Below are 72,089 nucleotides of genomic sequence, written 5' to 3'. Positions count from 1 at the left end.
CCCACTGGAAAGAGTTCCCATATCCCTCTGTGTCCCCTGTGGCGAAATATTCGGAAATCTAGCAAAGTTTCAGGAAGACCTTGTTTGGTTGTGTTAAAACTGAAGGGTCTTGGAAATGAAAGGGTTTATAAAGCTGTTACAAATACTAGCCAGAAATAGGAACAGGTCCTGGGACAAGTTCCTGCCATGATCAGCAGGGCTGGTAGTAGTTGGAACACAGCCACTGGACAGGTGCTAAGAAGATATTTTTTCTACTGGAAAATTGGGGAAGAAAAGCATAACCTCTCTGGCTAGGGATAAAAGGGGTGGGATTACTGAAAGGAGGGAGGGCTTTGGGGTAGGAAGGCAGTCCCCAAGGAGTCCCTCGATGGGCAGCCGACTGAGGGTAAGTGTCCAAGGTGGGACAAGGCCCAGATTGGAAGTGTCACCCAGGTCTGACCCCAAGTTCTGCAGGTGTTTCAACCTCTTCCTGATTTTCTATCACATGCAGTGAGAGAATTGGAAGGGACCAGAGACCTCAGGGAGATGAGGAAAGGGGCCCTGCAGGGGCAGGTGGGAGGGGAAGGGAGATGGTGGTGAGGTCACTTGGTCAAGGGTCCAATGCCATCAAGGGACAAATGAGCCTCTTCCTCTACTGACCTGGAGCCCAGAAGTGTCCCCTACTCTGTACCCTGTCTCTAGCCTCTGACAGAGCAGGACAGGACCCTGGAGTCTGTGTATTTGATATTTTCCAGCTGATCCTGGTGGAAAGCCAGCATGGGCTTTCCAGACTAGCAGGGAATGGATGATCCAGGTCTGACAGCAGTAAGGAAGAATATTTTTTATTATCTCTTAATTAGATATAAAATAAAACTAGGTATAAACCATTTATGCTTATAGCTCTTATGCACCTATAAAAACCAAAGGCAAATTTCAATTAAAAGCTAAAGAAAGTACATGGGCACACATTTTAATAAACATTATTTTGATGGAATTTATGATGACGCTGTGCTAAAAATAAATCACTATCGCAGACTTTATAATGGAAAGATGCAGCCTCAGGTCTAGTTCTGTATCTATTCTCTATTTTGTTTTTAATAACACACATGCAAAGACCATCTCTTCTCATAAGAATGAGGCAAAATGGTATTGATAATGCCAAGGCTGTATCTGTTAAGACAGGACAATCAGATACTATATGACCCCAATTTGGCTAGTGAGCAATTCCTAATTGTTGATTTCAATGAGGTGACACTTGGTAAATCTGTAGATTGCTCACGTTCACTTAAAGATATGGTTAGTATTGTAGCCTTATTAAAATCTACTTTAAATGGGATTTTTTAAAAATGGGATTTTATTTTTCCATTGCCTTTGAAATGGGAAAAGCAAATACCTTAAATGTATATTCATCACTCACTGTTAATGAACTGCTGAAAACTTACAGGTTGATAGGATGTACAAGCGGCATCTGCTTCTGTAGCTAGCTCGACACTAAGCACTTCATTGCTGGTCATTTTGAGTCAGTTTCTATTTCCTTGTGCTGTGGGAGTTTCCCCTTTGGTCTTTCTATTTGCGCTACTTTGAAATCCGAGTGTGTGCACTGTTTTACTTTGCAAAACCCACAAATATGGGTGCTCCAATCTTGTAGAAGATCTCTCACCAAGGGGCAGCCAGATAAAGTACAATAACATATTTAGATTATCAGCAAATCCTTGTGCAGAACTGAGGGCACCTGAGAACATGTCTGTAGACCCGAGATTGAGAAACACTGGCTAGAAAATGTAACCATCTGTTTCCTTGAAGAAGACCCAGATGAAGAGACTTCTTATTTTTCTTTTTCTTTCTTTTTTTTTTTTTTTTTTTTTTTTACTTCTCCAAAATTCCCAAAGTATCAAGCTGTGAAGACTCTGAAGGCCTGGAACCACTTAGGGTCAGGCATTAAAGCTGTTATGATCTTGCTAAGTGGTTAAGAGAAGCAACCCCACTGCTCTCAGGTGTGCTGAGAATTCTCTAATTCTTGTCCTGAGGATAAACTGAAGGGGACAAAGGAAATTAAGCACTTATGTTGACAACAGCTAGATTAGCGATAACCATTGAAAGACTACAATTAAGAGGTAAAGAGCGGACCAACTCAGAGCCAGAGGCAGCAGTTCTCAACCTGGTTGCCTATTAGAATCACCAGGGGAGCTATTTAAATATGGCCTGCATGGATCCATCAAGGAAGATCTGAGTTAATTGGTTTGGGGTTGGGCATCAGTGTTTGTAAAAGGACCCCAGGGGATTCTAATGTGTAACCAAGGTGGCCCACCACTGTCCTAGGAAAAGCCTTTTGGTATAATTACATTTAAGGCCACCTGAATTAATCTGTTTGGGGTGGGAAGGGAACCAACATTTATTGAATGCATTGTACTAACCCTTTAATGAATAGAAATAGCAGTTAACATTTATGGAAAGCTGGCTATATGCCAGGGATTGTTAACCATTTCACCTGAATTCAATCTTCACCACATCCTACTTGATGGAAATTACCTCCATTTTACAAGTGAGGAAATAGGCTCAGTGATACCCAGAAATTTGCTTTAAATCATTTCAACATAAATAAATATAAAATTGAAAATTTCCCAGGGTTGTATAAGGAGGGGACAGGATCTGAACTATGATCTTTAGCCTTTTTTTTTTTTTTCACTGTGTGCTAGCTCAATTAATGCATTCAACAAATATTTACTGAGCATAGGCCTTTGGTGTGCCCGATACTCAGTACTGGCGTGGTGAAGGTGATCAAGGCAGAATTTCTGCCCTCCAGTCTGATCGGAAAGACAGCCAATTCCAAAACAAAGTGATCAATACTATTGGGGTTGCCCCATTTGTCCAGGACTCTCCTGCCTTTAGCATTGCAAGTCTTACACTCCTGGAAACTTCATCCTGAAATGATTTGGAACAGCTGGCCACCTTAGCTGTCACAGAGGAATGCCTGTGGGCTGGGCTAAGTTTGCACGGGGTGGTGCCTATAGTGGAGGAGAGATCACGGAAAGCTTCATAAATTAGCTTACCTCTTCTTCGTAGAATGATTAAAGAGTTCTTTAGGCAAACAATGGAAGCGGAGCATTCCTCCTAGAAGAACAAGGGAACAGCTTAGGCAACGACTTAGAAGGGAGGTACAGAAAGTAATTTAGTGAAGTTAGATTTTGGGGTAGATGGGGACTGGAGGTAGATGAAACTGGGATCATACTAAGGTATTTGGACTCTGGAGGCAAAGAGTTTAAACCCTTTAGGGGTTTTCTAAGTAAGAGAGTCCGATGCTTATTTTTTCATTGAAAAATATAACTTGTTAGACAGTAGGAGGATGATTATCTTAGCAATTTTTGTGTAGCTGTAAAGAATACCTCAGACTGGGTAATAAACAGAAAGGCTCTGGCCTCTGGAGAGATCAGCTCTCTGTTTCCAAAATGGCACATGTCAGCTGGGCCTCACATGGCAGAAGATGGAAGGGCAAGAGGGAAGAACTCCCTCCCCCAAGGCCTTTAGAATGGCATTAATCCATTCACAAGGGCTTCCCACTTACAACCTGAACATGTCCCCAAAGGCCCCACCTCCCAACACTATCCTATTGTGAAATTTTTTATTTTGAAGGACCTATTCATACCCATAGCTGGGATTCACATAAGGGGAGTAGGCTGGGAGAATAGTTAGGATATTATATCACAGGTGAGACACAAGGACAGGAGAGAATGTCAGCAATAATAATAACAGAATCTAATGTTTATGGAGTAAGTGTACAGTCATGTTGCTAAGCTCTCAGGTGTGTTATCTCATTGTAGCCTCATAACAAACTCTTGTTTAGATGCTATTTTATGCCTCTGATACAGAGGAGGAAACTGAGGCTCAGTAAGTTAATTTAAAGTGGCACTGAATGTAAATGACAAGGTCAAAGTCCCCAGCTCTTGCTCTGTGACTTTAAACATGCATGGTCAACTTCCACTTAAGGTAATATAATCTAAAACAGAGGGTACTTATTCATTCAATCCAGCAACATTTATTGAACATTTCCTATGTGCCAAGCACATTTTTGGTTGATGAAGATACATCAAAAAATAAAACACCAACTTTCTGATTCAGTGGATGTTGTATTGCTGTGCATGTTGGAACATGGATAAACAAATAAGCAGCGTGCCTTACTTGTGGATGAAGTTGGACTCTATTGGTTAGTGATAGGGAATGAGGAGGAGGAGGAGAAGGGCAGCAAGATCCCAGATTTCTGGCTCCAACAATGGGAGTGGAGTGACCAACAGAGACAGGAAGCTCTGGACACAGAACAGGCTTCGGGGAGAGACAAGGAGCCCAGTTTTGGACATGTTGAGTTTGAGGTTCTTGTGGTCAGGAGTGCTTGAAGATGGTCATGGGGTAAATAGAAAATCACTTAAAGCTGGGATCATGGCTGAGGACCAAGGAGCTGGGGCAGAGGGGAGGATGGAACACATAGGGCAAGTTGTCTTAACTATCAAGGGAGCAGTGAGTACCAAGGCAGGAAGCCCCAGCATCCTCAAGTGCCCAGAGAGGATGCTCAGGAAGGGAACAGACAGTGACTGCTAATAGAATAACAGAATCTAATGTTTAAGGAGTAAATGTACAGTCACACTGCTAAGCTCTTGGTGTGAGGAAGGAGACACATAAAGTTGGGGCACGTTTTCTTTCAAAGCAATGAGAGGTTAGAATAAAAAGTTTTTTAGCAGAGGTTTGGAGACATAGGAGGAGATAGGTAATCCTTGGAGTAAAGCCCTGGAGATGGGGAGGGTAGAATCCAGAGCAAAGGAGCTGAGGGGTCAGGATGATGTAATCCTGAGATTGGAAGAGAACAAGAAAAGATGTAAGTCAAGATGTTCAGGAATGCAGAGCAGTGCTTTTTTGGGAAGTGGGTGACACTTGTGGGATAGAAGGGCCAGAGCGGGGCTGGGGTGAGTTGATAGAGGGATGCAGCTTAGGAATCCACCCTGTGGGCAACAGGAGAAAGACCCACCCACTGGGGTCAGCTGGAAACTTTCCTTCGTCTCCATCCTTCAAAGGCCCAAGTTCTGCCTGGGAATGAAAACCCGAGTTTGTGTGAATATGAAATCTAATTTGGGCCTTCGCTGCAATGGCTGTTGATGCTGGTTGGGGAGTCGCAGCGGGGACAGGTATGAAGGGGTTGTTTCTGGACATGGGGGTGAATCCACTCGGAACTGCATGTAGAGACAACAGCTGCTGTTTTTTCAAGCAGGTTGGGGGTCTGCTGCGCAATCAGTGTTAATTTTACCAATGGCCATCTGAAAGATGAACTGCCCCCTCTTCATCCTCTGCTTTTCTGGGGATAGAAGACTTAAACCTGTTTACTTCTGCCCAGCTGGTCTTCGCCTCTCAGTCGGATGCAGCTTTGATGTGAAAAGAAAAATGCTGAACTGCAAAAGGAGCCGTGGACAGATGGTGCGCCCCTAGCTCAGAGGTTGGGGCCCCTCTCGGCGTTGTGCACCTCAGGACTTTGTGTCCTGTTGAAATCCAGGGAAGAGTTTCTCTGTGGGTGGCACTGGTTGCTGCGGCTCCCTTGGCTGGGACGGCTCTGTCAGCCAATATTATGTCATCACGGACTTTCTGCAGCATTCCTCGGGGACACTTGAGAAACTGATAGAAACATTTCTCTTTGGCAGCAGCCTGCTATTTCCATGGCTTGACAATGCTAACCAGATGTGAAGTAGGCCGGCAGAAAAGAGGACCGCCCTGGGGGACAGAGGTCCTGACGCACGCTTTGGTCTGACTCTGGGCAAGTCGGATAACCTCATTGAGCCTGTTTCCTAATCTTCAAAACGGAACCTTGATGTGTGAGGTTCGATGATGGTTCAGGGTTGTGAGCATGAGTGTTAAAGAACTGTGCCTATCTTTGAGTTCTTTTGATAATGTCCTTTGGAGGAGATATTTTAAAAACAAATGAAGCTGGGTGTGGGGCACGTGCCTGTAATGCCAGTGGCTCGGGAGGCTCAAGCAGGAGGATCTAAAGTTCAAAGCCAGTCTCAGCAATTTAACAAGGCCCTGAGCAACTTAATAAGAATCTGTCTCAAAATAAAAAATAAAAAGGTCTGGGGCTGTGGATTAGTGGTTAGGTGCCCCTAGGTTCAATCTCTGGTGAAAAAAACAAAACAAAAAACAACCAACAAAACAAAACAACCCCCCCCCAAAAAAAAAAAACCCAAATGAAACAGATCTTAAATATAATGCTATTAATTTTGCATAGGTTTAATAATATATTGTTTGCACTTTGAGAGATCTACTAATCTGATAGTGACAAACCATTGTAATAGCTATTAAACGTACAAGGCTCAATATTCCAATCACATGAAAGGACACAATTACCATTCTCTTTCCTGTCCCTTTCCCAGGGATCCATCTGCTTTGGTAGGATGACCAACTATTCTTGCATGGGACTTTCTGCTCCATCATGAAAAGGCCCTAGTCCTGAGAAACTCCTTAATCCCCAGGAAACTGGAATGGTCACCCTACTTCCAACCAATATTATGAGTTTGGCTTTGGTCAGGAAACTGGAATGGTCACCCTACTTCCAACCAATATTATGAGTTTGGCTTTGGTCTGTTTGAAATATTTTGACAAGAGCAATCTTAGTATTTGAAAAATCATCACAGAGAACAAGATAAAGATCTCTCATATATAAAAGTCCGTGGTGCTGGGTGGGAATGGGAGCTCCTACCATGGAGTCCCAGATCTTATTACCTATCATCATTATTTTCTCCATAATTCTTTTCATCATAGTAATTTCCAGCTTCCAGAATTGCTCTCTTTCCACTCTCCAAAGGGAAGCTCCCTGTCAGGCTTGGGAAATAGACTTGCATGGATGCCGACAATCTGTGGCCTCATTTCCCAGATTGAGCCGTGGTGGACCATAGACTCCATTATCCTTTTGTTTATAATTTATTTTGGGAGAGTTAAAAAAAGCATCTGTGTACTTGAGACATGGATTTTGTAAATATGCCTGTTTGCCAAATTATCTTTTAGTTTTCCTTGAGTGAATTTACAGCTTTAGGAAAGCCCGGTTTCAGAGAAAGCTTATCATGTGCCAACTGACAAGGAGATTGGAAGGCCTTTCCAGGCCGAAAATAGACCAGGAATGAGGTGTATTTTAGCTTCAGGACTTTCACAAACTGTCTGGCAAATGAACACATTATTATTTTATGAATAAGGCACTGACGTTTCTTTTAAACATTCTAGCTTCAGGCTATCTTACGTTCATGCAAAAAAACGATAAATTATTTATAAAAAGAGGCATGAATATCATATGATAATACTCCCATTTCTAGCAGGGAGTAAAATGAGCTGCAGCTGGTGCTGCCAGCACCGTAGGCGAGGTGACTGCCTCTGGTCATCTCTGTCAACGTTTTCCCCAAAGTTATATTAAGAAGAAGATGATTCTTATAGTTATTAATTCTCAGCAATAAAATGGTTAGGATTAAAATATTTACTCCATGTAAAAACTTTGCAAAAGTAGGACCATATAAGATAGAGGTGAGAAAATTCTGATAAGGAAAAGAAGAGAATACAAATGTCCCATGATCACAGAGATAATTGCTATTAATATTGTTGGTACATTTCCAGCCAATCTTTTCCTCTTGTGTCCTCCGACTTTAAGTCAACTGTTAATCACAGAGAATGGAGAATGTTCGTCTTCCAGAGGATTATGTTGTTTGCTTAAAACTCTTTTCCTCTAGTCTAAACTGGCCAGTAGGACCAGAAAGTAAGCGAGCAATGTCTTATAGTGGTTTCTGCTCTGAATTTGAAAGCAGAAGTCCACAAACCTTGAAGGTTGCAGAAACAATTTACAGTTCAGTGTCTTCTGTCATGTCACAGATCTTTCTTTATTGCTCTGATATCTTATTAATAATTAACATTTGCTGAGCAATTACTATTTCTTAGGTATTGTGCTAAGTATTTACAAGTATTAGTCCTGGACCTACTCCCATGAGATCCGTCTCCTTAGCATCTCCAACTTATAAGTGAGGAAACTGAGGCGTAAGAAGTTCAATCAAGGTCACATAAATAGTAAATGCTGTATCAGAATTAAATCACTCCTCTTGTATCTATTGTGTTTGTATAAATATATATGTTCATATATTATATGTATGAATGTACATCTCCCCCGTTGTTTGGTCTGAATTATTTCTGAAGACTTTTCCTCTATGTTTGAAATGGTCAGTTACCATTTTTTGGTTACCCCATAATCCACATTTTTCATTTTTTGGTACTGGGATTGAACTCAGGGATGCTTAACCACTGAGCCACATCCCTGGCCCTTTTTTATTTTGATACAGGGTCTTGCTAAATTGCTTGAGGCCTCACTAAGTTGATATGGTTGGCTTGGAATCCTTCTTCTTCAGCCTCCCAAGTCACTGGGATTACAGGTGTGTGCCACCACACCCAGCCAGATGTCCTTATTTTTGGGACTCCCCCAATGGTGTGAGCCATGGTGGAGGGGGATCCTGCCTCCCATATGAAAGATGAAGGGGGTGGATATGCCTTCTCCCCCTCCTGGAACAGATAGGGCAATAATATGTCACTTAGGCTAGCCAGTCAGATGCTGCAGCCCTGGGCTTGGAATTTAAACCAGTGATGCAGTCTTCATGTTAGTGAACTGTAGTCTGGAAATCACTCTTCTAGTGGCAGTGGCATCTACTGTGCAGTGACATTAAAAGGCAGCTGTGATGGTGATGCCTTCAGGACATCTGCTGGACAGTGCTGCTCTCTAACGAGACTTTTCTTGCATTTGTATTTTGGCTTTGGCTTCACACTCCGGCCAGACACGTTCTATTTTCTGAGAGTCATAGCTGAGCTGGCATCTTTGTCTCCCCCTTCCTCAACAGAATCTTCTCTCTCTCCATAATTTTTCTCAGAGGTCCATTTTAACCTCAATCCCAAGGTAGGTCTAGTTCAGTCAGTGCCTGATATCCCCCAGGTGGCTAGAATTCAAGAGGGACCAGTCAGATTATGAAGGGGCTTTCTATTCCACAGTTGGAAAAAGTAATTTTCTCTTCCATTTGCTCTATGTGAACAAGAAGGAAGGCCACCTGGTTGCCACTTGTGACCAGGGGGCTCTTCTTCTCTAGTTGATGCAGATACTGTGGTCAGCAGAGTGGAGAGGTGGAAAGATTCAAGGTCTGTGGCATCACGTGCTATAGAATCAGCCAACCCTGAGCTTCCCTACCTGGATGTACTTCCTTTATGAAAGAAAAGAGATGTCCTTTTGTATTTATGCCAGTTAAAGTGGAGTCTTTTTAATTTGTAAGGCAATTTAAATCCATAAAATATTCATCAGTTCATTAAAAATAATAAAATTTATTAATAAATGCAATAAAATATCAATATATTATAAAATAATAAAATTATTAATTAATTAAAATGATGTTCATTAATATCAGCAACATATTTTTTATGAAAGATAACTAGTTTAAAAAAAATCAGAAGGGTGGCTTTGTTTGACTTTTTAATTTTTCCTGTGAAGTACCTTTAGCATCTGACTTAATAGAAAATAACTTGATCCTCATATCTGCTTTTGCATTCAATCTGTTGTGATTTGTGATTTTGAAACCAGAGTAAGAAGAAAATTCAGTCTTCCCCAGATACACAGTCAAAAAAGGAAGGAAAAAAAATCTTTCTTTTTTTTCTCTGCAAAATAGAAATGCAAAAAGTCTAACATTTATGCTTTCTGTATTCTTTTGTCCTGGGGATCAAACCCAGGGGCACTTACCACTGAGATACATTCCCAGCCCTTTATTTTATTTTATTTTTGAAATTTGAGTCACGGTCTTGCTAAGTTGCTAAAGCTGGCTTCAAGCTTGTCATTCTCCTAGCTCATCTTTTCAAGCCTCTAGGACTACAGAAGTGTGCCACTGTGCCCAGCTAAGGGAGGAAAAGTTTAATAGCCTTTTACCTAGGTGTGGATCTTCTTCTTTGTGACTATACCAAAACTCCAAATTGGTAGTTTCTTAAAGATGAGTTCCCATGTGAAAAATTTAACCACAGCAATAAGTGTTTTATACCTTGTTTCATCAACATTCTTTGTCTGTCTTGCACTTGGTTGGATTTTCTTTTGTGAATAATTTTATAACTTTGTGCATTGGCCATTTGGAAAAATATGTTTGCTGATTTATGCAGATCTTCCAAATTTTGACATATTTCGTTATAAAATATAAAAACTCCATACTTTTAAAATAGCACCGCCAAACTCATCAGAAAAGTTTTGAAGTATTGGGAAACTGTCAAGCTCATGATAGAAAGCATCCTAATTGACAAGTTTTCTGCAAATTCTAGTTTTTGCTTGAAGGTTTGAATTTGATCATTGGCTGCAATACTGTCAATTGGTATCCTTGAAGTGACAGGCTCGTTTTGTTCATTTTTTAAGAAAATGCCTGCCAAAATTGGGACTGAAGTTGGTCGGCTACTCTTTTGATTAAAAACGCTGCTCTATGAAAAATGTGGCCAGTTAAGTTTGCAGCTCTACAAATTGCTTACTTGCTTTTTCTTGAGCCAAACACTAGAATTCAGTGTGCAACAGAAGTTGCACTTTTCATCACAAATGATATCAAAACGTTCTGTTCTCAAGAGTCAAGATCTAATAATTGTACAAGCACCTCAAGGGAATTATAAAGCAAAATTGGCTTTTTTCCCCCCAATAGAGCATGGTTGTAAAGAATACAATTGGTAGGAATAAGTGTGGCTTGCTTTGATTCATGCCGTCACTATTAGTTTTCCTCACCATTGCTTTTGCAGCAACAATGCCAAGATCAACACAGGGAAAAAGGCAAAGTACATCTTAGCATCATTATGGGATTAGTTTTAACTTTGAAGTTTCCAAAGACTACACTTTGAGTGCTTCTGCTTTAGTTTATAGTACTTCTAGAAACAAACTAACATGCATCCAACCTATTCTCTTTTCTTGAAATCAACTCAATTTTCCATTGTCAGTTACCAATATTCTAAGTTTAAAAGGTCATAATTCATGAGTCTTTAAATCAAAATGTTTAAGCAACTCTCATATAGGGCAATTCATAAATAAGCAACGATTAGGAAGAATTAAAGATTCTAAAGTTTGACTTTACTAAAAAGTCTAATATTTATGCTTTCTGTATTCTTGGTGTGGTCAATGTTAAATAATCAAACAAGAAATACATCAGCCAAATAATTATGGCAAGAAGGAAAAGAACACTGATTATTTTCTTCCTTCTTCTGGATGCTCTCAGTGACCTTATTGTCCTAGGTTTTATTATATTTATTTTATTTTGCAGTACTTGGAATTAAACCAAGGAGTGCTCTATCATGAAGCTATACCACATACCTTTTTATTTTTTGAGATAGGATCTTGCTAGGTTGCTGAGGTTGGCCTTGAATTTGGGATCTCCTGCCTTACCCTTCCTGAGTTTCTGGGATTACAGACATGCACCACCACGCCTACTATTTTAGATTTTAAAAATTGGCATTCATTTGAGGCCAGCCTTGGCAATTTAATGAGACCCTCAGCAACTTAGTGAGACTCTATCTCTAAATTAAAAAGAGAGAGAAAAAAATTATGGTAATCAGTCTAGTGGAAGAATACCCTGGGTTCAATACCCATTCCATCTCTCCCACCCCCCAAATTGGTATTTAGTGGTTAAGTTCTTGGCAGAGGCCACTCAGTGGTCAAACGTTTCACCCTGGTTGACAGGTTCCAAAACAGAGAACTATTTGCTCTACCACACAAGATTTTTTTTTTCTAGCACTGGGCATCATACCTAGGGCATTATGCATGGTAGGCAAGTGCTAAACCACTGAGACACATCCCCAGCCCCAGGAATTTCTGATAAGTACAAAATACAAGGCTGCGGCATCTGAGGAATGTCATAGAGAGTGGGACTGCAAAGTCATGGACACCAAAGGCAGTTCTTTAAGGAATTTCCTTTATATATTCTATCACGAAACGATAATGTTGACTCTTGAGTAAGGCAAAAATCTTAAACTACCACAAAGTGTATTTGAGAGTTGGAAGAGACCTTAATCATGTGATCTACCCATATGCCTCACTACTGGAGTGTGCTTGCATATTCAACATGCATTTCCAATAGTAGTTCCTGGATGATGACTTCTGAAAAACTGATTGTTGTTCATCCCTTCCCCCAAATCAAAATGTATTGCATTGTATGTGGCAGGCAGTTTTTCAGATGGCTCCAATGATCCCTACATTCTTATATTCACACCATTGGGTAACCCTCTTGAGTGGATAAACCTGTGACCAGCATCTGATCAAGAGAAGAGGGTAAAGGTGTGCTTCTCTTGACTGACTAGATTTCATAAAATTGTGACTTTTGAATTGTTAACAGACTCTCTCCATTTCCAGCTTGGCTGGAACACTTGAATGACACAAGTTGTGTTGTTGGAAAAGCTCATGTATTAAGGGGCTAAGGGCAGCCTGTGGCCAACAGCCTGTGGGATCCTAGGTTCCAGTCAACAATCTGGGAGGAACTGAATCTGGCCAGCAAAAGCTGATTGAACTTGGAAGCAGAACCTTCCCCAGTTGAGCCTTCAGAGGAGACCTTGTCTGGGCTGACACCTTGATTGTAGCTTTGTGAAATCTCTTCAAGAAATCTGTGCTCAGCTTCCTGTTCTACAGACCGAGATAATAAATGTGTGTTGTTTTAAGCACCTAAGTGTTGGGGTAATTTATTTTGACAATTTGTTATGGAGCAATAGACAATGCATACACCATTATACTCATAACTCACTTTCTTTAGCCAGACCAGAAATTATCTTTTTAAGGTCAATGGATCCTTGCTATGTGTGTTTAGCTGTTAACCACTGGAAAGCTTCCTCTAGGATCCACCCTTAGAATGAAAGGGGCACCACTGTTCCAGGAAAGCACTCTGAGCCTTCCCTCAATCCTCACCCTCAGGCCTTCTTCTAGAGCCTCCACAATTAGCTTTCTCCACCTGAGTATCATTTAGTTTACACGCCAGAGGCAGCAGGCCATTGATTTCTTGAAGTCCGCAATTTACATCAGTCGGGCAAGGAGGTGTTAATTCTCCCAAAAGCTGTTCCACAGCAAAGGGGCAAAAGCAAAAATTCACATCCCAATCCAGTTCATAAGCAGATGTACAAAATTGCTTGACAAAAAAATGTAGGGAAGAAATACTTTTTGAGAAAATAAAGGAAATTGGGGGAGATGTTGAAATACACTGCATAGAGCATCAGACAGACAGCCCACTTCACTATGGAGGCTTCACTGTGATGTGTAAAAAAGAGGGTTTACCTCCAGGTCTCACCGTCCTTGGTTCTTAGTCTGAAATAATCTGGGTTGCTGTGAGCTGGCTCTCAAGTGCTGAAATGGACTATCAAATGAAGATAACAGAATACCTGTTTCTAAAGGGAGTTGCGGGAATTAAATGAAATAAAACCCGTGAAATGTGCAGCATAAGGCTTACACGACAGTGAGCCCATTACTTCTCCACGGGGTCCCTAGTCCAGGGGGACCCGGGCCATCAGCAGATGGAGCGCAGCCCCGACCCGGCCGATGGCCTGCCCCGCCCACGCGGGGCCGCAGCCCGTCGAATGACTCGGTGCAACGTGTTGGTGGCGGCGGCGCGGGCTCTTCCGGGCTCCGCAGCTTCCTGCCCAGCACCGCGCAGTCGCCTCCGCCGCGGGAGCCCGGGCACAGGCCTTGCGTTGGTGCGGACCCGGGGTAGCTGCGCGCCCCGCGCTGCCGGTCCACACTATGCGCGCCGCTCCGCCGCCCGCTCGGCTGTTGCTGCCGCTGCTGTTGCTTGCGCTCCTGGCCGCGCCCGCCGCCCGCGCCCGCAGAGCCGAGTCCGCCCCCGCGCCGCAGCCAGACCCCGAGCGCCAGGAGCGGCCGCCGCCGGGACCCGGGCCGGGGAACTCCACCCGGCCCGGGGTTGGGGCAGCGGGTGGAGGCAGCTCCAACAGCAGCAGCGATGCCTTGGTGACCCGCATCTCCACCCTTCTCCGCGACCTGCCCACCCTGAAGGCTGCTGTGATCGTGGCGTGCGCCTTCAGCGCCCTCCTCATCGCCTGCCTGCTGCTGCGCGTCTTCAGGTGGGTCCAGCCGCCCTCTTCATTTTCCATGGGCCGAGCGGGTGGCATCACCCAACCTGCTGCCACCGCGCCTGCCCGAGCCACGCGCACAGGTGCTCGATTCCGCCCCATCTCGTCATCTTGATGTGCTCCCGCCAGCCAGGGACCTCTCTTCCCTGCCTGGGCAGGGTGGGTTCTGTTTGTTGGGTGCCCACATCTGTTTTTTCGTGGTGAACATTTTAGAAATTTTCTCTCCTTTCTTTTAGAATAGTGGATTCCATTTGTTAATTCTGCTAATGCTTAGTACTTACAACAGTGCTCTGAATTCTGACAGCAGTCCAAAGAGTTTATTTATTTTTATACCTGTTTCATAAATGAGGAAAATATTTTCAGAGGAAAGGAGTCTTACCCGAGTAACTCAGTGGTGGAGGTAGAATTTGAACTTGTGTCCTTTTAACTTCAATCTTGCTGTCCCTTCTGTAAATTTCATCTGTAGAGTCTTCATGCCCAATGCACTTTCTTCTTTTTCTGCTGCAGAAAGAAACAGTTTGTTGCACGGGGCATCTTCAGAATGCCTGTTGGAGGCCTGCTTTACACGTAGGGTTGGTGCTGGATTTCAGGATGCTTGGTGCCCCTTGGTGGTCTTATTGTCTGTCCATTGCTGGAGGATGCAGAAGCTCTCCTACGCCCTGACTAAGCTTTTCCAGTCAACATTCTCAGGGGGATGATGGATCTTGAGAGGCTTTTGTAGGTTGCTCAAGGTCAAGAAGGAAGTATCTGGGAGATTAGGAAGTGCTTGGGATAGTGAGGTGGACATTTCCCCCTAATCCCGAAGAAATCCTGTTTTTGTAGGAAATGAACTAAATACATCCTGTTGCTCAGGTTGCTCCCCACACCCGGAAATCTGTGTGTGTCATTTATTCCCTGCCCACTGCCTCAAACACTGGGCTTTGGTATTTGATAGCCACTGAGGGTATGGGGCCAGGGTTCTGCTCTTCTAATTAGCATTTTCAGTGTAGAAGCAGAAAGCAAACCTGGGAAAGGCAGAGCTGGGAGCAGTCTGTTGAGGTGTGCTCTTGGTTTTGTGGGACATTGAGTCCAGGATTTTTCTTCTGAGTCTGATTAAAAGTCAGTGGTCTGAGAAAATGGAGAGTAGGGAACAGGAATACACATTGATCCTCTGCCTTGGGTCAGGCCATGTTGTCCTTGCTATGCTGGTCTCCTTGCTGTTTTCTGGATTCACTCCACCCTTCTCATTGCCCTCCCACCACTGCTTGCAAACTGCAGTGGCTCATTTTGGCCACCATCTAGACATGGAACTACCTAAGCATGGCATTTGGAGTGCTTACATATTGACCCCAGTTTACCCTTTAGCCAGCCCTTCTGAGCCCGTCTCTCATCCCTTGCTCCTTTCCTGTTGCTCCATGGTGCTGCCTTGTGCTTTCCTATTTCTGGCCTGAAGCCTACTCTGCGTCTATCAAGACTACACGTGGTCACTGATACCAAGCTTCCATTCTCCTTCCTCTGTATAGTTTTCCTGAACAATCAAAAGAGGCTGTTGCTTTCCCCCCCGCCCCCCTTTTGGTACTGGGGATTGAACCCAGGGGTGCCTAATCACTGAGCTACATCCTCAGCCCTTTTTATTTTATTTTTTTATTTTGAGACAGTGTCTTGCTAAGTTGCTGAGACTGGCTTTGAACTTGTGAACCTCCTGCCTCAGCCTCCCAAGTTGGTGAAATTAAAGGCATGCACCACCAAGCCAGGCTTGTCTTTTACTATTCTGTCCTCCCCAACCCTATTCTTGGGCATTCTTCAATATAGCCTTTATCCTACCATGCTGGGTTGCTGTGTTTAGAGCCCAGCTCCCAAACTCAGCAGAAAGCACTGAGGGGTGGGGATGCCCAGTTCATGTTAGTGTCTCCATGTCTGATTTGGGCATGCCACAGAGGCACATTGTCATTTAGTGACTTCCTAATTGATCAGTTGGAGTAAGCTAATGCCCAAGCGGCTTTGGGTCTGGAGGTTTGAAACATTTAGTTTAAAACAGGCTGAGCCCACAAGACTGTGTATTTTTTAGAAGGTATTTGAACTATTTTTCCTGTCTGCTCTTTATTATCCAGGAGTGGGGGAGAAAAGGAGGCAGCATGAGGCCAGATGTGAGGGGATGGAGCCTCCTGTTTGAGCAGCTTAGAAACTGTTAAAATTAGAAGTGTGGAAGAGCTGTGATCACAAGAGAAGCTGACTATGGTCATGATCTGCCTCTGCATGGTAAAGCGTTATTGTTTGGGTGGATAGCTGCCACCCACCCTGGATTCCAATTTAGACTAGAGCTTGTAACATTTTAATAGCTGGGAAGAACTTTGATGGTACCCAAGTACCCAAGTGCTCCTTTGCACATGAGGAAGTTGCAGTCCAAAGGGTAGAACAAGTCATCACCAGCATCTAGAACCATCTACAAGTCTGTCTGGCCAAGCAGGGTCAACACTTGGTGGTGTGTTCTGTGGCTGCTCCCCCTTCCCCGTTCCTCTGTAGGCTTGGTTCATCATGCTTGCCAGATGCCTGCTCTGCTGGCCCGTGTCCTTACCTGTTTGCTCTCCAGCTTCTTAGCATGCAGGCACTGAGTTCTGACCATCCCACCACCCATGTCTCCCTGAGACCATCTCACTTCTGCCCATATCACCTTCCCCAATGAAGCGTCCCTACATGCTGTGCCTTCTGCCTGGGTTACATCCTTCCCTTTTGTCTCCTCAGTCACAGCGATATCCCGTAGGCTGGGGTTCCTGACTCCATCCTCCACTCTCGCTAGCCCAACCTCCCTCTTCTGCTGGCATGTTGGTATCAGGTACCATGTGAAAGTCTAAGAACTAAGAGCATGGTAAGTAGGAGGGCACACTAGTATCTACTAAAATAATTCCCATGCATGTACCAGAAACCCCATTCCCAGGTATACACCAGCTACCCCCATTTCCCCCATATACAAAATCATAGATGCTGGGACAATGCTGGCTCTTTGTGACAAAGGTGCTGTCTCCTTTTCAAGCCTCCATTTTGGCTCTGCCCAGTTCCCCTCTGCTTACTGCTTCTGCCCTGATGGGCTCCCAGGGGTTCTCTAAGGGGACCATGTGGCCTGAGTGTCTTGTCCCATTCAGAATCTTGCCTGGAATCCTCTCTACCACCAGTATGCTAGCATGCTGTTTTCCCTCCTGTGTTTCCTTGTGAGCCTCCCTCAGGGCCTTCTGAGCTCCTGATGCACACCTCATTTTTAAATTTTCTCCTGGGAGCCCAGAGGGTTGCTGAAGTGTCCCTCTGACTTACCAGGCTGAGGGCTCCTGAGAGCAGGGCTGGCCTTAATCTTCTGTCTCTCTAATACCTGGTGTGGTTCCAGCCACAGGCTGGCATTTAATAAAGATATTTTTAGCGAAAGAATGTTCAACTCCCAACTGTTTTCCATTGCTGATGTAGAATAGGATGTCTACCATGAATAGATGAATGGCTGATATGGGACACCTGTGAGATGGGAATTTGGTAGATGCCCATTCATTATCCTCACGGCATAGATGGAGGGGGAAGAGTGTAGCATTATTGCTTATAAAGTAGCAGTCCTAACCTATTTGTCTGTTTTCCCTGAAGGAGTCATTTTATCAGACTACAGAAAAAACATGGATCCAAGAAAACCATTAAAATTAGAAGCAAAGAATACATATTGTAGTGAAAAATATATAAATCTTTAATCAGAAAATTCCATTGCTAAAGTGGACACTGCAACATATATTCTTTGCTTCTAATGTTAATGATTAGAAGAAGAAACCAAAACGCGTGTGCATCTTGGCATTTTCAGAGCAGTTCTGTTTGATAGTGAAAAAGTTTAAATAACCTTTGTATCCACCATTTAGCATTGATTTGGTAAATGATGATAATCTGGTTTTAACAGCTGTTAAAAATAATGACACTGATATAATATTGGCTGTATATTTTTGAGTAAAACAGGTTATAAAACAACCTGGGTAATATGAGCTCATTTCAATAAATATGTACCTACACAGATATGCAAAGAAATCTGTTAGTATATGTGCATGCATGTAAATGTGGGTGATTCTTCCTTTATAATGTATTTATCATACATGACACATTTCTGCATTGTCTGCAACATGTAGCCTGATTTCCTTCCCTGTGTGCACACTTAACTTGCCTGCATCCTTGGACATGTCCTGCTGAGGATCTGAGGTATATGAGAGCATCTAGTGTATGTACCTGGGAATGGGGTTTCTGGTGCATGCATGGGAATTCCTTTAGTAGATACTAGTGTACCCTCCTACTTACCATGCTCTTAGTTCTTAGACCCTCACATCGTATCTGATACTTAGTATTACCTCACTTTCTGATGCTTTTCCATCAGATGAGTATAATTTGGTCTTATCTGGGCACCTCTGGTGCACCCTTGTGCTCCCAGGGCTCTGGGAGGCTGAGGCAGGAGCAAGTTTGAGGCCAGCCTAGGCAACTTAGCAAGACCCTGTCTCCAAATAAAATATTAAAAAAAAGGGCTGGGGCTCTAGTTAAGTGGTAGAATGCCCCAGTTCTACAAAAACAAACAAACAAACAAACAAAAAACAACACAACAAAACAAAACAACAACAACAAAAAACATTGCTCTGTTTTGTATTTTTTTAACTTATTCTTTGAGGTTGAGCAAGTGCTTCTTGCTATATTACTTAATCTTATTTCCCTGTCTGCAGAATCATTTCCACCTTTTAAGATGGGGGATCAAACTGGAAGGAGGGAAAGGTGGTCTGGAGGTAGTGTACCCTCTGACGGGATCCCCTGTGTCTACTGCTTGGTACCTTAAGGAGAGCTGATGGGGTGTCAACAAAGAGGCTATGTATTGGAGCAGAAAATTGGGATTTCTCCTAATTTTTTTAAATACTGGGAAACATTTGGTGGGGTTGCACAGATGCGGGGCTGTCGCCTGTAGGCAAGTGACTGCTGTTATCAGGCCTTTCTCCCCAGGAGTTTCCTTAGAACACTTTACTCTTTGAGTTCTGGGATGGGATGTGTGTGTGTGTGTGTGTGTGTGTGTGTGTGTGTGTGAGAGAGAGAAATCCCACTTCACCCTCTGGTGTCTTCTAAATGGGGTCGGGGGAAGCCAGGGAAAGTTTGCCATGTTGAAACCATAGCTTTCTTTTTCTAGTTTTGGTGGGTCACTTGTGTTTGCTGTGCAGCCTCCATTTCTCTCACATCTCCCTGGGTTGCACACCCAGCCACTTCTTATTTCCAAATATCTCTAAAATCATCTTATCTGAACGGAGGATTCATTTTGGTGCTTCTCCAGGGATCAGGAGGATGAATTCTGGGTAATCTGACATTGCCCAGCTGCTGGTGGCAAAGGCGCCTGAAGACATTGATACCACAGAGGCGTGATTTGCTGAGCCGGGTCTTAGAGAAGTTTCTTACTTACCTTGGGTTCCCCAGGTTTTCTGTGATGTGTGTTCATTTGTGATAATAAGAAAAGTCATTTAATATAAAAGTTTAGTACCTCTAGCATTTAGGGGAGGTGGTCATTTTGGATTTTGGGATGATTCTAGTTATTGGTCATTAGTATGTCAATGTAATTTGAATGAATTAGAGCTTTGGGTGGAGCTATGGTTAGAAGATTCAGCCTTTTCTGAGTTTGAAAGAGAATGTGGAACTTGTTGATCATCAGTAGGTCATTTCTGAGTGTTGACCAAGGCTTTGCGTTGAAGGAGAAAACTGTAGAAATGGTACATGCTCATCTTCTTTCACTTTCAATTTTATATATACACAGTGAAGAAATGTTAAATCTGACTCAGGAAAAATCCAGATTTTTTTTTTTTAAAGAATAGAAAGTGTGCCTTTGATTAGTTCTCTAAATGATTATGGCACATGGAAGGAAAAAGTTTCCCTAACTGGGGATGATTTTTGCCCCAAGTGTCATTTGGCTATGCCCAGAGAACTTTCTGATTGGCAGGACTGGGGGTGGTGGGGTAGGGGGAAGATTACTATTGGTATCTACTGAGTAGAGGCCAGGATGCTGTTCAGCATCCTACAGTATACAGGACAACCCCCAGAAAATTACAGCCACAAACATCAAGGGTTTGGGGTTGAGAAACTCTTGGATCCTGGCTTTAAGACCTTCTGGTTGTCTGATGTGAGCAGTTTTTTGAACCTTACTGGACATCCGTTTCCTATCATTAATTACAGTACATGCTTCCAAGGACTGTTGGGACATTTAGAATAAGATTGTGTTGGGGCTGAAGTTGTGGCTCAGTGGTAGAGTGCTTACCTAGCAAGCACCCTGGGTTCGATCCTCAGTATCACATAAAAAAATAAATAAAATAAAGGTATTGTGTCCAACTACGGCTAAAAAATAAATTAAACAAAAAAAGATTGTGTCAATCAAGTCCCTGGCTCTCCTTTAAGCAGCCAAGTGTCCTATTGTATTTAAAAATATGATTCTGAAAACAGATGTGATTCTTACCAAACCTTTTAATCTTCTGCTCATAAGTAAGGATCAGCCATATGACCAAAATAATCAGACAGGTGCCTCTGCCTCTCAGGCTTTTTCAAATGAGATCCATGAACTTCAGCCTTGTGAGCTGCTTTGACTCTTCAGCTCCCTGATGAAGAACGTGTCTCATGACTGCCCTTATTAGCAGGCTGGTGAGGACCTGGCACCTGCCACTGAATCCTTCTATCAAATTGGAAAGGGAGAAAAACCCCTCTTTAATTTAACCCTGAGCCCTCTGGCTTATAGGGCTTGGCCACAGTCTCATGACCATGTATTCTTTTCATTCCAGGGTCTTTGCAAACACAGGCCCTTTCTTGTAACACCAGGCACATCTAGGAGTAAGTGGGGGTGGGAGGGCCTGCGGAGGGGCCTCAGTGTCGGTGTCCACAGAGCATCCTGCAGGATTTATCAGGGGCGATTGTCTGCTTCAGGATTTGAGCAGAGAAGGCTTCCTGGGTTATACTGGGTACTTTAGTATTGTGACTGATGTTTGGATCTAACCATTTTCAAGGGAAGTTCTGGAAGCATGCATTTAGAATTATTTTGTTATGGTTCCACTTTAAAAAAATCTCTACTTAATCTAAGGGCAGTCTTCCAGGAAACTAGCCTTGATATTTATTTTCCTGGAGGTGCAGGGAAGAGGAAGCCCATTCTTGCTGGCAGGTATGGCTTAAGAGCATGGTTGTTCCAGCCATGGGGCTCTGGGGTCCTATAACCTCTTAGCTGTGGGCTTTCTTCATATTCAGAGCTCCTCAAACTCACCCCCACCCCTACATTGTACAGATGAGGAAACTGAGGCCCAGAAGGGGGGATGGTTTGTTAAGGTCACCCAGGGGTTTGCAAGAAGAGTGTCAGCACCACACAATCAGCACCTAGGAGAAATCATGGTTGAGTGGGCAGGGTTCTTCCTAATGAACACAGGGAGCTGTGCTGGATGGGGAGCCCATCAGAGGCCCAGAAGTGTCCAGTTCAGTCTGGGAGGGAGGATGATGCCTTTGAATGGCTCTTCTTGTCACAAGAGAAGCCATTCCCATTCAGAAGGGGAGGCATGCATCCAAAACAACACTTGATAAACAGAAAGCATGCCACAGACTTGGGCCAGGGACAGAATGGTGTGGGAAGGCACTGTGGGGGAGGAGGATGTTCTAGGCTGGATGGGGGAAGTGGGTTTTGCTAGGAATAGACTTTGCAGAAGTGATCACTTGGAGATCATCATGATGACATTGATAATAATAGCAACCAATATTCACTAAGCCCTCACAGTACCAGGCTCTGTGCTGAGCATTTTTTTTCCTGGCTCCTGTGAAGGGTGGTCTCTTGGGGGTCCCCATTTTTCAGTTGAGTGAACCAAGGCACAGAGTGATGAAGTGTCTTGGTCAAGGCCACACAGTTGGGGAAGGGGAGGGGACTGACTCTCCCTTCCTCTGTTGCAGCAGATTTTGGAGGATGCCAGTTCCAGCCAGAGTATTTGGTGCTTTGGAGGGAGCTAGTGGGGGATTTGAATACAAGAGTGAAATAATCAAAGGGCTGCATTAGAAATGCTGTTCCAGTTTAGGTCTTCATAAATATTTGCTGAGCAAGTGGATAGATAGTGACATGGCTCTGATGGGGGTGTAGTCTGGTTGGGGACACCCAGGGAAGGTGTGGGAAGAACCAGTCAGGAGGACTGGAGGCCGGGAGGCCCACGTGGATGAAGAGAAGAAAGAGGAAAGTGTCCGGTGAGTTGAAAGGCCTGGAGAAGGGGGCTTTGTCAAGGGGGTGGCAGGCCGGAAGGCTTGATGAGGAAGAAGATGAAGTGCAGGGAAGATCTGTGTGGATGCAGCTGGACGTCTGGGCTTGGGAGGGCTTGGCAGTATCTGCTGAGAAGTGGTGGAGCTTGCAGGAGTGGGTGGTGAGGACTGGTCGTGCCATGCCTCCCTTGCCATGGGCAGGGATGTGGACCTTAAAGGGCCATTTATAATGTATATTTCAAAGCACAGTGACCCCAGAGCTTCCAGTTGCCCTGGGTCCAACAAAGGGTCCCTCTTGGTCATTGCTGTCCTTAAACCAAGGAAGCTGTCCTCAGAGGCTACCTTCTTTGCTTTAAATTTTGCTTCTCTTCACCTGGCACCTCATGTAAAAACCAAATGGGTCCAGCCCTGTGCAAACACTCCCGACAACTGGAGGAACAGGACTTGGGGCACTGGCTGTGGCTGTCCTTCATATGGCTCTTCAAACAGGTCAAACCCAGGGCGTGCTGGCTTTGTCTGGGAGGATGAGAGTTGATCCATCCCTCAGGGATTGAGAGCGGGAAGGAGCAACAGGATGGGGAGCAGATGGAAGTGAAACCCGGGAGTGTCATGAAAAAGAGCCCCAGGACTTGAAGTTGAGCTCCGTGGGGTCAGCTGGCTCAGGGTGTACAATCCTCTAGGAAGCAGAAACTCCCGGCAGCACAGTGTTGTGTGCTGCATGCCATGTTGGGGTCTGTCACAGGGGCACCACTTTGTTATTCCTGAGGTCAGGGGGCGGGGAAGCATCTGGGTTATGTAAATAATGGGCCAGTGTCTGCTGATCACGGTGACTGCTGGGGAAGAGAGATAAGGGAGACCCGGGTTGAACATGCGTATCACTACATCTGTCTGGGCTCATGAGATTTCAGCTGAATTATTAAATATCACTCATACTTATGACCAAGTAAACATTGGCCCGGAAACTGAGTCAGAATTTGTAAACGGATGGCCCATGAGTTGGAAAATATGACCCACAGACATGTTCTTGTGTTTTGTTTTGATCAGCACAGTGATCACAAAAACTGAGATAGTTGAGAATACTTAAAAATTGGGAATCTTCCCATAAAAATCTGGAGCTCGTGCTTCTTTGGGGTACTTGGAAGTACAGGGCCTCTGGTTCATGGGGCAGCAAGGGACAGGGGCTGCATAGTTGCTGCCCCTTCTAGGCTGGGCATGGTGTCACTCTTCAGGCTTCCTTGACTTGAAGGCAGAGCGTTGGTCACCAGTTGTCATTGTGTTTGTACCTGTGTTTATTTCACACCAGTTCTGCTTCATGGGTTTCCTGCATCGACAGGGCACTGGTGCGTTGCAGTTGTGGACCTAGTACTCTGAGTCATTGTGCTTGAGTGTGTACTTGGTGCTGGGACAGAGGGGTCACAGAGGGGAGGGAAAGAGCAGCTCCAGGGCAGGAGTAAGGAGTGGTTACATCTGGAAGGCTCTCCAGCTTCATGTTCCAGAGGGCTCAGTGGGGTCAGGGCAGAGCTGGGCTGTGGAAGTCTTGAAGTAACTCACTGCGCTGGAGGGAAGTGCTTTGTGTCACGTGATGCTGCATTTGTCTGAAGATGCCCATCGCAGTGGAGCAGGTGAGATTTCTCTCATACTGGTGTTTGCCTGTCTCAGTGGCCTGTTGAATCTGCATTCAAAGGAAAGTGTTGGGTGGAGCTCCGGGGACTATATGCCCAGGGCAGGGAGGGAGGGAAAGCAAGCGTGTCTCCGTGGTAGGTGGTGGCAGGTTTGCCACTGAGACCCTGGCTAACCCATGGACACTCTGGGGGCCTCTGGCACCTTCTTCTGGAAGCCAGGGCTGGAAAGCATGTTTTGGGGTCCTGTTCTTCCTTTTGTCAAGTAGTTGGTTTTCTTGGGGTGGCACAGTTATTTCTTATGTTCTGAGAAGGTGGTGCAGAGTAGAGCTCAGGGGTCAAAGACGAAACAGGCCTGTGCTCAGAATGCTGGGTGCCACCACTTGGCGTTGAAGCTCACCTGTTATGTCACCCTGCCCCCAATGTGCACTCACAGCAGCTGCTTGCTTCAGTCCCTCCACCCATGTTCCATTTTTCATTGTTTTTTTTATTACGATTTCTAAATGTTAGAGGTCACATGTGCTGCTGTGTCAAGTAGGGTGGTTTCAACAGAAGCCGGGCTGGGAACTACAGAGCCACTTGAGGGGGCTTCAACATGGAACAGTTAGGTGAAGGAACAGTCTGCGTTTCTGGGTTTGAAGTGATCAGGTAAGTGGAGCGCAGCCACACTGGGCAGCCCACAGGCAGCCCCTGGGTGAGCTCTGGGAGCAGGTTCCCTGCCAGGAGGGCCGGTCACAACCTGGTCCACTTGGAAATTAATTTTAATTACTTCCTCTGAATTTTAATTTATTTATTTCCTGTTTTAAAAACAGGTAATATATTCATGTGGTTCAGAATGCACAGAGAACAAAAGAGCACAAAGGGGGAAATCTCCTTCATTTCTTTTCTTTTTGATACTGGAAATTGAACCCAGGGGTGCTTTACCACTGAGCTACACCCCCAGCCTTTTTTATTTTTAAATTTTGAGACAGGGTTTCATTAAGTCGCTTAGGCCTTGCTAAGTTGCTGAAGCTGGCCTTGAACCTAGATCCTCCTGCCTCAGCCTTCTGAGTTGCTGGGAATATAGGCATGTGCCATCACCCCGCTCTTGAAAAATCTCTTTTTTGCCCTTGTCCCTCATCTTCCTAATTTTCTTTACTGGATGCTGTCAATGTCCTGTGAATCTTTCCAGAGAGATTTTTATAAATATAGAAACAAAGAATGTAATGTACACACATACACACACACACACACACACACACACACACACACACACACACACAGTCTTCCCTATTTTGTAACAACTTTATTGAGATGTAATTTACAGACCATATAGTTCACCATTTAAAGTGTCCAGCTCAATGGTTTTAGTATATTCACAGAGTTCTGCTTTCAGTTACTCAAATCAATTTTAGAATATGTTCATCACTCCAAGCTGAAACCCTGACCTCATTGATGGTCACTCTCCATGTACCTCCTCCCAGCTCTAGGCATCCACTTACCTATGGATAGACTGTCTATGGATAGCTCTGGTGGACTTTTCATGGGAACAGAATCATGCAATATGTGGTCTCTTCTGATGGCTTATTTTATTTAGCATATAGTAGTGTTCCTTTGAGTGGATATACCACCCTTTGTCCATTCATCAGTTGGGAGATATTTTGAGTTATTTCTACTTTTTGACTATTATGAATAGTTCTGCTCTGACCATTTTGTGTACAAGATTTTGTGTGGATTGTTTTTCTTGCCCTTGGTTATATATATCTAGGAGTGCTGGGTCATATGGTAACTATGTTTAACTTTTTAAAGAGCTGCCAAACTGTTTTTTAAAAATGATCACACTATTTTGCATCTTATGAAGGTTACAGTTTAGTTGGTTGTTGTCTTTTTGATTATACCACCCTGGTGGGTGTGAAGTGATATCTCATTGTGGTTTTGATTTGCATTACACGGATGACTAATGCTATTGACCTTCTTTGCATGTGTTTATTGGCCATTTATATATACTCTTGAGAGGACTGTTAGGATTCTTTGTGTATTTTTAAACTAAAGTTTTCTTTTTTATTGAGGTCTAAAAGTTCTTTATATATTCTAAATGCAAGTATAAGATTTTCAAATATTTTCTCCCATTCTCTAGGTTATCTTTTCACTTGCTCGATTGTGTTCTTTGAAGCACAAAAGTTTTTAATTTTGATGAGGTCCGGTTTATCTACTTTTCTTTTTCTGCTTTAGCTTCTTGTATTCTATTTAAGAAGCCATTGCTTAATCCAAGGTCACAAAGGTTTGTGCTTTGTTTGCTTCTATGAGTTTTATAGTTTTAGCTCTTATATAGGTCTTTCATATTTACATACCTACATAGAAATTTCATTTTGAGGTAATTTTTATATATGATGTGATTTTAATTCTTTAATATTGTGTATAGAGCGGGTCCAACTTCACTTTTTTCCATGTAGAAATCTTCCCTATCTTTTAAAAAATCTTTTCTGTCTTTTACACGTACACTGTACTATACTACTTATCTGGATTTATAGAAATATATATCTTGTGTATCTGAGAGATTGGGTATAAAGCTACTTCATTTGTTCATATGGCTCTTTGTGATCATTATATGGATGTATCATCATTTATTTAACACATCTCCTATTAATGGGTCATTTCCCAAAGGTGGAAACCTAGATTTAGAAGGGTGCTAAAGCTCTTCATAACTGATGGATATTGCTAAACTGGTCTCTGAACATAACACTTTACGTTTCCATAAGCAATTAACTAGAGAAATTGTTTCCTCACTTGCTTACTAGCAGCATTTTCAGACATTTTGATTTTTACTAAATTTGTGGGTAAAGAGTGGAATCTCTGTGAAGGCTGGATTTGCAGTCCTCATATTGAGTGTGTTTTCATAGTAAAGTATGTTTTCATAGTATGTTTTCATAGTAAAGAATGCAGAGCCATTTGCGTTTATTTCTCTGTGTGAACTACCTGGTTTATATCCCTTGCCAATTTTTCAGTAAGATTATTGATTTTTTTTGAATTTCTAGAGATATACATATTAAGTAGGTTAGTCTTTTTATCTATAATGTGAGCTAGAAATATTTCCCCCAGTTTATCATTTGTCTTAAAATTTTTTTAATATTTATTTTTTAGTTATAGGTGGACACAATATCTTTATTTTATTTTTATGTGGTGCTGAGGATCGAACCCAGTGTCTCATGCATGCTAGGCGAGTTTGAGTGCTCTATTTCTGAGCCGCAGCCCTGTCTTAACTTTAAAATTTTTATGTGTTTGAGTTAGTCATTGTTTTCTTTTTAAGGTTTTCGGGTTTCTCCCAGGTTTTCTTCTAGTACTTTTATGGTTTTATTTTCTACCTTTAATTCTGATCCATTTAAGGTGTGAAACATAGGTGGTAATTGAATGGTAACCTTTTACCCAACCATTTGGATGGAGTGCCTCGTTTATTCTATCCTAGATTCCAGGATGTCTTCGTGTCTATTTCTGGACTTTGTTTTCTGCTGCAGCATCTCTTTGTTAGTGGGCCAGCACCACTGAGTTCCATTATTGTGGTTTGCGGTGTGTTTTACTATCTAGGGACCAGCTTTCTTTTCAGAATGCTCTGGCTCTTCTATTATTGCTGCTCTGTCCCCCCCTGTGTTTTGGAATCAGCTTGTCTAACCTGATAGTATTTTGTTGTATTTCATTAAACATGTAGATGTCTTCATGAGACTGAGACACAGTATGCCCTCCTTTCGTGGGCATAAACTTCTTTTGGTTGCTTTGAGTCAGCAGGTGCTGGCTGGCAATCAAGGGAACTTGTTTGTTCTTCTGGCTGCCTGGGAAAAATCTGCTGAGTGCCTACTCTTTTTTTAGGTGTTGGGACGCCCAAAGTCAGGTGAACTTCCTCCCTACTGCTAGAGTGTGAAGAGCTTGGTTTTGGGGTGCGGCAGACCTGGGTTTGAGTCCTGCTAACTGAGGCAGGTCACTCAGCGTCTCCTGGCCTCAGTTTCCGGAACCCTCCCTCCCTGCCTCACTAACTGGAGACTGTGATGAGATCATGTGTGCACTGTTTGGTGCTAAAAGTTGTTTCATCATGGTGGCTGTTGTTGCTGTCACTCCAATGGAGCAGATGGTGCAGGAGGACCAGGTGTGCTTAGAGTGTGGACTGTGCCCCACAGCAGGGATGGGGCTGGTGTTTGGAGATTCCAGGAGTTGCAACAAGGAGAAAACTCAGCCTGGTTGGGGTGTTCTGGGAAGACCCCAGGAGAACTAGGAATGCTTATGGCCCTTGGAGTAGATAGGGAGGAGGGTCCTGAAGATCTATTTCCAGAACCCCTGCCACACCTGGCCAGAAGTAGAAATGCAAAGAAATGAGGGCTGAGAAGGAATGATTTGCTCAGAGGGACACAGACAAGGGAGCTGCTCAGCTGAGGCCCCAACCTTATTCTCTGGTCTCCCTGTCTGCATTGCCAACTGCCACACTCCAAATGGAACTGACCCATGAGGGCTCAGTCTTATTTTGTTTTTATTTGTGGGGGAGGGTGGGAAAAGAAGGCCTCTCTGCAGTTCTGTTTGCTGGGCTCTGGGGCTCCCGGGAACTCTGGGGCTCCCTCCCTCAGCCTCCTTGTTTGTCTAAGTGGGGTGCATGAGTGCTCACTGGAAACTCATTTCTGACCAGCTGTTGAAAGGTCCTTTCAGTAAACAAACCCTGTGGCTTTGGGATTACATTTCAGAGCAAAAGAATTCTAAACATCTCCTTTCTCTTGTTAGAAGTGTGCGTTTGGGTTTGAATGAAAGATGAAATGGGCATTTGGTTGAGACCACCAATGTCTGTCTCTTCATTGAAGTAGTGGGGTTCCAGAAAAGAAAAGTTGTGGCAAAGCCTCCCCCCAACTCTTGGTACCCCCACTATGGGGGACTGGCGAGCAATATCTTTTCCCGTTTTTGTTTCTGAATCTCCTTTTTTCTCTGCTATGCTTGGCAGATTTTTTGGGCTGCTTTCTTTCTTGTCCTACCCCCAACCCCACTCCCACACTCCACCCTGTAACAGGCCCTGTCAGTAGGATTTTGGGTCTGTGAACCCAAGTCTGACTCTGCACCTGGGCTCCTTTTTAGAACCAGGTGCCTGTCTTTAAGCCACATGTGTCCCTGAGTAAGAGGGAGCTATGGCTCCCTTGGTTTAGCTGCCCACTGTTTCTGAGAGACGCAGGTGACCTCAGATTCTTCATGGCTGTGTGGTCTTTGCTTTATCCCAGGCTCCTGTGCTTGTAAACAGTCCTGTGAGTTGGAGCCACCCGGATGTTTGCTTTCTGAAAAAACCTGGCCACAGGTAGCCCTAAGCAGAAAATGTCATGCGACTGTCACCAGTGTACGGTTCTTTGTTTCTACAAGGGGAAGAGTCCTAGGGTTTAAAAGGGTTTGAGAAAATGAGAAAATTATACTGATGTGTGGAAGGCTTACTATTAAAATGTTAAAAAAAATCCCAAGATAGTGTTTATTATTATAGTGGTGGTTTCTCTTCATGCTGTGCCTCCCTTTGAGAATCCTTGGCAGTTAAATTCTTTAGGTTGTGTGTGACAGAAAATCTGGCCTGGAATTACTCTGGTGAAAAAAAAAAAAAAAAAGAGCTTTGTCGTTTTCAAAGAAGGCTGGCTTCATAGCAGATTTAGGATCTGGTCTCTCCCCCTCTCTCTCTTACAGGTTGACTCTGTTTTCCGTTCCTAGGAGGTGGAAAGATGGCTTACACTATTTAACTCTCAGGGCGAAGGGTGCGGCACCCACCTGTCCCTGTTCCAGCCTTCCTTCCTAGGGAACGGTGGTTGGCTCTGATTGGTCACGCCTGCCTCCCCTCCGCCCTGCTATTGGTTGGCTCAGGGGTTGCTGCCAGGCACTGATTGGCCCAGGCTGAATTCCTGTGTCCACTCGTGGAGCTGGGGGTGTGGCCAGGCATGGAGGATCCCGGTGCCAGAGAGAGGGAGGTAATGGATGCTGGGGAACTAACTGCAGAACAGCGTGTGTCCTCAGGGAGTCCCTCTTGGGAAGGGTTGGAAGTGTGCCTAGATTGATGTGAAGTAGGAATGAATGTGTGAGTTGTGTTAAGTGACATGTTCCAGAAAGTGTAAGGAGGGCAAAGCGTTTTTTGGTGTTAAAAGTCAAGTGGTGGCAAAGTCTGGTCGGGGTGTGGAGTGGGGCTCTCTGTTGAGAGTGAGTGGGAAGTGGCAAGGGAGAACTGGCGCCTTGTTTATTGGCGAGCGCAGGGTGTCAAGGTGACCTGCTGGGGCAGCCTTTGGTCTTCCCAGGGATAACATGTGCATCCTATGCCCTGCAGTTTTCCTGAATTGTTTGCCTAGACTCTACTTTTAAGCCCTGTACTCTCCTCTCTTCATGACACATTTCAAACTGTGAGAGGTTGGGGAACACTTTCACTTAGCTGTGTGGGGAAGGAGGTGGCCAGTGCCAGTCAGGACCTTTCGGTGACTGTTCTGCCTGCCTTCAAACCCAGCTCTACGTCTGAGCAGCCATGTGGCCTTGAGCAAATTGACCTCTCTGGTCCTCAGTTTCTTCAGCTGTATGACAGAGATAATAGTGACATGTCCCCTGTGGGATTATGTAGAAGCTGTGCATGTGAACATACTTGTAATTGCTTAGCCACAACCCAAGAAGAGCTCAACTCTTTTAGAGAATGAATGTAAGAAGGTGCAGTTGTAGTCTGTTTTCTGTTGTTGCTAGCGCATACCAAAGGCTGGGTAGGTTATAAAGAAAAGAGGTTTATTTTGGCTCACAGTTCTAGTCCCAAGTTGAAGGGCTATATCTGGTGATAAGTGGTGCAGGACATCACGCGGCAAGAGATAGGGAACACGTGTGTGTGTGTGTGTGTGTGCGCGCGCGCGTGTGTTTCTGTGTGTGTCTGTGTGTGTGTGGGTGGTCTCTCTCCCTCTTATAAAAACCACCAGTATGCAATCCAGGGCTCCACCTGACGACATCAATCCTAACAGTTTTCCAAAGGCCTCTTCTCTAAACACTCTAGTTAGATTCAATTTTCCATCCTCTCAGTACCTCCCAATGGGGATTAAACTCCACAGTGACTTTCAGAGGGATCAGATCTTATTCAGCTCCACAGTGGGCTTGCAGTAGGTCCACACTTAGAGGAGACAGAAGGGGACGTGGCAAGGTCATTCCAACCCTAAGGGCTCTGTTTTCTATTTTCTTGTGCTCTCTCTCTCTGAGGCAGGGTGCCACTGTTTTCTGACCCCAGGACAGTCAGGATTGGGGGTCTGCAGGTCTCTGAGAAAGTGTATCCACCCTGTTCATATGTTTCCCTGCTTCCCATGGACCCCTGACTGGTAAAGGAAGGGTCCTCCTTCTGCTGGGAGGACTATGTGACTCCCCCACCCCTCCATTCCTGTGTGGCAGTATCCCCCCACTCGTCAGCAGAGGCCCTTGCTAATGCACACGTGTGCCTTTGCTGAGGACTAAGTGTCTTTAAACTCACGAGTCTCAGTTTTCCCTTATTAACACAGTCAGAGTGAAACAGCAGAAATCGCTCTTCTTTTGTAAAGCGTGTTGTGCCTCAGAGAGTTGACGAAAATGTAATTTCTCTGGCTCATTATGTCAAAACTGGCGTTTGAAACACGCACGAGGGCTCTTGCTAATGGCCCTTTGTATCAGTGAGGGCTCTCCAGAGAAACAGAACCAATAGGATGCTGTGTGTGTGTGTATGAGAGAGAGACAGATAGGGCAGGGGGAAGAAGTATTTATTATGGGAAAGAGGCTGGCGACATTATGAAGGCTGATGAGTTCCTGCAATGTGGATGCAGGCAGTCTAGATGCAGGCAGGCTTGAGACCCAGACACAACTGAAGTTTCAGCAGAATCCAAAGTCTGGATAAAAACCAGTGTTCATCAGGCAGGAGTTTTTCTCCTTACTCCTGGAGGGAGGGTCAGCCTTTTGTTCTGTGGTGGTCTTCTACTGATTGGGTGAGGCCCACCAATACCAGGGAGGACATTTGGCTTTATTCAGTCTGTTGACCCAGAAACACTGTCACAGACATGCACAGGATAATGTGTGACCACATGTCTGGACTCCCTGTAGCCCCATCAAGTTTACATGTAATGTTTCCTTCACACCAGTAGTGTCATCTTGGGGTTCAAGAGTTGTTTTTGAGATTGGCTGGAATGGTTGGTGCTAAAGCCACCCTAGGTCTTGAAGCTGCTGTTTTCCAGCGTCTCTCACCGGTAAGTGTTCAAGTGCCGCATTTTAGCTCATAATTTCCTCACTACAAGAACTTGTTATAAACAATCAGGAAGAAGGAAAGCCAGTTTCCACATGTGGAGGTACACTCTCATGAAGCAGGGCTGAAGCAAGAGTCTCCAGAACCTTCTCCCAGGGTCAGCAGTCAGTCCTGCCCCAGTGCCATTGACAAACCAAGGTGTCAAGTTCCAAGTATATAGTGAGGTTGACAAACGGGCTTCTGCATTTTCAAGGCCTCATGATACCTGAAAAAGAATTCCATGTAGAGCCGTGGCTCCTCAGCCTGGAGCCATCTGGGTGTGGTCTCTTTGAAGGTACACAGGGGGCTTTGTCAAGTCCTTGGGCTCATTGACATCTCCCTTTCTGGACATTCTGGATGGCTCTAAAGGCATGTGAATGTGCTCTTGTCTCTGGTTGTGTTGGGCCAGGCATGAGTCGGGGTGAACATGGCGGGGAGCCTGGTCCCTCTGTAAAGCCAAGTGCTCCTTTTAAACAGCTGCAAATCATCCCGGTGGAGCTTTAGCGCTCTCTTCCTGAGAAAGGTGTGGTGTGTGGTTCTGTGTAAATTGGAAGTTGACCCTTGTCTTGAGGCCTTGGGGAGGGGTAGTTCTTCTTGGGCCTTTGTCTTGGATTGCTTGTACCATTCAGAGTCGTTTTGAGCTTAAATTCTCTCTATCTATATAACAGGGGTGGAATTGGTCAGGGATTATAAATTAAAGTAGAATGCAAAGATTTATTTTATTCCTTTGGGGGTGGAGAGACTAGGCAATCTATTGATGTAGGGAGGGTTGGACCAACAGTATCTGTAAGGTTAGCCTTTGTGCTTTTGCACAAAGCCTGCTTTGACCACTCCAGAGTCACTGGTGAGGTAACTGGCCATGTTCCTTTGGCTTAGCCTCTTACCACCACACCTAGCATTGCACCATTCTTCATCCTATGTTTGGAATCCAGGTAGACTCACACCTGTGCCTATGTGTGTACCTGCAAGGACCTGCAGAGACATTGTTTTACAACTTGGCTTGAGATCATCAGATTTTATAGCTGAGTTATCCTCTTTCCCAAAGTCTTACCTCTTTTCTCTTTGCAAAGTATGTCAAGGAGCAGGTGCTATATATAGGTCAAATAGGCTGAATGCCAAAGGTACAGTACTAAAATTTGTTATGTGAGTGACACTTTGGTAAATCTCATTTTTGGTAACTCACACTAGGTGAGTCAAGAGCAAGCTGCTGTTGCTAAGAATTTTCTTGAAAACCTGAAGGCGAAGTTCTGCTTTCATCTGTTTTGCCAACTTGTTGAAGAGTTTCTCTGTGCTGATGATTCCACAGAGAGCTCACCATGTCATTGACGTGGTCTCTGTGGGAATGGCTTCTGGTCTGCCAGGAGAATGTGTAGGAGACATCATTCTTCAGTGCACTTGGGACCTTTGAGTTTGGTGGGTTTCTCATGGACAGTGTCAAACATTCTTGTGAAGGAGGGACAGCAGAGAATAAACAAAAATTGGGAAGAGTTTCAAGGTAGTGCAGGAATAAGTGCAAAGAACATCGGTTGTCATGATGGCATTATAAACTTTCCAGCTATTTCCTGAGAAATATTACAGCCTTCATGCAGAGAGTCATTGTCAGCCCTCTCCCTGTGGCTGAGGGTGACCTCTGCCATCCTAAAGGGAAGGGTGTAGCGTTCTAACAACTGTCCTCATAAATCCTCACAGTGGAAAGATTATCAACTCATTCACACAAGCCCTTGCCAAATGAGAGAGGATTGAGCATTTTTTACTTCTGTTTACAGTTCCTACCAACAACTTTTGCCAAGAACTTCCTGCACTCAGCCTTGTTAAGCTCATCTTCTCCCTTGATCCTCCTTCGCTTGCGAGGAAGACTATTTTATTTTTTAATTTAATTTTGTATTTAATTGATTTTATTTTTTAAAAATATACAACAGTGGAATGCATTATAATTATTATTACACATATAGAGCACAGTTTTTATCTTTGAATATAAAGTATGTTCACGCCAATTCATGTCTTTATACATGTACTTTTTTTTGCATTATAATTCTTATTACACATATATACCATAATTTTTCATATCTTTGTATAAAAAGTAGGTTGACACTCAATTCATGTCTTCATACATGTACTTTAGATAATGATGTCCATCACATTCCACCATCCTTGTTAATCCCTGCCTCCTCCCTTTCCCTCCTACCCCTCTGTCCTATCTAGAGTTCCTCTATTCCTCCCATGCTCCCCCTCCCTACCCCACTATGATTCATCCTCCTTATATCAGAGAAAACATTTGGCATTTGTTTTTTTGGGATTGGCTAACTTCACTTAGCATTATCTTCTCCAGTGCCATCCATTTACCCGTAGATACCATGATTTTATTCTCTTTTATTGATGAGTAAAATTCCATTGTGTATAAATGCCACATTTTTTTAATCCACTCATCCACTGAAGGGCATCTAGGTTGGCTCCACAGTTTAACTGTTCTGAATTGTGCTGCAGTAAACATTGGTGTGGCTGTGTCCCTGTAGTATGCTGTTTTTAAGTCGTTTGGGTATAGTCCGAGAGGAAGACTATTTTATTACAGTTTTATTTCTGATGAAACTAAGGCATAGGGGGATTGGTTGACTTGCCCCTGATTACACAAGCATGAGTGTGGCTGAGCCAAGGACAACACTAGCCACTGCCAGCCAGGCTGTGCTTGATCCTGTCCTCATGGAATGTTGTGTTCATCACAGATTTTTTTTCTTTGTTTGGCAAGAATTTTGCATTCAGATATCAGATATCTGAATTCAGATATCATCTTGGTTACTGAGTTGCTGGTGCTCAGGGCAGGTGTCTCTGCTTCACGACTGAGGACCTTATCACACCTTTGTAGTGAGATCAGTAACTTGCTGGAGGTCCTGTGGCTGCTGGGGTCTTACTCAGGTCTCCTCAAAGCCAGGCTGGAGGCAGCCACAAGATGCACCTTCAGTCAGGGTCATTGTGCCCTCATATGGGTGGAAGGAACCCAGCTTGGCATGGGCTGCCATGTCTGTGTCCAGCCCTCTGAGGCTTGGGCTCGGTGGCCTCTGTCCCAGCCCTGTTCTCATGAGTGTGCTTCTCTTCCAGGTCAGGAAAGAGGTTAAAGAAGACCCGCAAGTATGACATCATCACCACTCCAGCTGAGCGGGTAGAAATGGCCCCTCTGAATGAAGAGGACGATGAGGACGAGGATTCCACAGTATTTGACATCAAATACAGGTGTGGGGTGGGGACAGATCTGTCTTCTTGGGCTCCAGGTGTCGGGTCGGTATTACAGTTCACCTTTGAAAGCACGGGAGCCTGGGCATATTGTGAATAGGCTCTCTTCTCTGGTTGTATGTTGGGCCTTGAGTCATTCTGCTTCTGGGGGGGACCTGTGCTGATCCTTTCCCAGGACACACAGCACCCATAGACCCAGCTGACAGGGAAATGCTCACCTCTCGCTTTTTCCAAATGAGAATGCTAAGTCAGTTGTAGGGGAGGAAAAGGAGGGTCAGACTTCAGACAAGGAACTGGTCATGCCCCTGGCTGGAGGAGGTCTGAGCCAAGCAGCTGCATGCACTATACACTGTGCACCCAAACAGGCGTTCCGTTTCAGCATTGTGCAAGCCAACAGTCAAGGATATGGGTGGGTGGGATTCTTGATTGAATGGAACTTTCCCATGATCTCCAAAGACAGGTGAGTTTCCTAAAGGTGGTCTGTAGGAAAGTCAGGATGACTTTGTGACATCACAACTGCAGTATGGGTGTTCTTATCCTTTTGGGATGTACTTTTGAGTATGTGAGATTCTCAGTGAAAGAGCCGGGGGGCTTGGAGGCTCAGAGTTGGAGAAGTTGCTTGTATAAGGTCCCAGGTAGCAGGAAAAGTGGAATAGAAATCCAGGCTGGGTCCTAGTCTGTCTGACCTCCCCCATTCCATGGCCTCTCCATGCCTGGGGTAGCAAGCCTTCTACACCTACTGTCATGGGTTTCTCTACAGCCATCTTTTTGGTACTTCTACATAAATAAGTTTCAGATTCAACAAAAACAAAGTGTTTGGAATTTTAATTGGAACTTCATCGACTCTGTAGTCAGTGTGTTTATGTTGGCTCTTCCAATCCATGAACATGGAATAACTTTCCATTTATTTAGGTATTTAAAAAAATGTCTGCAGTAATTTTAAAAATTTACTCACAAATCTTTAATAAATTTGTTAGACATATTTGTAGATGTGTTTTACATACACACACACAAATATCATATAGATGACTTCATATATGACCTTAAAATACTATTTTATTTATACTCATGTCTGAAAAAAATGTCTGTATTATCATATTTACATACATACTGGTTTTGGAAATAGCATTTGTTAGTGAATCACATCTAAATTTTATAAAAAACAATCAAACATTAAAATTGATTGGTTATGGATAGCAGACTGGAGAGAAACCCATGAGCTACAGTTTTCATTTTAGGTAAAGAACAACATCTTTTGAAAAGAATCAAATCAATTAGAACATTCATCCATACTGCAAAATTATATATATATATATATAAATAAATATAAATAATACACACACACACACATAGGAATATTAGTGATTTTATTGCCAAGTCATTTTATCTGTCTCATATTCAGTGCAAAGAAACAAAATATAATGTGAATAAAACCATGTCCTCATCATTTTTCATAATAAAAAGGATCTACCTCTATCTGCAGGCCTGGGTGTATTGTATAATATGGAGCACTTACTGGTCTTTGTGGATCAATGTAATACTGTATTGATTCTAAGCCACGGAACAGAATCACATCCATATTTGGTGACTGAACTGATTCTATGGAAACCATAGACTGAACCATTTTTATGCTATCTTCACATCTCACTACATAAGAAAAGACTCTAAATAAGGTGATACAATAATCCATCTGTTTAGAAATTCTACCTATAGACTCTTTCTTTAATATGACATAGAGAAATGGCCCTTTCTTGAGGGCATGGATACAGGTGTAGTTTCGGGCAATGATGGATTAAAACTGTGTCTGATGTAAATGAAGATGAGGTACTCATTGAAACTACTCTTACATTAAGAAACTTCCATGATGTGTCACAGTTCTTCAAATGATGGTGCAAGCTCCACTGCTGGACTAACAGTCCCTTATTGGCATTGTCACTGGCTATGAAATTCACCACCAGAGGTAAATGATTAAATTGAGCCACTTGGTCAGCATTCAAGTTACAGCAAATACTTTTTTAAATAATTTTTTAATTTATATGTGACAGCAGAATACATTACAATTCTTATTACACTTTTAGAGCACAATTTTTCATATCTCTGGTGTATACAAAGTATATTCACACCAATTCATGTCTTCATACCTATACTTTGGATAATAATGTCCATCACATTCTACCATCATTTATAACCCCATGCCCCCTCCCTTCCCCTCCAACCCCTTTGCCCTATCTAGAGTTCTTCTGTTCCTCCTGTGCTCCCTTTCTCTACCCCACTGTGAATCAACCTCCTTATATCAGAGAAAACATTCAGCATTTGGTTTTCTGGGATTGGCTATCTTCATTTAGCATTATCTTCTCTAATTCCATTTATTTCCTTGAAAATGCCATGATTTTATTCTCTTTTATTGCTGAATAATACTCCATTGTGTATATATGCCACATTTTTTTAATCCATTCATCTACTGAAGGGCATCTAGGTTGGTTTCACAGCTTAGCTATTATGAATTGTGCTGCTATAAACATTGGTGTGGCTGTGTCCCTGTAGTATGCTATTTTTAAGTTCTTTGGGCATAGATTAAGGAGAGGGATAGCTGGGTCAAATGGTGATCCCATTCCCAATTTTCCAAGAAATCTCTGCTTTCTATATTGGCTGCACCAATTTGTGGTCCCACCAGCAGTGTATGAGTGTGCCTTTTCCCCCACATCCTCGCCAATACTTATTGTTTGTCTTCATAATAGCTGCCATTCTGACTGGAGAGAGAAGAAATCTTAGATTACAATTATCTTAGACAAAAACTTGCATTGGAGAAAAGATAGCCTCTTCTACAAATGGTGTTGGGAAAACTGGAAATCCATATGCAACAAAATGAAATTAAACCTCTGTCTCTCACCATGCACAAAACTCAACTCAAAATGGATCAAAGGACTTAAGAATAAAACCAGAGACCCTGCGTCTAATAGAAGAAAAAGTAGGCCCTAATCTCCATTATGTAGGATTTGGCCCCAACTTCCTTAATAAGACTCCTTTGATGCAAGAATTAAAATCAAGAATCAATAAATGGGATGGACTCAAACCAAAAAGTTTCTTCTCAGCAAAAGAAACAATCTGTGAGGTGAATAGAGAGCCTGCATCTTGGGAGCAAATCTTTACCCCTCACACATCAGATAGAGTACTAATCTCTAGGTTATATAAAGAACTCAAAAAACTAAACACCAGAAAAACAAATAACCCAATCAATAAATGGGCCAAGGACCTGAAAGACACTTCTCAGAAGATGATATACAATCAATCAACAAATATATGAAAAATGTTCATCATCGCTAGCAATTAAGAGAAATACAAATCAAAATAGCAAATACTTTTGTATTTTGAAAGCCCAAGTTTACTCCCCAGCCTGTTGCAAGGGCAAAAGTCAGTGAGAAACCAGTTCTGCAGGCATGCTCTAGAGTGTTTTCACCACCACCTGAATTACAGACACTCCATCTCTTTCTGATACAGCAGTGGCACGGGTCCTTCAGCATTGGGTCATTTTTGTTACGGGAATTGTGTTACCTCCCTAAGCACCTTCATATCTCTCCTCTGCTCCTATTCTAGGAAGAAACTCAGGACCCAGCAAATACATTTGTATTAATTGCCTAACCCAGGCTGTTGGCCATAATTAACCCTCCTATCTCCCAGGCTCAATCTCCATGCCTGGGTTTCTGCTCCTGGTGCTGCAGTCTTCTCTGTGTCACTTTGAGGACAGCATCAAAAACATGTTCCTACATAAGCTGCCACTCTTGATTAGTAACTTCATCGGGAGTAACTTTCTAAAAATATTGTTTTTAAAACTTGTTCATAGCAGTTGTTTTTTTTTTTTCAAAATATAGCAACTTGCCAAACTCTTATTAATTCTAGTAATATAAATATAGATTATTTTGGGTTTTTAAGAGTTGTAAGGGTCTCCTAGGCCCTTTTGCCCTCTCCCTAGTCCTTAACCATTTTTTTCTTTTTTTTTTTTTTTACTCTTTTTTCTATCTTGTTTTCTAAGTCAATGTTAAATAAAAGTGGTGATAACAGGCAAGATCTTATTCTTGATCTTAAAGGGTATGCTTTCAATATTTGACCACTAAAAGTTATAGGGTTTCTGTGGCTCTCCCTCCCCTCACCCCCAGGAGGTTTCCCTCTGTTCCTAGTGTCTCAAAGGCGAATTTTATTCAGTGTTTTTTTTTTTTTTTTTTTTTTTTCTTGCTTCATGGAGGCTGTCTTTTTTCCTTTAATCTGTTAAGGTGGTGAATTGATATTCATTAACATTCTTTTCTTTTTTTTTTTTTCTTGGTACTAGAGATTGAACTCAGGGGCACTCAACCACTGAGCCACATCATCAGTTCTATTGTTTATTTAGAGACAGGGTCTCACTGAGTTGCTGAGTGCCTTGCTTTTGCTGAGGCTGGTTAGAACTCACAATCCTCCCGCCTCAGACTCCTGAGCTGCTGGGATTACAGGCATGTGCCACCGTACCCGGCTGATATCAACTTTCTAATATTCAATCAGCTTAGCATTCCTGAGATAAAATGAGTTTGATCATGTTATCTTTTCATATGCATTGCTCCACTCAGTTGGCTAATATTTTGTTTAGAGCTTTCTTGTCTCTCTTAATGACTTAGATCTAGTCTGTCATTTTCCTATTTTGTAACAGCCCCATAGGACTTAAGTTTTCCTCGTGTCATAAAGTGAGTAGAGACATGGTTCCTTATTTTCCACTTCTCTGTATCAGTTTGTGTAATGGAATGACTTGTTTCCTAAATGCTTAATATAGCATGCTAAAACTGGCTGGGACTGATGCTTGCTTTGTGCATAGAGTTTGAAAAACACCAATGTTCAGTTCTTTGAATAGTTACAGTACTATTTAGTCTATTTCTTCTTGGTTCAGTTATCCTGAGTTGTCGTTTTCAGGGATTTTGTCCATTTTGTCCAAGTTTTCCAGTGTGTCTAATGATGTTACTCCCAGCATTCTTTTATTATCATCTTGTAAATCTTGAAACATGGAAATGCAGGTGGTCCCCTTTCTTAATTCTTATTTTTGCCTTTTCTCCTTTTTTTTTTTCCCCCTGGATGTCTTGCAGCGGGTTTATCAATCCATACAAAGAACTAAAGTTTGGCTCCTTTGATCCTATCATGGTTTTCCATTTCCAGTTGATATTTGCATCTCTTCCTTACGCTTTCTCTGGGTGTGCTCTGTTCTCTTTTAACTTCTTTCATTCAATACTTGACCTGTGTGGCTACCTCCCGTGGACACTCACTGTCACTGTCAGGCTCTACCCTGCCTCCCTGCTTATCCTGCAGAACTGAACTTTTGTGGATCCTGTTAGAAGTTTGGGCTGTTTGTGGTTGAGATAAAAATCAGGATGTGAACAAACTTGAAGCCGATTCACCAAGTAAGTCCGCCCCATGTCCGCAGGCCCTAAGACAATGGACTACGTAACAAAGACTGGACAGTAGTAGCTTTTCTTTTTTGCAGGTGTAATGTCCATTACAGAAACTACAGGTAAGAAATGGGGGAAATGAAATGACCTATGATCTCATTGCTTAACGGCAACCACTAGAGTGTGTGTGAGTACCCATCTGTGGATTTCGGAACTAAGTGTGTGTGAGTGCTCATGTGGATTTTCTTTCTTGTTGAAATAGGACCACGTTGCAGTGGCTGTTTGGGAGCACTTCTGTGGCAACATTTTGCTAACAGCTTTTCAGGTTAACAAGTAGGGAAGAACAAAGGCTTTAAGGCTGGTTTCCTGTTGGGTGTAGTGTTTTTAAGCTCTCCTGTCTGCACATTGATAATCTGTTCATGGGGGCTTCTTTTTCCTATTAAGTCTGGCTCAACCAAAAGAAATTATTTTTTTTTTGTTCTTTCTAGGAAACAGACTGCATTTAATTCAGATGTGATTGGATCATGACTGTGTTATTTTATGATCAAGTGGAAAGAGTAAAATCATGTTTTTTAGTGCCAAGGTAGTAAGGTGATAACCCGCCTATTTGTACTGCACGTGTAATTTTCTGATAACGTCTCGTCACTTGGAGCCTCTGCATTATCAGTAAGGCCTTTTTTCCCCCTCCAAGTTTTTAGCCAGGTGGGAAATGCAGAGGAAGAGAAGATGGGCAGAGGGAGGCTTCTGTTGACAGCACTCTCTTTATGCTCTGTGTACCTGGGGTGTCGTCATCCATGAGATGAGACCTCCAGCCATTCTGGCCAGATAGGGGTAGGAGAGTCTTTAGAAATGACTTTCCAACTCTGCACTTAAAAAGACTAATTAGAAGGGGGAAGCGATTGCTAAATGGAGCACAGAGAACCCTGGGGTTTTGAAATGGTTCCATATTTCAAGAGTTGTTTGGATTTCTCTTGTGTGTGTTTGGGGCACGGTTGGCCTAGCGTGCACTTGTGGTGGATGCTTTGGGCCTCTGCGAATCCCTGGTTCATTACAGGAGACTTTTGTCCCACCCTCTAGGCATCCCCCAAGGCAAGGCAAATGCTGGCTCTTCCTCCTGCTTGTGTTCCGGGCAGCTGGGCAGCTGTGACCAACGTGGCCCAAAGATATGCTGCCGAGAACCCACTGCTCCTGCCAGCCCTGCCTCCCTGCCAAGAGGCAGGTCTCTGTCCCCAGTTCTTAAGTGTGGAAATGATGTCCCAGGAGGGGTGTGGACAGTATAAACTGCCCACCCTCTTGGGGATAGAACTTGCTGCAATGGTATAATTAGAAACTGATGAGATTTCTGCTGTAATGCTGGGACGGTTTCTGACATCACATTTTGGGAACAAAGGACATTCCATGCTCTTCCCAGCAAGAGGTCCCTGCAGGGTAGGCAAGGAGTGGGAGAAAACAGACCTACTTGCTCCTCCTAGGCTGAGGCTTTCCGGGCTCTCATTGCAGTTGCTAGATACTTTCAGGGTGGTGACTTCTTGCAGCTGCTTCTGCTTCTTAAGGGGCCCTACTTGGCTGGGCTTGGAAGGCCCTTCTACTCACCCAGGCCCTGGGCATTTAGTTCTGTTGTGGACAGAGAATCACCATGATGGGTGGTGGGGCTCCCCTCTGCTCCATTGCTCTGGTACGAGGGGTATAAACTGCAACCAGGATGGAGTGAAGGCCCAAGACCAGGTAGAGGGTCTGGGTGTGCTCTTGGGGCCCTGGTAAGATGCAGAGTCGCCTCTCAGTGTGGATTCACTCCCCCACTCCCCTGCCCACAGGAGGGAACAGGGGGCTGCTGTAAAAAGCCAGCCTGCACCGTGTGGACATGGCGGCTCGGCTTGTATACTTTCCTTCCCCTGGTCTGTTGGATCCCTTGGCGGCTAACATGAGGATGCCCATATCTGTGTTTTTCTTTAAGGTTTTTAATTAAGACAACTTTCAAACTTAGTGCAAAAATACAAATAGTATGGGGAGGACACCTTGTACCTTTCACTGAGATTTTTCCATTTTTGATGTTTCTTGTCACCTTATGATTGCCCTGTGTGGGTGTGAACATGCAATTTTTTTTTTCCCTGAGTCATTTGAGGGTACATTATATATATTTTTATATATCTCAATATCATGGCCCTTTCCCACAAACATCAGGATTAACGTATCATGAACTGGAAATATAAGTAAAAAATGCGTTTAATGCACCTAACCTAGCAAACCTCATAGCCCAGCAACACAGTTCTCTGGAGTGTTGCTTGTTTAACAACCCCATGCCCATGTGGCCAGCTGGAAGCTGTGGCTTATTGCTGTTGCATTGGGAGAGGGTTTCCCAGCCTGGGAAACAATTCAATGTGTGGTTTCTACTGAATGTGTATCACTTGTGCCTCATTGTAAAGTTGAAGAATCGTAAGTCTAACTGGTGTAAGTTGGGGGCTGTGTGCATGAATTTCCTAGAAACAGGATGTCCAGTACTCAGGAGGCTGAGGCAGGAGAATCACCAAGTTTGAGGCCAACCTGGGAAACCTAGTTAGACTCCATCTCAAAATAATTAACAAAAGCTGGGGATTTAGCTTGAGGTTGTAGAGTGTGTCTGTTCTATCCCCGGTAAAACACACACACACACACACACACACACACACACACACACACATACACACACACACACACACACAAAGGATGTCCATATCTTTCAGTAAATCACAATGTGATGTGGTAATATTTGGGAGCATGAAATTACAAAAAGGCATCCATTTTATAAATTTTATTAAGCCTTCATTTTTACATGTATGATTATATAATACCTGTAATCCAAGCATTGACAGATGACGGTAGCAACTGTAACTGGTCAGCTTTTTCCTCCCGAGTTCCTTTAGATGATATTTTGAATAGACTTTTTGAGTTTTTAAACTTTTTAAATATTACTTTCAAAAATATTTCTTGTATTCATTACATTGTCTAACCCTACTTTGGTGCTGGAGATTAAAGGTGAGCAAACTTTGGACATGGATCTTGCCTATATGATCTGTGATTCTAAGCAAGAAACAGATACTGATCGGGTACTTACACAATTGGGGGTCAGCAAACTACAGCCCATGGGCCAAATTTAGGCCACTACCTGTTTTGTACAAGTGTGTTAGTCAGCTTTCCATCACTATAACAAAATACCAGAGATAATCAACTTAAAAAGTAAAAAGTTTTGTTTTAGCTCACGGTGTGGAGGCTTCAGTCCGTGATGAGTTGGCCCTGTTGCTTTGGTCCTGTGGTGAGGCAGCACATCATGGCAGGAGCACGTCGTGGAGCAAAACTGCTCACCTCATCAGTGAACCAGAAAATAGAAGATAGGAAGTGACCATGGTCCCATAAATCCATTTGGGAACATGCCCCCAGTGACCTGGTGGTCTCCCACTAGTTCTGCCACCTCCTGGTAGTGCCAGCTTGGGGACCAGGCATTTAACACACAGACCTTTAGGGGGACAGTCCAGATCCAGGGTATATTAACAGCTTAGGAGCCAAGAATGATTTCTATATTTTAATGGTGGAAGTCATCAAGAGAAGAGCAACATTCGTGAACCCCAGATTTCAGTGTCCACAAATAAAGTTTTATTGGAACACAGCCATGCCCAGACACTCTGTCTGGCTGCTTTTCCACCAACAGCAGCAGGGCTGAACAGTTGCCACAGAGCCTGCCTAACCTGAAAACTCTTGAACTTTTACAGAAATAGTTTGCTGACCCCGGGTGTAAACACCTGGAGAAGGCCTGGGAGGGGGAGGAGAGTAGGCAGTGCAGTTCAAGGGATGGAGACTGTTGGGGAGTGATTGGGAGGGGGTTGGTGCTCTGCCAGAAGGCGCTGAATCTCCATCTTCCTTTTCTTTCAGGTAAAACCTGTTTCCCAGGGGGTTGGCATACCGTGGAAAGTTGTTCAGCTGCAGCCTGGGCTGTGAAGGATCTGGAGCAGTCTCTCGTCCACGGTGTTCAAACCAAAACAAACGACATTCACGAAACTCTGGCTCCGTCATGTGTGTCCAGCGTCCATTCAGAGTGTCACCATCAAGCTTGTTTCCAAATCGCCACACGGGAGGAGTTGCCTATGCTACTTTCTGGGTGCCCTTTTAAAATGTCACCCCTTCTCCTGCCTCCCTTTGGGTTTTTTCTTTTTTTTTTTTTTTTTTGCCTTGCTAAAGCAAAGGGTAGAAACATGTTGAAAAATATTTTTAAAGCAACTGTTGACAATAGTGGAACTATAATTAGGAGGATCAAGAATCTAAGAACAGCCTGAAGAATCTTCAGCTGTAAACTTAGAATTCCTGCCACTCTGCTCTCCAGAATCTCTACGCTAGACATCAGGCCCTTCTGCAATCTTTTTGGCTTGGTGGGGGCTCAGGCCTTATTTTGGTGAGCGCTGTATGAAATTTCAGGTGGGGAATGCTTAGACTGGTTGGCCCCTACTGGAAGTGAACCAGTATTGGTTCCTGTCCCCACCACCGCACACCTTTATTAAAGGGGATCAGCAGAAATAGGCCTGGCTAGTTCACAAAGAATTTTGAATTTCAATTATCAGGGAAAACAAAGTATGTGTGTGTGTGTGTGGACATGTGTGTGAATATATATAAAATAATTTCTCCTCTCAAGGGAACGGAAAGCACTGGGCAGCTTTGGGTTGGTAACTTTTTTTTTTTAATGCTTTTGTGTGTGTGTTGTATGTGTGTTTGTTATGATTCTACATTGTTTGTCTTAGAAATATAATTAAAAATCACTGTGGTAATTTACATCAAGGGTGATTTGGCTGGGTCAAGTGAAGGACATGATTAAGGGACTCTACTGGCCCTGAAGTCCGTCTAGACTGGGAAGCTCCTGGACCCAGGAGTTTACTCATAAGGACCCCCTCCCTTAAGCGTGGATAGGGTCTGAGGCAGGCCACTTCCCTGGGAGCCTGTGAGGTAACTTTATTCAGAGATACCCTGTGGAACAGGACCTTGGGAGACCTCTCAGATTGATAGAGGCCTCCTGTTTTGCTCTCCTCCCATATTGATGCAGCCAGTGCGTTTCTATTTCGAGCCTACTAGCAGTGCCTTTGGGACCCTGGGGTTCCATTCTGTCTCAAAAGGTGTTTTTAATTTTTTACCCTTCTTTTCCTTTCTGGCACTGCCCCAGGGTTTGTTGTTTGCCTGTCTATGGTCCTGTTCCATTGGCTGGGATGAAAACTCCCACCTTCCCCTCCTCACCCCCATTTTCAGGCTCTCTTGGTGGGAGGAGATGGGCAGGGGCTCCCGTGGCCCTGAGGCCCACCTGGGTGTGGGTGCTGTGTGACCCTAGCTGTTAGCAGGCGTGCTGGTGGCACAAAGGGAGCCCTGGAAGCCCAGGCCAAGTGTAGCCCTGTGGCTGGTGCTGCTGGGCTGTCCCGCTGTGGCGCAGCCCACACGTGGTGCCTGCTGGGCCTGGCCCTGTCGTTTCACCTCCTTTGTTGACTCTTCTCCCCTCAGCTCTGTTTGTCAGAGGGGTGGGGCTGGAAGCAGAACAGCTGTGGCTGCGCTCTCTCCCCCCTCCATGGTGGTGTGCTCACGACCAGAGCAGTGCCTCGCAGCTGTGCGCCTTCTCAGCCTTTGAACTGGAAATGCCCAACTCTCATCTGCAGAGTCTTATGACTACAGCTCAATCATCCAGAAAAGCTGGATTCTTCCGCCTTATGTCTAAACCCCACGCCCTTGTGCTGGCCACCGGTCCTGGCTGGAGGGGACACCGGCAATGACTTTCTAAATCCTTGGTGGAACTTCAGCACTACCGGCGCTTAAAATAAAGACCTTTTAGACATGAACCCCGTGTGCATTGGGTCTGGATATTTTCTGAGGTGGGGGCTGATGAGATTCTTTCCTGTGATTAGGAGTGTGGGTGCAAGATTGTGGAGGAGGGAGGGCTGGCTCTAATTTTCCAGGTAGTTGTCATGAGCCACATCCTGCATTGCTACCTGCAGGAGGTCCCTGGGTCCTGGTGATTTGGAAAAAGGCTTGGGAATGAAATGGTGCCACATACACATGAGCTCATTTGATCATTTCCTGGAAACTGGCTATAGGTTAGGAGATACTGCCCCTCGTTGTGTTTGGAAACTCTTGGGATATCTGCAGAGGACACAGAACTAATCATGTTAAAAAAAAAGTTAGCTTATCATTTCCTCACACGTGGGTCAGTATAAGCTTTTAATGAGTGTGAATGGGATGCATGCATCCAGGCTGGGTTAATCCCTAAGTGAGTAACAGCCAGAAAAGAAAGCTTACTTTTTTTTTTTTCCTCCTATTCTAACATGTCACCCTTGGACAGGACCAAAAAGCTGAAGGATATGGTCTACTTGACTTCTCTGCCCTTTCTTTCTCTTTTGCCATGACTGTGACTGGAGTTCTCCCGGATAGCTCTTTATCCAAGCAGGATTGTGTTAGAGGCAAGCACTGGATGGTGGATGATCTCCCATCATCTCAGCTCCCTCCACTGAGCACCTTCCTGCCGGGCTGGCTCCTCCTGACACTCAGGGATACACCCTCATTGTGTTGGAAACTCTGGGGGTAGAGTTAAGTTTGCTTTGGTGCAAATAAATGACTTAATTCTGTGTGTGGTGTGTGTGGTGTGTGTGTGTGGGCAGTTCTAGGGACCTGGGTGTGTCCACTCCTAACACCACCAGTGTAGGAAAAGGATCTGTTCCCATAAGGCCTTCTGGCTGTTTCTACTGACAGGTGGGAATCAGTGCTTACCACCCTCCAGCCCAGCAGTACCAGAATTTTTTGTGGCTTTTATTTATCAGAGAATTCAAGAACACTTGATGTGGACTCAGTGTACAGTACACAACATACAACTTTTGAAGAAAACAGGGTTAATTTCCCATTATTATGGGGAACCAAATAGATGTGAACTTTCCAGATGGTTGTCATGAGCCACATCCTGCATTGCTACCTGAGTCTTTGGTCCACAAAGTACCTGGGTGTGATACTCTTTGTAAAGTGCCTCAAAATTTGCTTTTATTTCTTATATGAGGTTTACTGAGTTAGCTTAGTAAACTCCATATTTCTTTCCCTCCAACAGCCCCTCCAGTACTGGGTATTGAACCTAGAAGCATTCTACCTCTGAGCTATACTACCAGTCCCTATTTTTTTTTTTTTAAATTTTGAGACAGGGCCTCACTAAGTTGCCCAGACTAACCTTGAACTTGCAATCCTCCTGCCTCAGCCTCCTGAGTAGTTAGGATTAGAGGCATGTGCCCATGTGCCTAGCTTGAGGGGATGGGTTTCTGGATGAGCCAAGTCTACGTGGATGGGAACACAGTAAGCTCATATGTATCTGTTGGCAAAGCAGGTAGCCCACGGTCTTCAATTTAAATATTTAAATGGCTCATCTGGCATGGGCACTGTGTGCAGGTGTCGTGCTGTGAGTGTTTTGAATGCATTAGACTCGGAGCCTGCAAAATTCTGCAAGGAAACCAGCTGGGCAGGACCAAGGATCAGGATGCAGGCAGGCCTCTATGTGATTCTTGGCTTTGCTGCTTGTGGTCTCTGCCATGTTAGCCTTACTCTCCCCACATATGAGAGAAACCATATTCCATTGGTTATTGTGATCATTAAAAGGTATAATTTAGCCAAGAACGTGCTGCAGATATCTGGCATGGGGGGACACTCGGGAATGGTCACCATTAATGATATAGAGTTCCTCTTGTGTGCCAGGAACCTTTGCATATAATTCAGTTCTTCAGTGAGTCCTTGGGTAGGTGTTGTCCCTGGAATAGACTTGAGCATTTGGTGACCATTTAGGCAGGCCCAGGGCTGTTCCATTCAGCCACTTCCCCTCTCCCCAGCTCCCCATAAGGAAACAGATCCATTTGCCTAGCACTTCAACACCCTCTAAGTCCTACTGACAATGTAGTGAGATGGGTGAATGCCTTCATTTTCTATGTGCAGGAATGAGTCTGGGAAGGTCAGTCACTCTACAGGGTCACATGATTCATGAGAGGGAGGTCTTGAATCAGGAATCTCCTGCCCTTTTCCAGGTCATTTATGTGAAGGGAACTGGTGGGATACTTTCCTTTTGAGACTTATGTAAAAGTTTACACTTGGGATGGCGAAATGCCTGAGCTGTGGCTTAAGGAGACTTAAGATAACAAAGAGGTGCCAACTCAGCTGTGTCCCCTCCTGGCGGGGGGGAAGGAATCTGTAGGGCAAAGGGGCTATGTCCCCTGGAGCCCGCGCCTTTCCCTTTTTAGATTTCACCTGGGCATCCAGGATTCTGGAATGCTTTCTGCCCAAATGTGACTGGAATCTGATTGGGCCGTGTGCTGGGGAATCTGCTTCTGTTGCTGTGACAAAATACCCGAGAAAATTAACTCAAAGGAGGAAAGTTTGATTTTGGCTCATGGTTTCAGAGGTTTCAGTCCATGATCACTTGGCTCTGGGGTTTCTGGGCTTATAGTAAGGCAGAGCCCCACAGTGGAGGGGGTTTGGTGGAGCAAAGCTGTCACCTTGTGGCAGCTACGAAGTGGAAAGAGTCACAGAATACAGGGACAAGATAGAGCCTTCAAGGGCATGCCCCAAAGGACCTACCACCTCCAGCTAGGCCCTACCTCCTAAGCTTCCACCACCTCCAATAGCCCATTAGATAGATTATGAAGCAAGCAATGGATTCAGTTTATGAAGCAAGCAATGGATTCATCCACTGGTGAGGGCAGAACCTTCATGATCCAATCACTTCCCAAGGGCCCCACCTCTGAACACTGCTGCCCTAGGTACCAAGCCTTCAACACAAGAGCCTTTGGGGGACATTCCAAATCCAAATCAGAACACTCGGTCTCTCTCTTTGTCTGGCTCTCATCCCTGAAGAGCCCATCCAGAACATGGTGAGGTGAGGTCACTTTTTGCCAAAATGGAGTCAGTTTGCAGGGATTGTGCACGTCTCCTCTCTCTCTCTTTTTAAATCAATGATGTAGAGATGAGCTTTGGGATGCCCACTGTTCTGCGATGGCACGTTTTTCTTTATAATGATTGTTTTCCCACACTGAGATTTTGAGACCACTGTTGATTCAGCCGGGCTTGACATCAATCCCCAGAATCTGATCTTTTCCCTCTCCTTCCCTGTTCCCCCGAGGTCTTGGTGAGTGTGCGTATACTCTTCTCTCCTTTAGCTGGAATCAGGACCCATGGAAAATAATTACTGGAAACGTTCCGGAATAGAAAGTGAAGAACAGCAGAGTTGTATAAGTACCACATAAAGCAACTAATGAAATGGAATAATCTCTTTTTCATTTGGCAGCTCTGCCAGGTGCAGGGTATGCCACTGTGCAAACCAGCCTCCTTTGCTACACCATTCACTTTGTGCTGGTGTCCCTTCGCTGGGACCCTAAAATTCTCAGCTTCTCACAGCTTTGGGAGGCCGGGAGAGCACCCATGGTGGGTGCTCAGGACATGAACTATCATTTTGTAACACATCCAGCAGAGAATTGCGGCCCGGATGCTGGTGCCTGCTGGGCTTCCAAGGTGACAGGGGCTGGCACACTCCTGGCTTTCAGACCGTTGGGGTAGGAGGGAGATAAGGTCTGTACAGAGCCCCATCATGGCCCACACTTCTGCTTCTCTGAGGCATCTGCATCCTGGCAACTGAGAGCAACAGCTGCAATTTATGGTGCTTTTATGGTGTTCCAGGGGTCAGGGTAAGAACTCCACGTGTGTTGTAAAGAGACTCATTTGCATACTAAGCTGAAGCTTGGACTCTGAAGCCGGATTCCCTGGGTGTGAATCCAGGTTCTAACATTTACCACCTGTGTGACCTTAGGCAAATCTCTTAACCTCTGTGATTCCCCTCTCCTCATCTGTGACAGGAGAATCAGTAGTATTACCTTTCATCCGGGTATTGTGAACTGGATGTGTTAATGTCTTTTGAGTACTTTGACACTGCCAGGCGCGCAGCTCTAAGGTGTTTGTTCATGTATACAGCAGCACTGCAAAGTAGCTTCTGTGTCACCATTTCTACTTTGAGAGTGAGGAAGCCAAGACTTTGATAATGACCTTGCCCAGATCCCTGGCTAGCAGTGGCCTGCCTGCTGCTGAAGGACTGGGCGTTATTCATGGTGTCACATTGCCACCCAGCACTAGGACTCTGTCCAAGATGAGGGGCCAGGTATGTAGAGGAAGGAGGAAGGCTGACCCCAGCCAGGTCCACCAGGCTATTCTAGGTGGACAGAGAGAGTGCTGGCTTTCCAGAGAAGTGTGAGCGAGGCCACTGGGGTCTGAAGGGGTTCCTTAGAAGATCTCAGATCCTGGGTAGAGTGTCCTTTCCTCTTCCGCATTCCTTCCACCTACTCCACCCCGTCGATCATTCAGTGTGAACCGTGGAGAAGCATGAAGCCTGCCCGAGTGCTGAACTCAGGCTGCGTGGCCCATCATCTCTGCATGATCATGAAGGGTCTGCTCCCTGCCACACCAGCAGTCAGGACTGGGTCCCATGTAGCTCTGACTCTGTGCTCTCCCAGGGCAGAGAACAGCAGTGACCATGCTTGTGACATGGAACAAACCCCACAAAAAGCAGCTGCTGCCCATGGGCAGCCTGTCAGATGAAGGCTCCAAGGGCAGATGAAGCCAAGGCTCGTTGCTCGTGACAAGCCTGCCAACACTGCCCCCTGCCCTCCCCGCTGTGCCCCGGTTTCCCCCCAATTACTGCAGTCTCTAGAGACCCCGATGTGCCAGTCTCCCTGAGCCCTGTCTCTGAAACAGCCATTGTGGGAGCTTTGGATTCAATTTTATTTGCTCCCAGGCATCAATCCAGTCGTGCCAGCACCGCTGTCATAAACTCCATTCTATATTAGAGTTTTGTGTTTAAAGCTTTTGCATTTTTTCTCTAAGCTACTAACCGTTATCCTTGGGACTAGGTCCCAGAGCCTAGAAAGGTCCAACCTTTGCAATTTGTACCTGAGGACTGAGCCCTGCTGGGCAGGACGCCACCCGGGGGGTTTGTCATGTGGGTGGTGGTTGTGGAGAGGACCCAGACACCCTCGACTTCCATGTCCACACTCTATACTTGGGCAAACTCGAGGTCAGAGTTTATGTGAATTCCAACCATTTCTACCACAGGAGGGAAAAAAAATCCCCTCTGAGCCTGGGCCATCTGTCCCCAGAGCCCTAAGCAAGACTGGTGCCACATGTCTACACCTGTACTTCACAGCTTCCCCACCGACTCAGAGGAGGATGCCCAATGTGGGTTGGGTTGGCATTCTTACCCCCGATCCAGATTGGGAGGGGTGTGGCTGCTGCATGCACAGCAGAGAATGGATTTGGAGGTGCCTATCAAAAACAAAACAAAACAAAAAAGACCCTTGGATTCACAATGCAACACTTCTGAGCAGAAGAACCATAAGCTCAAGAGTTACCAAGATTTCCAGGGGTCTGGTAGCCTTGAGTTTTTTAGGGGAGCCAGGAAACACTGTGGAGGGTGGTGACACCCACTGGTTGGACAAGCCACTGCAGCTTCTGTTGTGGGGCTTCAGCTGTAGGGCTTCAGCTGCAATTCTCAGTCAGGGCCCTCTGGGACTGCGGGGTGGAGGCTACAGTGGTGGGTGTCCTATGGCGGGCATGCTGGGTGTGAGAGGTATCAGGGGTTCCAGCAAGAGGGTCGAGGCCCAGGGAATCCAATATCCAGCCCATGGATGTCCTTGGGAGGCCCCCTGTGGGGACCTCTGTGAAAGCCACTGAGGCTAAGCCCACATGGTATATAAAGACTCACAAGGAATCACCACAAGAACCTGCGTAGAGGGTTCCACGTGCTGACTCCACACGCGTGCAGCCTGAGATTCTGCATTTCCAACAAGTTCCCAGGAGACGCCATTGCTCCTAGTTCAGGGTCTCTGTCTTGAGAAGTACGGCGTTTAGGTTTCCCTTTCTCTAGCATCCCCATTTCAACAGCATCCCCTGGCTGTGTGGATTCTATCCGTGAGGGTGTGGGCCACAGCCCAGTAATCATGCCCATCCCCCCTCACTCTCAGAAACCATGATGCCTCCTATATCAAAATCACGGTGGCCAGACATGGATGTCCTGGCTGGAGGGTCACACATGTGACTCCAAATACCATCCCAGATACCTGAGGCCAGAAGGCTTGGATGAAGACATCACCTGCCCTGGAGGGGACTGGGGACGCGAATGGGGTGACAGACTCCTGCCCATGCTCTGGAAGCCACCTCCCTGTTTGGAGGAACAGAATTTCCTGACATCTGAGGAAGGGTCAGCTAGACTGGTAGGAGGGCAGGCCACACCCCCAGAGATATCTGATGAGCAGAAAAGACTTCAAAAAGTACTACAGAGTTACCTTTCCTTCTTAGAAACCTATAGGCAAAAGAATCCTGAATCAGAACAAGAGGGTCTAGTCCTTGAGGAAGACCAAATGTTCCCTGTAGGACCCCCCTGGCCTTGCTGGTCTGGCGGAGGTAATCTTGCCTTCCCAGGAAGATCCCAGAGAAGAGAGGCCACTGCTGGGTTTCCCAGCAATCAGTGCGGCACGAACAGCCAGATCCTAGGGTGGGTGGGGAATTAAAATAGAGAAGGGTGCTTCTGGTCTCCAGGACTTGCTGTGTGAGACAGCAAGTTAGAGAAGGACTAATTATAGGGCCGTAGGCCAAATCATCCCTGTCGTCCAGGGGAATTGTGAATTGTGGAAAAAATGAACACAGAAAAGCATTTGTAAACTAGCCAGGCAGGACACAAATTGGTCGGAGGAAGAAATAGATGCAGCGGAGACAAAGAAACGTCATGGGAAACCTCCAACTGCAATACGTGCAAAGTGACAGGAGCAAACTTTGGAAGCAGAGGTGAAGAACCTTGAGACGGCGCGAGAGGACAAGGATGGCAAACAGGTGCCGGGAGGGTTTAAATGCCAGAGGAGTTTCAGGTTTTTGCAGATGGGGCACATCAAATGCCTAACGGATGCTTTTATAGGTGGTGGTCTGAGTGGTTTGGGTGGAAAAGGCAGCTGGGTAGCTGGGTAGCCCAAAGGCTGTGTGGATCCTGAGCAGGTTCACCAGGATAGCAGGGTGGTCCCCAGGAACAGCCAGCAAAGGCCCTGGGCCAGGTGGGAGCTGCCAGGCTCCCTTTGCAAATGCCGTGAAGTCAGGGGTGCTGAATGGCTGCACAGTGGGCATTTTGGGGTGATGCATTTCTTTGCCCAATGAGAAACAGATGCCTCTCTTATCCCAAAGCAAACCTGTGCGCCGCCTCTGTACACAGCAGAGGACAGAGGAGGTTTGCATCTGAGAAGAGCAGTGTGAAGGTGGAGGGACAACCTCCCACCTCTCCTCACATGAGCTCATCTGGCAGATTTTCTTCCCAGCTGACAGACCCTAAGCGTCCTGATTCTCTTGGAGGATCTCCTGCCCCCCACTTCTCCCAGTGCCCCTCTGTCCTCTCCTCTTTCACTCTCCCTCACTGGCCACCTGCCCTCCTTCAGCCGATAAACTTTCAGTGGCTCCCCAGTGCCAACAGATTAAAAGTCCAAACTCTTTAACTTAGCTTAGGGGTCTTTTTGAAGCCAGCACCTGGCTCCTCTAGTTTCCCGCACAGTCCTTTTGTTTCTTCCCATCCATTCTCAACTGTTTCTTAACATACTATGACTTAACATACTTTGACCTGCATGGACCTCTAGGTCAACATCCAGTTCCATTTCTACTTTTTGAGTGGCCATGTGGCTCCACCTGGGACCAGGCTCCCTTGAGCTGTATGATCTAGGAAACTCAGCTGCAATTCCACTTTCTAAGCATCCTGAAAGGCCCAAGGGCTTGGGAAGCTCTCTGGGCCTCTGGTCTCTGCCTTCTGTACATCTGTTCTGTTTACCACGTTGTGCCAAGTATAAGACACAATCAGAACTCAGTCACATGAAATATTTGGGGATCACGTCTTGACTTGATGGAGGAGCTGGAGTGGACCACCATTGTGAATGGCTGACACACACATGCTCACAAGGACTCCCGAGGCATTCTTGCTTTTAAATATTCTTCTTGTCCCCTTGTCACTGGAAGGACCCCTTCGTCTCAGCTCAGTGTCCAGCCTTATACTCGTGCCTCCTCCGTGCTTTCTGGTTACATTTATTTATTTATTTTTGAATCACTCAATTCCTCCTCTCACCCTCCACAACAAACAAAAAAAAAAAAAAAAAAAAGAAAAGAAAAAAAGTCCAGTTCTCCCTGCTCATCAAATGTAGCCAGTCCCTCCTCTTCTCTGAACCTTGGCATAGTCCACATCAGGCTCTTGAAAACTCATCTTCTGTCATAAGCACAGATGAACCCCTTCCCCCCTCCCCAAAGCAAAGAGCATTTCTTCTCTAAGAATGTGCCAGCTATTCATACATTCCCCACAACACTCGTTTACACATCTGCGGCGCTCCAGATCACTCTCCAGTCCAGCCTTCCCCTTGGTGGCCCAGCTTCAGGGTGGGCAAGGACCAGAGCCTTAATTAATTCTCTTTGCGCCAGGCCTGGATCTTGCACTTGAGCGGCAGGGGTGGTGAGTAATTTTGATAGTGACAATGAAGGTAGCATGAAGACTCGCCACCACCAAGTGACTTTGGGAGTGTTTTTAGAGAGGAAGATTAAGTTGGCCAGCACTTCACTGTACGAGTCCTCTGAAAACACCAGGTGATCCAGGCACTGGAAAAAAAATCTTGTACAAAAGGAGGACACAAAAGAGGAGGAAAATGAAGCAAGATACGGAGAAGGGCACCCTGCCTTCCCCAAGGAAAGGGAAGTCCAGTACTGCAGGAAGAGCCGAGGAGCCCCAAAGCTGCCCAGGATTCAAGGAAATGCTGTGATTTCATTCATTCTCCTGAAAGTAGACTCTTTGAGTCCTACTCTGTGCCAGGCACTGTTCTAGGAACTGAGAACGCCCTAGTGAACAAGACAAGACAGTTTCTCCTTTCCTAGGGTCTTTGCTAAGCAAAAGATGGATAGAAACAAAACCCTCTGGTGGGTGCCCAGAGCTCTCAGGGAGGATGGAGGGCAGCCTCCTACTCAATGCAGATCACAAGCTCAGGCTGTGGGCAGTCTCAAAACTAATCATACAGGGCAGGAAGGGACATGGGTGGAACCAGGGAGGATCAGAATGAGGCTCAGGAGAAGAGGTCAAGAGGTGGGATGTGTTCTGAGCCCAGTGTTAGACGCCCTCTCTGGGACGGGGCTGGCTGGTGGCTAAGAGAGCCTTAGAGCTCTTTGCAAAGAAAAATGTGGGCAGAGTGTGATGAGTTTGAATGGTCCTAGTTTGGATTCCCTCTTTGTCCCTTAGCAAGAAACAGCCTCCAGCTTGGATGCAGCAGATTTCATAGAGAACCTGCAGCTGGATCCAGGTTCATCCCAGAAAAGTGGACAGTGAGGGTAGACTGGAGCTTGGGGAGGGATCAGGTCTGTCTCTGCCCCAGGGGTCAGACAACAGTACTCCATCTTTTTTGGGGGTGGCTTCCATACTTCCTTATTTTTTTCTTTTTTTAAGTTTCTGGTGAGGCACTTACAGGATGGCTCTTTCTTTGCAGAAATAATTTAAGGCCTAGGATGATATTTTATCTCCCTCCTGAGAAAACATTTCTCTGCTTCTGATGGGATCCCTGCAGGCTGGAACCACCATAATCCAAGTTCACAGCTTGAGGTTCTCCGGATCAACCGGATGGCATGAAGCTGAGCTGCAAGTCTGAAGAGGGTCGGCTGAGTTCTGGTGCCCCTTTATTCTGAGAGTGTAAGCCTTCAGGGTGGGAGGACACAGGACTGTGAGCCCATCAGAAGCACAGTTCAGTTTCTAAGCAGATTCACCTGGAGCGGCCACTGCCCTCAAGGCAAAAGCAGCTTTGAAGAGCTGAGTTTACCATTTTGGGTTCTCTTCTCTAGGACTGTCTCTGCCCAGTAGTTCCTCACTATCTTGCAATCTCTTTGATGCCTTTAAAAATATTCTTCGTCTTCTTTTTAAATGTCCCATGCCTTTGTCTCCTGGTTGGCCCCAGTGGATGGTTTCAATGGCCTGGTGGGCTGTTTCCAGAAGCAGAAGCCTCAGCAACTTCTCTGGGCCCTTCCTTGGCTGTGGGGCTTTTCGCCATCTCCAGGGATGTGCAGGCTGAGAAAGTGGAGTAGCAGAGCTTGGAGGGGAAAGGCAGATGAGAGGCTCACAGCCCTGGAATGAGATTAGAGGAGGCTGGTGCATAAGGTCACCCAAGAGAGCCTCCAGACTTGGCATTGTCACTCACCTGCTGCTGAGTCAAAGGGGCCTTGGGGCAAGGGGACAGCCCAAAAGGCGAGAGGGAGAGTTCTGAGTGCTCCAGGGACCTGTAGACCCCAGTGGGGCAGAGAGGAGGGGTCCAATTCTGGTAGGTATGCCTGCAGACTATTCTGATGGCCCCTGGGATGGAGGTCTTTCTCTTTTTTTGAACGATTTCCTTGGACTTTTATCAGTTTGGGATGTGAAGGAAAACCAGGATTCTGAGCTTGTGAAGGCTGGATGGAGGCATCGTGCCTCCACTGGTCCTCCCGTGGCCTCCAGGGAAAAGCATGCCCTTTGGAAAGGAGACAGTTGTTCTGTTGGGGATGGGCCTCCAGCAGCTCTACTAGCATGGGTTCTCTGCAACTCCATCATTCCACAGGTCAACTTTCAGTTTGTAAGTAACTGCTCTACCTACTCCTTTATTCATTCATTCATTTTACAAATATTTACTGAGCACCTACTATGTGCCAAGTCCTATGTTGGGCACTGGAGACATACTAGCCTATGAAACAGACCAAAGGAGGCAGGGTGGGCAGAAAACCCTGCCCTGTAGATTTCTAGTTCTCAAGGCCTTCTTTCCTGCATTAGGATATGTTTAGGAATCTTTTACTGTCCCAAGTCACCAGGGTGGGATTTCTTTCTCTTTGCACCAAAGACCCCCTTATCGCCGTCTCTTGATTTACTTGTTCTTAGACAAGGACTTCTTGTCAATAGTCCAGGGAATATAGAGCCTCTTTAGCTTTTATCACTAGTCTCCTGAGATTGAGCAGATCCGTCTGCCAAGTTTCTGCCTGCAGGGGAGGGCAGGTTGCATAGTACTCCAGAGCTCAGTGTCAGACACCACAAAACTTTCACCAAGGGGAGGATGCTGTGCAGAGTCCAGAGGGTGGGCTGCCAGACGGTCAGAGGTAGCCTGGCTTCTGTCTCTAGCAGCCCAGTTGTCAGCTAAGAGAATGGCAGCAGAAGTTCATTGAGCTGGGTTGTTAGGACCTGAGACCAGTTAATGGCATTGCTGGGGCTTACATGAGGTGGAAAAAAAGAGTCTATCCAGTCAGGGCATCTTCTGGGGCACTCATTTGCATTTTCTTCCCATTACATAGAAAAAGAAATGGGATGTAGAATGTATTTGCATGATAGCAATTTGGCACTTCTCAAAATATCTAAGTGACTGAGCTTCATTAAGACATGTGTGTCACTGGGGAGGCCACTGTGCAGGACGGCCATGGTCCACTGGATGGGTCCCTCTTGTCCCATTCCTGTGAGGTCACCTTATCAACAGTGCTCTAGGACACAGATCTGCGCAAGGCCAAAACATACCCTTGACTTCTGGAAAAGGGTCTTCTTACTGTCCCCTGGCCTCAGACTTGTCAGTGGCTTGCATTCCTGCTGCCCCCTCACCATCTCCCCCAGATAATCCAGTCACACCAGATGTCGCTGGGGCTCCATTGCTGACTCTTCTGCTTCTGCTTCAATGAGGGGTTACTGTTCCTCCCCTGCCCGCCACTCCTTCCTCTTCCCACGCCTTTCCCTCTGTTAGAAGAACTCCCCCCGCCCTCTGTTGGGTAGGAGATCTTCTGCACATCCTCTGTCTAAGCTCACAGCTCACTCCTGATGGTGCTTAGCAAAGACAGAGGCCTTTCATTCACCAAGTCAGCCCTCCTGACAAGATGAGGGAGGTTATGATGAGAACCTTATGGGGTGGCGAAGGAGAAGGCTGCAGTGGCCCCCTTTCCCCAGCCTAGAATAATACTTCTCCAAGGATGCACGACACCTGTGCCTCGATGCCTGTTAAGCCCATTAGCTTCTGTTCTCTGTTGACCTGGAGACAGCCCTGGTGAAGGTGAGGCTGCGGCGCCAGCCTCTCCCCATCAGAACAGAGTCTCTGGGCAGCAGGGAGGGGCTGCCTCAGGCCTGGTGAAGCTCCTGTGTCCCAGAGTTAGTAGCAGACAGGTGGGCCAGGGCAGTCGTGTGCCTTCACCGAGGCAAGCTGTGGTCTGATCCCCAGGAGGGAAGCTCATGCTTCTCGAGGGACTTGCAGCTGGTGAGGGTCCCCGAAGGGTTGGCCATGTTTTGGGATACTTTAGTGGGAATTGGAGAGAAGCTATATATCAGGTTTTTGGTTTTTTATGCCAACATGTGTGCTTTTAAATGCAAGTTCCAGAAATCTCCTGGAGGGCTCACCAGGACATCTTTGGGGCTGACCCGGTGGAAGTCTTTCTTTCCCCGGCCCAGGTGCCCCCCGCCCCCCAGCATTTCTGCCTTCCTGGATGGTGCATGCTGATAACAGTAGTTCCCCTATGAAAGGGGAATTCTTTTTTTTTTTTTTTAATTTATTTTTTTTAATGTTGGTTGTTCAAAACATTACATAGTTCTTGATATATCATATTTCACATTTTGATTCAAGCGGGTTATGAACTCCCATTTTACCCCGTATACAGCTTGCAGAATCACATCAGTTACACTTCATTGCTTTACATATTGATAAACTCATGTCTGTTGTATTCTGCTGCCTTTCCTATCCTCTACTATCCCCCCTCCCCTCCCCTCCCCTCCCCTCTTCTCTCTCTACCCCCACTACTGTAATTCATTCCTCCCCCTTGTACTGTTTTTCCCTTTCCCCTCACTTCCTCTTGTATGTAATTTTGTATAACCCTGAGGGTCTCCTTCCATTTCCATGCAATTTCCCTTCTCTCTCCCTTTCCCTCCCACCTCTCACAATAGCAAGACTGTGGAATCAACCTAGATGCCCTTCAATAGACGAATGGATAAAAAAAATGTGGCATTTATACACAATGGAGTATTACTCTGCAGTAAAAAATGACAAAATCATAGAATTTGGTGGGAAATGGATGGCATTAGAGCAGATTATGCTAAGCGAAGCTAGCCAAGCCCTAAAAAACAAATGCCAAATGTCTCCTTTGATATAAGGAGAGTAACTAAGAACAGACTAGGGAAGAAGAGCACGAGAAGAAGACCAACATGAAAGGGGAATTCTAAGTGAAGGAAAGTCATGATTCTTCCTTCCAGGACCTTTTGGTTTTTCTCTCTCACACACCACAATAGCATTATGTCAGGATTATCCAAGGAACTCGGCAGGCGAGAACCTGTTTGGTCACTGTATTCGATTGCTTTTTCAGAGCTCAATACAGTGCACCGTTGTTTTTAGAAAGTAACTCAGAAACATACACCTGGCTCTCTGCTAACCACACAATGCCAGGGCCAGCATGAGGCAGGGCGTCCCAAAGCCCTGCTCTGAGCTCAGCAGAATTCTGTTAACGGTTTCAGTCAGAATCAAACAAGGTACATCTGGCACTGAGACATCCCTGAGCCAAGCAGGAAAAAAATAGTAGTAAACTATTGAAACTTATCCCTTTACTATGTGGTACATTGATTAGGGTCAGGCCTGAGTCGTTCTTCAATTTTGTTTACAATTCCTTCTCCATTAGGGAACCTGTGAGCTTCTCTCAGGACATATTTGCTGAATTGAAGAACAATTCTCAGATACCTCCCTTTGAATGAATTTCCACATCTGCCTTCAATTTCAAATACACCCAGCAGAGATAACACCCAGCAGAGGCTGACATCTCCAAAAGTCTATTAATATGTAACCCTTCATTTAAATTTCCATCTATTTTTTTTCTTTCCCTAGGCTATACTCCAAATCATAAGTAATTGTTTATCTGGTCACTTAGTTGACAAAGAAAACTCGGGTCTTTGAGATTCTGTTAGGCCAAACTGCTATAACAAATAGATCCAAAAGACAGTGGCTCAAACACAAGAGACGTTTCTTTCTTTCTCACATACCAGTCCAGGGCAGACGTTCTAGATTGCTGGAGTGCAGGCAATGGAGGAAGTGCTGTTTTGTGTCATCCCCCGGGGCCCAGGCTGATGGTGGCATTGCCGAATGCAACAACTGGCTTCCAACATTGCTATCATTATTGTCATCATTGTTTTAGCTTGTGGGACGCTTAAGGAAAACACCTGGGAGTTTTTACGGATACCTGGAAGTGGCATGCACCTCTTCTGCTCGCAGTGGAAAGGAGGTTGTCATATGCCTGTCTCTCACTGGGAGTAGGATAGTAGCTCCGTCAACCATCGACCCAGCCACCTTGGAAATGGGGGTAAATCTGGGAGGGAGTAGAGACTGGCAGACCTTGGGTTTGGAAGTGGTCTGAGGCATCTCCTTAAGTCCAGCAACAACCCAGTACAAGCACTGATCTTCCAGCTTGTGGCACTCCCTGACCCACCAGGTACCTAAGCGGACTCTCTGATCTGGGGCCGGAGGAAGGCGAAGCATCAGTGAATGGGAGGAAAACAGGAAGAGTCTCTTCTTTCAAACACATTTGTTGCCCCTTTGACAAAAAGTGAAAGCGAGGAAGAGAAATAAAAAAAATCCAAAGAAGCAACCTTGTTTGTGGCCTGGGGAGGCTGAGATGATGCCTTCCTCGGGCTTTCTTTATTCTCAGACTCACAGAACTGTGCTGTGTCACTGATGATGTCACAGGATACCTGAAAACTGCAGTTACTCCTTGAATTGTTGCTGTGACTGAATTTTTTTTTTTTTTTTTTGTGTGTGTGATTTTGGAGAAAGCCAACGTCAACCCACAGGAGGCTTTAGGAAACTTCTCTGAATTCCAATTGCCGACTGCATGAATAGTGCTTTAGCATGACTAAACAAACTTCCTGATGATGTCCCACCCTCAACCCCTATTGACATTCTCATACAGACACTCTCTCCCTGGCTTAGTGGTATCTGTAATTCTTCTTGGACATGCAAATCCTACCACTGCCCTTTGAGCTCCCAATCCCACCTGCCTCTGTCTTCTCGTTCCTTAGACTTCCTATCTTGGCCACTGACGGGCACTTATACATTGCTTGGGTCATAGTGTGCATTTGACAATATTAATCCTGTCTTCCTAGTAACATTGCCTGTTTGGAATTTGTCTGGCCTTTTTTCACTTCCTTAGACTTGAGCATGGTATAGTGAGCACTCTGTAAATGTTTATGGACAAGGGTGGTCCACTGAGAACTCAGGAGACTCTGAAGTGGCTCGAGCCAGAGATGTGGATAACTGTAGCCTTGGAAAGCAGAGTTTGATAAAATCCCGCTCCTGAGCCAGTCTCTGTGGCTGGGAACAGAAGAGAAGACTCAACACGAGGAGAAAACAACAAAAGAAAGCGCTCCCAACTTCTCAGCCACAGCGAACCCAGCCACGGCTGCAGCAATTTCTCCTGTGCAGTACTCTGGGGCCGTGGGGCCTCTGACAAGGCCAGAGCACTGGTCACCAGGTGGGTGTCATTTTGCTGGAGACTGATGGTGATCTTGCTGGGAATACTCAGCTCCAGGAACAGGACAACAGCTTCCCAAAACAATGGTTTGTGGGCAAGGTAAAAGAGGAAATCAGGGCTTGTGGGAGGGGTGGGTCTCCTGCCTTTTCTGTTTCATTCCCCCTGGGGGGACTTAGACAAGCTTCTCACCCTGGGAGAGGGAGGGTGGCTGGGAGGGGGAATCATCTATTTCTTGTGTCCAAAGGGAAAGGACACCATCGGGGCTCATCTCACCCTCTGCCAAGGTGGGGTTTGAAGGACTTCTTAAACTCCAATCCTTCAAGCAAGGGGTGACCAAGTTTCATCTCTGAAACTTGGGGTCATGTGGGAATGCAGGATTCCTTGAGCCATGGTCCCAGTAGGTAAAAAATGTTTCTTCATTAGGCTGGGAGAAGGGCTGCATGGGAAAGGGATTCCATGAGAACACAGTTCTACTGGACAAATTTTGCTTCAAACCTGGAAATTGCATGGGAAAATCATCTGGCAGATTCCCTCAGAAATTCCCCCTGCTCCTAGTATCTGTCTTATGGGCATCTTTGTCCACTCAGGAGCTGAGCTTTTGCCTCTCAACCTAAAAAGTGACAGGAAGTATGCAGAGGTGAGTTCTGGAGACACACGAATAAGATCCTGGAACGACATCCATAGGGTGTGCTCTGCTGAGACCATTGGCCTGTGTCTTCTTTATGGTCTAAGGTCCAGCAGCAAATTCTCCAGTGTTTGATCCCTCTTCCCTAACACTCTGCCAGAGTCCCTGGGACACACCACAGGGAATCAGGGCAGGAAGGGGATTCCATAATGAGCATGTGTTCTGATCTCAGATCGTTTTTCTCTAATACCTAAGAAGAGGCTGCCAAGATGTCTGGGAGCCTGAGAGACACTGCTTTTTAAACTGCCAGTTGCTGCCTGATGGTGAGTTGTCCAATAATTTAGTGGGTCTTGAGTAAAGTTAGAGTAATAATAGAAGAGAAAATATCAGCATGCACTGCACATCACAGGTTGAGTGCTGGTCTGCAGAACTTGTGTTTCATCTTTGGGTACGCCAATGGGTGGAATGGGTGCCCACAAAGGATACATATTTCTTATGGTGTTCTTTCATTAAAAACAAAACAAAACATCTGAATGATTCATTAAAGCATCTCAGCTGATCCCCACTAATCCTGGGGTATGCAGACTGGGGTGAGAGAAAAGGCCGCACCCTAGCTAGATGTGGATAGGCTCCAAGGTACTTTGACCTGCCTTTTGGGGCTTGGGAGACCATCGTGGGCCTTGTGCTCTGACTACTTCTTGAAGCAGGTCCCGTCAAGAGTACCTGAGTAGGAAGGAAGGCTACTCTTTGGGAATTTAATGAAAAAGAGATCGACTTCGTGGTTGGTTAGTTGTAAAAGTGCCCAGGGTTTGCTTCATCCCTAAAACTCCCATGAATTTCTGAGATGCACAGACTGGAAGGAGACAGCCCCACTACAGCCTGGAAGAAAGAAGAAACTTGGAGAACTTGTCCAGCCTCCCTCCTCCTTCCCCACCCAGCCCCCACCACTCCAGAAGGGAGAGAGATTGGAATAGACAGCACTTGGGTGTGGTGGGAGGTCCCAGAATCTGGGATCCTCCTTTCTTGGTAGGTCAGATCTGCAGTGGCCCAGGAAGATCCCGCGGGAGCTAGTGTCTCTTGAGGGTAGGGAGAGGAGAGGCCCACCAGAAATGGGTTCTTGGGTCACATGGCCTCATCTCATTGATATCCAAGAGTGTCAGGTGGCTTGCTACAGGATACAGAAGTGAAAAACAAGAGCAGACAGAGGTGGATCCTTTGGACAGTTGGGCTCTGCAGGATCCCTGAGAGTCAAACAGAAGCATGAGGGAGGCCCGTCAGCACAGTAGGAAAACCCTGGGACGATTTTATTATTGCTTTCCCAACGGAAACATCTTTAGAAGATCAGTTGTCATAATTTACCCAAACTGCAAGCTAAAATATGGCTAAGAAACATTGTGGGGGAAATTTCTAAAAGTATTTTTCTCCCAACACTTCAAGGGCAGGGTGGGAGATCTGTTTTCTGTCTCTCCCCACCCCTTTCAAAAATTTGATCATTGTTGACCTATTGGAGGTCTCTCCAGAAAACAGGAGAGTCGAAATGTCCTCAGCCACTTCATCTCAGGTTTCCTCTCAGGTTCACAGCAAGAGGAAGTGACAGGTTGGGAGGGGTCCTGGCTGCTCTACTCATCCAAGTGAGAGTGTGTGTTTGTACCAGAATGACTTCTCTGAAGGGCTGGCTCTCCCCGTATTCACCTAGATTCTGCAGACCCTCCCCTGTCCCCTTTCAAGATATTTCTTTGACATGTTTCTGCACGTCTCAGAACGTAACGACACGTGGGCATCCCTAAGTGTGGGGAGGATGCAGAGTCACATTCTTGGGATGTGTGACTACCTCATAACCTCAGGAATATTTCCCAAACATCTCCCTTTAAAATGGGAAAAACCGGTTCGGCAAAAGAAAACAACAAATCCAGAGATACAGTTTCCTTGAGGGAAGCCTGACTTCCCCGGTTCGGAAGGCATAAATGGTGCCGTGGCCACGTTTGGGGGCCTCTCCTTTTGACAGGTGCCCCGGAGAGCACTCGTGACATTAAGATCCAGGGTCCTTGTGGCTGGCTAGGGGAGATTGCTTTCTCTGAGTGCACATTTCAAAAATGTAGAGGAAGGCTGGGGAGAAAGCAGTGTTGGTCAATTGTCAGTGCCACAAAACCTTCCATGGTTTCCACTGACCACATAGTTTGGCACTGACCCTTTGTAGTTCTGATTTCAATCTCTCTCTCTAGTATTTCCTGTGACTTTTCCCTCAAGCCCTCAGACTGTTCAGATTATTCCCTGTGTACATCCATTTCCTCCTGGTGGGCATGACCCCACCTGCCATCAGAACAGTACCTTTTCTCCTAACCCAGGCAGGACCCTCTTTCTTCTCCCAGTCCATTACAGTCGTTTCTGTCTACACTCCCTCTTTTGCTACATCTTGTTTGGCTTAGATTTGAATCCTGTTTTAAAACAACATCTTCTCCTTATGAAAGAATTTACACTTTTTTTTTTTTTGCAGGGAGTTATGACAAATAGATAAAAGTAGAAGAAAAAGGAAAACCATTCATAATTCCATCCTTGGAGAGAGGCATCCATACATCTTGATGGAACCCCTGACCATCTTTTTTCTTGTGTATGTATCTACTATATGTGATGGTTTATCAAATGGATTCCATTTGCTGTTGATGATGTTCGTGTATTTTTGTTTCTCACTTTATCTATTTAGGATTAAAGAACAAGTGTTTTCCTAATCGGGGCTCTTCACAGACTTGATATTTATTAGCTGTGCAAATATTCTATTGAATGAGGGAATATGATAATTCAATTATTTGTAGTTTCCAAAATGGCAGTTCCCATTTATCTTCCCACTAGCAGTCTAGGAGACAGCCATGTGTCCTAAGTGCCTGTATTACTTCACCATAATGAGATGGAGTTAGGGGAAAATTCTAGCAAGAGGAGGAAGCAGGCAGGCAGGAGAGCCTTCAGCCCAGTGTTGGTGGAGGCAAGAGAGGGAAGAGGAGTCTCCCACTGCTGCCTGATTCTAAGAAGTTGAGCAGAGAGTTTGGAGTCCCTAAACCAAAATAGATTCCAAGAAGATTTCTAGGGGAGCAGGAATGGGTTGGTTTAAGAACTCTGGTCATGCTGAAACTTTGGCTGGGGTTTCCAGGGGGCAGGCAACTGGAGTGGTCAGTCAACTTTGCTTCCCAGGGCCAAGTTTGAAAGAAGGAGACCTGAGGACCCCCTATATCCCTAACATGGTCACCCCACTTCACCAGGTAAGCAGTGCATATAATTAAAATTTATAATTAACAATGGCAAAAGTGGTCTCATTTTGCTGGTTTGTGATTTTTCTGAATAACCTGAGATCAAATATTTCTCATGAATTTTATTATATACTTGTTATTTCTTCTACATCAGATTATATTCTTTATTGATATGTAAGAGTATTTATTATATTAAACTTGTTAATTATTTGTTCATTTCTGTCAGATTTTTTTTTTTTTACATGCTGGGATCAAATGAAGGCCTCATGCATGTTAGGCAAGTGCTCCAATAGAGCACTCAGCTTCAAGTACTCAGCTGTGGAGCACCCCAACCAAGCTCTCAGCCCTCAAGGCTGAATAATTTTAACCACTATAATTTTCACTTTATGTCTTCTATGTTTTTTAAAAAACTCACTCTTCTGTTATTATCACTTTCATTTACTTCATGTTCGCAAAGCTCTCACTCATTCAAACTTTAAATACGTGCCAATATTTTCTTCTGGATATTCACATTTTTTTTTGGTGGGGGTGGGTACTGGGGATTGAACTCAGGGACACTCGACCATAGAGCCACATCCCTAGCCCTATTTTATATTTTATTTAGAGACAGGGTCTCACTGAGTTGCTTAGTACCTCACTTTTTGCTGAGGCTGGCTTTGAACTCGCAATCCTCCTGCCTCAGCCTCCTGAACCTCTGGGATTACAGGCATGCACCACTGCTCCCTTTCAGATGTTTTTGGTTCATCTTTTACATTTTATACCCTGAGATTTTATTTTAGTGTATGGTATGAGGGAGGGATCAAACTTCAATGCCTTCCTCTCCCATAATCGTTTTTTTTTTTTTTTCAATTTTACGTTTAGGTAGTACAACAGGTTTTAGGTGATTCTTTTCTCAAATGTTTATTTTCCAGATTTACTTTTTAAACATATGCAATAGATTTCAGAACTGTCCGGTTCTACTTTATTGACCAGCCCCCAGAATCTTGTTCTAGTCCTATACTATTTAATTACTGTACCAACAATAATATAGATAACTCATGGAGAAAGCACCTCCTTGATACTCTTTATTTATTTGGATACCAAGGATTGAACTCAAGGACAATCAACCACTGAGCCACATCCCCAGCCCTGTTTTGTATTTTATTTAGACTCACTGAGTTGCTTAGAGCCTCACTTTTGCTGCGACTGGCTGTGAACTTGAGATCCTCCTGCCTCAGGCTCCTGAGCTACTGGGATTACAGGTGGGTGCCACCATGCCAGGCACCTCTTTGATACTCTCTATAAATGACTTTTAACTCCTCTCATCCCCTCTTGTTCCAAGTGAGCTTTCATTGAATTCAAAGAAAAAAAGATTACACTGGGATTTAATTTGGATGACATTTTACCTAAACATTATAAGATTCACAGCATCAATGTATCCATTTATTTCAATCCAAGGTTTTATTTCTCCACTAACTGTTATCTTTTGTAAATCTCTATAAAAATTGTGTGACTTTAGATCTTGGATATTTATTTTTAAAAAATATTTATTTTTTAGTTTTAGGTTGACAACAATATTTTATATTGTGGTGCTGAAGACTGAACCCAGTGCCTCACGTGTACTAGGCGAGCACTCTACTACTGAGCCACAACCCCAGCCCCGAGATCTTGGATATTTCTTATTAGTGTTGTTTCTAAAAAATTTTCAGTAGTTTTATGAATGCAACATTCTATATTTTCTGCATGTTTGTTGGACTAGGAAAGGTGTTGATCTTGGAGATGTTGATATGTTTATCTTGTATCTGACCAATTCCCTAGTTCCTCATTAATACTTAGAATCTGACAGTTACTTATGGCATCTCAGTGTGTAATCATAGTATAGCCCTCAAGTATCAATTATTTTGTTTCCTTCTTTCTATTTAGAGTTTGAAAGCAAGTGGGTGGCACCAAAACAGATACATGAACCAATGGTACAGAATAGAAGACATGGAGACAAATCCACATAAATACGGTTATCTTATACTAGACAAAGGTGCCAGAAACATTCATTGGAGAAAAGATAACCTCTTCAGCAAATGTGCTGGGAAACTGGAATTCCATATGTAGCAAAATGAAATTAAACCTCTATCTCTCACCCTGCACAAAAATCAACTCAAAGTGGATCAAGGACTTGGGCGCTAGAACAGAAACTGTGTGCCTAATAGAAGACATAGTAGGCCCAAATCTTCACATGTCGGCCTAGGATCTGACTTCCTGAACAAGACTCCTAAAGCACAAGAAGCAAAATCAAGAATCAATAAGTGGGGTGGAATCAAACTAAAAAGCTTCTTACAGCAAAGGAAATAATAACGTGAAGTGAGAGCTACAGAATGGGAGAAAATCTTTGCCACCTGCATCTCAGAGCATTAATCTCCAGGGTATATAAAGAACTCCAAAACCTTAACACCCCCCAAAACAAATAACCCACCCAATCAATAAATGGGCAAAGGAAGAAATACAATCCATCAAAAAATATATGAAAAAATGTTCAATATGTCTAGCAATTAGAAAAATGCCAATTAAAACAACATTGAGATTCCATCTCACTTCAGTCAGAATGGCAATTATCAAGAAGACAAGCAACAATAAATGTTGGTGAGGATGTGGGGAAAAAGGCACACTCATACATTGCGGGTGGCACTGGAAATTGGTGCAACCACTATGGAAAACAATATGGAGATTCCTCAGAAGACTTGGAAGGAACCACCATTTAATCCAGCTATCCCACTCCTCTGTTTATATCCAAAGGACTTAAAATCAGCATACTACAGTGTGACATAGCCATATCAATGTTTATAGCAGCTCAATTCACAATAGCTAAACTATGGAACCAATATAGGTGCCCTTCAACAGATGAATGGATAAAGAACTGTGGATAAAGAATTTACTTATGTATATATATATATATATATATAAAATGAAATATTATATATATAACTGTGGATAAAGTATATATATATATATATATATATATATATATATATAATGAAATATTACTCAGCCTTAAAGAAGAGTGAAATTATGGAATTTGCAGGTAAATGGATGGAGCTGGAGAATATCATGCTAAGTAAAATAAACTAATCCCAAAGAACCAAAGGCTGAATGTTTTCTCTGATATGCAGATGCTAATTCACAATAAGGGGTTAGGCTACAAAAGAATAAAGGTACTCTGGGTTAGACAGAGGGGAGTGAAGGGAGGGGAAAGGGGTATGATAGGAGTGATAGTATTAAGAATAGGAAATTATTACCCTAGCATATATGGTTAATGACCTGTGTAACTATACATCATGTACCACCAGAAGAAAGAGAAGCTGTACTCCATTTATGTATGATATGTCAAAGTGCACTCTGCTGTCATGTATAAGTAATTAGAATAAATTAGAAAGAATACGAGTGGGTACGTGGGCCCATTGTCTCAATTTTTTTTTCAAGTTATGGAGTTGAATTTTGAAATTTCAAATAAGTACAAAAATAATTTGCTGCCCTTTAGAGTTATCAAAATGATGAATGGGTTTTATAAAAAACCTGCACAATGCCACTTTGGAGTGCCAAATGAACAGCATGGCCTGCATTTTGGAAGGTTTGTCCACTGTTCTTGTTTGAGTGAACGAGTACACAGCACCTGCTGACCCGAGAGTACCTTCATTCCAGGGTGCTTTCACAGTCAGCTCGGCTGGAGCAGAACTGAGATCTAGGAGATGACCCCACGGGTTGGAAGAGCAAGGAGTTGAAAGCAGCAAATGCAGCAGGCAGGGCCAATGCTCCCTCCAACAAGCCAACCAATAGGAACCAACCCCAAACAAGCCCTTTGAAACTTTTCAGCTGTCATGGTCATCCTGCCTCTCAGCAGGTGTTCTGGGACACAATTCCTAGGTGCTGGTTTATCAACTCCGAGAGGCACAAGGAGGAATTAAAAAAGGTATATATCTAACTTTAAAAATCTTAAATACTTTATTAAAATAATTCCCCTTCAATAGAAAGTGTGGATGCTCTGTGCATAAGTTGATGCATCTTCTGACAGGTTTGGAGACCCTGTGAGCCTTGTTGGGACCCAATCATACTGTATCGTGCCCCTTAGTCCATCACTGGTAGTCACCATGATGCTTTCTGACCATGAAACAGTGATTACTCTTTTCCTTGGTCCTCTGTCATTTGTTTTATACTCATAATGAACTTGTTAAGTTAAAAATAGGAAGCAAAGGGAATCCTGATGTTAAATTACGTCAATGTGGAACACAGACATGGAAATGCTGCTACAGATTTGCTGCAGGATAATCCTTTCCAGAGCTCTAAGTTACATTCATCTCATCAAAATCCTTAGTTTGAACAACACTTTGAAGTACTCTTACATCAAGAGGTCTCCAGCACCTCAAAACAGAATGTTCAAAAGGAAAACGAACGTGCATTTCAGGGAGTCTGGATAAAAGCCTTCCTCTGCTGCAGTGGGAATGTAGAACGTGCATAGCCATTCTCTCATTATTTAGCAACAAAACACTAAAATTATGAAAATATGCCATTTTTTTAGTGCCCAAATTTGCACGATTAAAAAAAATCATACTATTAAAGCAGCTTTGATCTATTTTTGAGGCTGACGTGGTTAAATTTTAATCTTCAATATATTTTCATTAAAGGAGAACACTGTACCCCATAAATAGATATGATTATTATGTGTCAATTAAAACAATTTCAATCTGTTTTTAAATTTTTTGTTTGAATCCTTCAAACCAAGCCCAATGTCTCATTTTAAAACATATTTGTTGACTATGCTTTTTCTTCTTCCCTGAATCTTTCTGGAAACAGGTGTATCCAGATGTCCTCTTAATCTATAAACACATTTCTGAAAATCATTATAAGATACTCAATTATCTTTTGAGCAAAATAGTTTCCTGCATTTTCCAAAAATACAAGTTTCCAAAATGTCAAACCCAGGACATTAGAGTTTACATGCTATATAGGTCTATTAATCAAGTGTTGGGGGCAGAGTTTGTAATAGTTTTATTAAAAGTAGGGCCATTTGTTTATTAAAATGTTTCTAATTTATGGCAATGAAATAATGTTATACTAGTTAGCCCCTCTATCTGGATTTTACTTTCCATGGTTTTACTTAACTGTAGTCAACTGTGATCCAAAAATACTAAATGGAGAAGTTCCATAAACAGTCAACTCCGAGATTTTAAATTGTGTGCTATTTTGAGTAATATGATGAAATTTTGTCTATCTACTGGTCCATCCTGCCCAGGACCTTAATCATCACTTTGTCCAGTGCATGCACACTTTATACACTACCTTACCATTAGTCACTTAGTAGCTGTCTTGCATATCAAACTGACTAACAGTTATCTCCATTGGGTTTCTAATCATCCTAATAAAATATTTCAAACATTTAAAAAAGTGATAAATGGAGCCAAATTTGGTATAACCTATGATATTGGCCCAAGAGTAGAAATGAGGTTAGTTTTTTCATGTTTATATTAGGACTTTATGAGTATAGAAGAGTCAATGTTTTCTCCATTAAGATTCTGTTTTCAAAACACTCTAGGGGAAAGTATTCTTCTTTCCAATTTCAAATATGGAGGGCCCCATTGCCTATTGCTAAGAAAACTTAGAGAATTTTTGTTTAGATTAGGTTTAGATAATTAACTCATTTGTGAAATATACAGAATAAGTAGAAGACAAAGGGTGACCATAAATCCCAAGCAGACAGAATGGACAGAACATACAGAAGGAATATAAACACAGTAGCCTTGGCTTTTTTTACAATTGAGAAGAAATTAGTATCTTCAGTTAAAATATTCACTTGAGCACCCCCCTTAGTTATGTGTAAACACTCATTTCAAAAAATGG

The 72,089-nt window shown here is 44.5% G+C and overlaps 1 protein-coding gene across 1 annotated transcript; it reads left to right on the top strand.

Annotated features, from left to right (window-relative positions):
- Positions 1 to 13,688: 13,688 nt before the first annotated feature.
- Fam174b (family with sequence similarity 174 member B) lies at positions 13,689 to 46,609 on the top strand. The gene is made up of 3 exons (XM_026394054.2): positions 13,689 to 14,088; positions 35,269 to 35,400; positions 44,709 to 46,609. Exons 1-3 carry the CDS (start codon positions 13,751 to 13,753, stop codon positions 44,710 to 44,712), a joined length of 474 nt encoding a protein of 157 aa, XP_026249839.1. The 5' UTR covers positions 13,689 to 13,750; the 3' UTR covers positions 44,713 to 46,609.
- Positions 46,610 to 72,089: the final 25,480 nt, after the last annotated feature.

The sequence above is a fragment of the Urocitellus parryii genome, chromosome 6 (genome assembly GCF_045843805.1).
Source record: "Urocitellus parryii isolate mUroPar1 chromosome 6, mUroPar1.hap1, whole genome shotgun sequence".
Lineage (NCBI taxonomy): Eukaryota > Metazoa > Chordata > Mammalia > Rodentia > Sciuridae > Urocitellus > Urocitellus parryii.
This window is presented reverse-complemented; position numbering and strand designations above follow the sequence as displayed.

Excerpts from the sequence above, each read along its gene's own strand:
- Fam174b (XM_026394054.2), top strand. The coding sequence starts at position 13,751 with ATGCGCGCCGCTCCGCCGCCCGCTCGGCTGTTGCTGCCGCTGCTGTTG. Across the intron at positions 14,089-35,268 it reads CTGCTGCTGCGCGTCTTCAG|GTCAGGAAAGAGGTTAAAGA; the intron begins GTGGGTCCAGCC and ends CTTCTCTTCCAG.